Source organism: Sminthopsis crassicaudata, chromosome 1 (genome assembly GCF_048593235.1).
Source record: "Sminthopsis crassicaudata isolate SCR6 chromosome 1, ASM4859323v1, whole genome shotgun sequence".
NCBI lineage: Eukaryota > Metazoa > Chordata > Mammalia > Dasyuromorphia > Dasyuridae > Sminthopsis > Sminthopsis crassicaudata.
The window spans coordinates 418,769,673-418,840,720 of record NC_133617.1 but is presented as its reverse complement, the minus strand read 5'-3'; the positions used below and the strand labels follow the sequence as shown (position 1 = coordinate 418,840,720).

Sequence of the window (71,048 nt, the reverse complement as noted above, 5' to 3'; positions counted from 1 at the left end):
TTTCCTAGCTGTGTGATTCTGGGCAAGTAACTTAACCCCAGCCTCAGGGGAAAAAAAAAATTCTAAATCTAAATTTAAATCTAAATCTAAATAAAGCAAATCTAAATATGATGTTCCAAGGGAATAGTTAGCTCTTGTTTATATAGTGCTCTAAGGTTTGCAAAATTCATTATGTACATTATCTGATTTAATCCTCACAACAATCTTGTGAGTCAGGTATTTTTATCTTTGCTCATTTTACAGGATGAAGAAAAATTAGATAGATTTAGTGATTCTCTTAAAATCACACAGCTAGCAGAATTTGAACTTCTGTTTTCTTGATTCACCATTCAATCCTGTATTCACTACACCCTGTTGGCAGGGAACCATCAGGATTTTGAGGTAGAGTTCCATTTAATGTTTGGTTACCCACATTCAGTGTCTGGTTGCCCACATAGGGCGTGTTGAAACCACAGCTGTAGTTTCAGTGTTAGACAGGGAAAGAAATCCATGCTTCAGTACATAAATGAGTTTCGACAGCTAAGAGGCATTTGGGGGCAAAGAGAAGGCAGTTTTTATGGAGATGGTAAAGAAAGGTTTGAGAAGTTCTAATGAGGGAAAGGAAAGGGGGAACCCCATTTCTCGGCCAATAGATAGTAAAATAATTTCATGAGGCGCAGTGTCCCCTGTAAATGAATTTACAGGCCCGAAAACCTAGATTGATAAATAAAAGGTTTATTGTAGGAATTTGGAAGTATGAAAGATGCCAGGGCCAGAGGTGGCTGCTGGGCGGGCAGGAACCCTTACATGGTTGGTAGGATACTATGTGTTGGCTGGGAGGGCTCCTGCAAAGAGAGAGCTCCGGCTTGTTTCTTTTATACCTAGAAGATGATGGGCGGTACCCCTCAAGTTCTTGGCGGGCTTTTCAGTTAGCTTGGATCAGGTGAGGGCTGGGGGAAGCTGAGCTGATAGTGAGGCTGGGCCCAGATATTCAAAGGGTGCCTTTGACCAGGATTTGTGAATCAAGGTCAGCCATGGGTTGGGCAATTAGAAAGGAATCTTAAAGGGATCTCAACCCCCATCAGTTCCAATAGACTTGTGATGGAGAGAGCCATCCGCATCCAGGGAGATGACTATGGAGACTGAATATGGATCACAACACAGTATTTTCACCTTTGTTATTGTTGCTGTATGTTTGTTTGCTTGTTTTTTTCCTCTCATTTTTCCCCTTTTAATCTGAATTTTCTTGTGCAGCATGATAAATGTGCAAATATTTTAGAAGAATTGCACATATTTAACTTATATTGGATAACTTACTGTCTAGGAGAAAGAGGAAGGAGGAAGGGAGGGAGGGAAAAAATTTTGGAACACAAGGTTTTGCAAGGGTAGATGTTGAAAACTATCTTTACATGTATTTTGAAAAAATAAAAAGCTATTATTAAAAATAGAAAGAAAGAAAGAAAAGAGCTGGGAATTTCAAGATCATTTGACAGGGGACTTTGTTACTAGCCAGCCAGTCAGACTAATGGATTTGCTCAGCCAATTCAATGAAAGATCAGAATGCCAGGTCAGGAAATGAATATGGGATAAAAAGGACTGAGGTGTTGATGAATATAAACCAAGCCATAAGCCCATAGCTGGAAGCTGGTTGGTAAGAGTTCCTTAGCTTTGGTGATCTGAGACACACCACTCCTTAGATTGTGAGCCCAGAGCCATTTATCCTTTTAAAGGAAGCTTATGGGTAGTTCAGAAGGAAAAAGCATGGGAAGCAATAGACACTAGAGGACTCAATATAGCCACTAATGAAGAACAGAGACCTAGTTCTCCAGGAATAAACCATGTTGGGACCACCAAAGTCCATGTTTCCATTGTAGAGGTTTTAGTCAAAAGCCCAGTGATGAACCACTACTACCTCCTGCTCAATGAGAGAGCTGAGCAATGTCCCATCCCTCCCCTGGGATTTGTTTGTGATTCTTCTGAGTCAGACACTCCATACTGTTGAGGTTCAAAAGGAGACACCAAGAGACTGGGGTCACAGATTGGTGTCATGAGGTGTATCAAAAGAATTTGCAAGCTTGAACCCATTTCCAAGTTAAGGGGCAAAGTTTATTATAATTGTAATATCAATTGAAGCAGGCTAAGTTCCAAAAGGATTTAGCAAAGAAGCAGCAGCAAGAAGACAAATTTATCGAGAAAGGACCAAGAGATTGGATTCTTCACTGATTTGCTAATTTTATGACCCAGAAGCAGAACTGAGGAGTGATCTATTCACAATTATTTCCAGAACTTAGTTATGACTTACCAACAGTTTATCTATCTCTTTTAGGATTATTCTAAGGCCTGAAGACTTTAGAATCTTTGACAGACCGATTGTTAGAACAATAGCACTCTAAGGTCAGGGGATCTCAGGATCACTTCTATATTTCCTAAAGTCTAGGGAAAGAAATATGTTACTATCATTGTCAGACATTGTTAGAACAATAGCACTCTAAGATCAGGAGAGGATCACTGCTATATTTCCCTTAGAAGCTGCATACCCCTTTCAATACCACCAAATGAGAGGAAGATCTGAAAATTATTAAAATGTGGCCTTGAAGTTGGAAAAAAATGCCCAGCATTCTTTCTAAACTGAGCTTAATCTGTGCCTAAACTGAGTCTTTAACTTTTTAAAAATTACTATTTACTACAAGATTGGATAAAAGTTTAATCCATCAACCAATCAATCAATCTACAAGTACTTTGTTAAGCACCTACTGTTGAGGTGTGGGAATAAGGGGGACAGATCCCCTCTGCTTGGTGACCCAAGTCCAAATGCAAAAGAATTCATGAATCCTGAAATCTGTAACAAAAAGGAAGTTTTATTTTTCACTAAGAATAATGAATGGCCTTAGATTATCTTGCCTCAAGCGGAAGTGTTTGTGCTCTGATCAGCACCTCTTGCTGTATGTATATTAACAAAGCGAAGTTGAGCTTTGCACTGAGAGAATCTTAGAAAAGGCTGGCTGGCAAGACATTCATGAGAAACTCTTTACACTCTCTCCCCCAGTCTTCCTCTAGGCGGGGTTTCCGGCTATGGTCTCTACTAACCCCTCTACTAACTCCTCTCCTAATTATTATTTTTTTACTCATATTTGGCCCCTGCTCATGAGATTTGTTTCCTCTAGGCTTCAAGCTGTGAATTTTCAACTGCTCCTTCAGCCTGGAGATCATGGGACGACTAATGGGGACACACAACACCCTTTAGATGCTGCTGCTGCTGTCTTCAGATCTCATATTTCCCCTCCTGGCACAAACCCCCAGTGAACTTAAGGACATCTGTACGACCCTTGCCAGCTTGAAGTAGTTACAGAAGAAACCCTCACCCCCTTTACCCCAAATGCATTTGAGGGAACTGCTTGAGTGGGGGAAATGATGTAAACTGTGTCCCCCTTGGCTTTTGGGGAGCAATGGAAAAAAAAAAAACAAACTCTGAGAAACTCTCCTGGGAGAGACCCACCTCAGGGAATCAAGATAAGTGGTTTCTTTCCATTATCTGGGTGGGACCAGCTACACCCTCTATTCAGCTGATAATTAGTCCAGGACCACTCCTAGTAACTTGTTCAATTAGAGATCTGGGTCTGATAATCACCTCAAACTGCCCCCAGCCCCCAGGCCAAGATTTGGCCATAAAACAGAGGCCTATTATCAAACTCTTTACAAATCTCCTCATTAAGGATTTGTTCACTAAGAGAATTCTTTCTTAGTGAAAAATAAAACTTTTTTGCCACAGATATTGGGCATTTGGACTTGCATTTCCCAGCAGAGGGGATTGCTCCCCCTTATTCCCATACCTCAACACTACTATAATATTAGACATTTTCAGAGATGCTAAAGATACAAGAACAAAGAGTGAATCACTCTCTACATTCAAAGATCTTACAGGCTAATGGGGAGACAAGAACATGTACAAATATATATAGAATACTATATATAAGAGAAACACATAATATGAAGTTAAATATATCTATGTGAAAAACAGTTAATTATAAGATATTTACAAGTTTGAGGAGGATAATCATAGTTGGGGGGATCCAGACAGTTTGTGCAGAACACGATGATTGAGATGTGTCTCAAAGAAAGAAAGGACATTTTGAAGATTAAGTAAGGAGTCAGTTCCTTCCAGGCATGTGAGCCAAAACAGTGCAAAGGCATAGAGATGGGAAATTAATTCTAATGTGTGAAGAACAGAGAGAAGGCCAGTAGGTTGGATTGAAGCATATGGGAGGAAAAGTAATGTCCAATAAAATTAGAAAGATAAGTTGAGGCTAGGTTGTGAAGGGCTTTAAAAGCTAAACAGAGGAGTTTTTATTTTATCCTAAAGGCATTAAGAAACCACTGGAGTTAAGGAGTAGATTAGTGATACACTTATCAGGTACGGAAAATTGCTTTGGCAGCAGCATGTAGGAAGGCCTAAAATGAGAAGGGATTTGAGACAGGAAGAATAATTAGGCAGCTGTTGTAAGAATGTAAGGGAGAGGTGATGAGCTAAGGAGGTGGCTGTATGAGTAGAAGAGTCGTTGCAGAGGCAGAAATAAGATTTGGCTACTGCAACTGAGGACTTGAGGATAATGCTGATTGTATAAGCCTGGGAACAAGGAATGCTAGTTGCACCTCCAATAGAAATAGTGAGTTTTGGAAGAGGGATAGGCTTCAATAAGGCTATAGAAAGTTTGATTAGTGATAGTTCAAATTGTATAGAGCTTAAGTGGAGGTACTTAACATGAATTCAGTTCTATTGAAAGTTAAGTAGGGGTACTTAGCTTTAGTTCAGCTCTATGGAAAACTTGGGTAGTGTCCGCTGAACTCTATAGAAAGGTAAATTAGTGGTACTTAACAGAGGTGGGGTTGGGCTGACTTCTGGATCAGGATAACTTGGAAAGTTAATTTTTTTTAGGGTCTCCAGCCTCAGTTTCCCTCATCAGATTCCCTGTCACATATATACATATACATATATACACACATACAGGCATGCATACATAGCTATGTATGTGTTTATATAGAGTTGCTAGTTAAATCCATAGGAACTGATAAGGTTACCCAAAGACAGAGTAGATAACAGGTGGACAGAGGACTGAGGGAGCATTTCTGATGATACTATGCTCTCCCCTCTTCCCCCCCACTGAGTCTCAGGAGTTTGTACGGAGACAGACAGAAAGATGAACAGTCAGAAAAGGGGCAAGATCTTTAGATGTGAGTACTGAATTAGATGCTTCTTTTTTTTCTGTTTTGCCCTGGAAACATCTTCCTCTTCATCATGTAGTTTAGTAGCTGACTTTAGAGTTTGAGGACAGTTCTATAAGGGTGGCCACAAGCTAAGACTTCATCTGCCAGTAAATGAGACACCTTGAAGCCAGTTCTGCAGAGATCCTGATCAGGCCCCAAGAACAAAGACTTAAATGGCTGAGAGGACCACCAGCTAGCTACTTTGACCCCTGTCTGACTGCTGAGCTGGATAGAGTCTGAGACCCCTGACTCCCACTTCAGTTACCCCCCACACACACACACACTCCCACACCTTCCTTCTTTAAGCATCCTAAACACCTAGAGGGTGAACAGGAATGTGGGATGATTGGAGACGATGGGGATTTTAGGGGTGCTCTACAGTTTTTCCTAAATTTTGATCATGACAAATAAACCATGTGGCTATCATACATTGATTGCCTATACTCCGTGACAATGGAGATCATTAAAAGCAGAGATTCTAGATGTGAGGTGAATATAATTATTGATTTTCTATTCTTTGAAAAATGTTTTTAATCAGTATTTTACTTCATCCCTTAGCCCAAATTCTCAATTCAGTCAAGGGTAGATTTTAACTTGCCTAGCTGCTTAGGGCCCCCTGCTGTGGGAAGTTCTTTTTTGCACCTGGGAGAGCCCTTCAGGAGGGCCTGACTGGGGGCTTGCACATAGCATCACCTGGTGGGCAACTCAGAAATTGCACTCCCTTGATGGATAACCTAGGATCAAGGCAGCATAAAAGCTGATCGGGGATATTTTTACATTGCTGTTGGCTTCCATGGGTTGCCTGAGGCATCCACAAAGTGTCCCATGGACCTAAGAAAGGGAATCTGGGAGGTTTTGCCTATGGAAGTTCAGAGGGATGAGTATTTTTAGATACAAAGCCCCTGTCTGTTTCTGGGAAGAAAAGAGAACAGAAGCACTATTTACAAATGTTCACTTTGATCAGTTAGTTCCATGGCATGGATTACTTAAGATACCACATAATGCCTGCTTGGGACAGCTGTGAGATCAGATCCAGGTCAGGACTTCTCTCTTATCTGAATCAAAACCACTGAGAGGAGTTTGCAGGCTGAATAACCCTATGTGTGCAGTACTGGCCATTTGTAACTTGGAGAACCTCCCAGCATAAAACAAGTTCTCACCCACTGACCTTTCTAGTGCCTTTCTAAACTTGTTCTCAGTTTTTAAACTTTGGTTCTCTAACTCAGTTCTGACTTCTTGCCTAGCCTTCTAGATGAATTCCATGTCTGAATTGCTCTCTTTGGTCGCCCACTAGCTTTCTGTGTAATCCCCTGGATCTCAGTCTAGAGAATACTCTTTCTCAAGGGGCCTAGAAATTGCTGCTTATATCTGGCATTTTTGGATTTTTGCCACAAACCACATATCTGTTGCACCTTTAGATGAAGATGCTTAATTTCTCTGGGCCCTATTTTCCTCATCTGTAAAATGGGAAGGGGGTGATGACTAGATGACTTCTTTTTTTTTTTTTTTTTTTTTTTTTTTCCTGTTTCTTCATTTTATTTATTTATCTTTTTTATTATTTATAAATTTAGTTTTTTTTTATTTTTTTTTTATTTTATATATATATATATTTTATAATATTATCCCTTGTATTCATTTTTCCAATTTACCCCCCCTCCCTCTATTCCCTCCCCCCGACGACAGGCAATACCATACATTTTACATGTGTTACAATATAGTCTAGGTACAATACATGTGTGCGAATATCATTTTCTTGTTGCACAATAAACATTAGAATCCGAAGGTACATGCAACCTGGGCAGACAGATATTAGTGCTAACAATTTTCATTCCCCTCCCAGTGTTTCTTCTCTGGGTGCAGCTACCTCTGTCCATCATTGATCAACTGGAAGTGAGTTGGATCTTCTTTATGTTGAAGATTTCCACTTCCATCAGAATACATCCTCATACAGTATTGTTGTTGAAGTGTACAGTGATCTTCTGGTTCTGCTCATTTCACTCAGCATCAGTTGATTTAAGTCTCTCCAGGCCTCTCTATATTCCTCCTGCTGGTCATTTCTTACCGAGCAATAATATTCCATAACCTTCATATACCACAATTTACCCAACCATTCTCCAACTGATGGACATCCATTCATCCTCCAGTTTCTAGCTACAACAAAAAGATCTGCCACAAACATTTTGGCACATATATGTCTCTTTCCGCTCTTTAGTATTTCTTTGGGATATAATCCCAGTAGTAGCGCTGCTGGGTCAAAGGGTATGCACAGTTTGATAACTTTTTGGGCATAATTCCAGATTGCTCTCCAGAATGGCTGAATTCTTTCACAACTCCACCAGCAATGTATTAGTGTCCCAGTTTCCCCACATCCCCTCCAACATTTGTCATTATTTGTTCCTGTCATCTTAGCCAATCTGACAGGTGTGTAGTGGTATCTCAGAGTGGTCTTAATTTGCATTTCTCTGATCAGTAGTGATTTGGAACACTCTTTCATGTGAGTGGATATAGTTTCAATTTCTTCCTCTGAGAATTGTCTGTTCATATCCTTTGATAGATGACTTCTAAGGTTCCTTCTGGCTCTATCTAACTCTATGATCTCTAAATTACCTTTCCTCCTTCTTCTGACACATTGGATTCCTGACTGAAAAATTAGTAAAGTATAATTCCACTCCTTGAGATCAAGAGCTAGCTCTATTTTGTATATATATCCCTAATGCCTAGTACAGCACAGTCCTTTGTTGGATACATTTGGAAGAGGTGATGCTAAACCTACAAAGGAAAGACTATACTAATTCAGAAATATGATACCTAAGTAAAGAAATTAGAAATACACAAAAATCTCAGGTTTTGTTTTTAATGGCACCTAAACTTTGGACATTTTGTTGAACTTTATCTAGTCTCTGGATCTAATTTTAGTTATTAGTCTGTCTAGTCTCAAAATGTCTATTTCTCATATGGACTCCAAAGAAAATGGCCCCAAATTATTCTCCACCAATTTAGGATTCACCTCCCAAATGAATGGAAACCAGGTCATTGTTCTGCTTGACAAGGCCAAGTTCTCTCTTCATTATCAAGGGTAGTAGTTTGATGCTTCAACCATTCAGGTATAGCCAACTAGTATCTTACCTACTTCCAAAAGAAGAGAGGGTACATAGAGTTTTATGAAAGAACATCTAATTCAAATTTTCCCCATTATCTCAGAAAACAGAATTGCTTCTTCATATGTTTCAAGAGAACACAAGAACAAACCAGTCCCTCACAAATTATGAGAACTGTAAGTAGGGTGGACCAACAGAATACCCAAATTCAGAGGAGCATGCTCCTCTTCTTTCTTCCTCTAGAGCTCTCCAGGGACTTTTATCCCCAACATTGTTCTTACTGTATCCCAGGATCAAGAGAAATAACTGCTAATTTGCCTCTCGCTCATTTCTGTCCCCTGTAGAATTCTCTACTTCCCATTTCATCTCCTCCTGAGAATCATTGCCTTCACTACTAAAGTATAGACTGCTTGTCTTCAAAGCACAAATGAATTATAGACTCTCAAATTTTGAAAAGACCTTAAAATGATCTGCTATCAATACCCACAGTGTAACTGAAAGGATAGTAATATCTTCACCATAAATAGGGAAGATTGAAGGTTTAAGGGGGAAAGATTATGAATTTCATTTTGGAAATGTTCAGTTTGAGTTGCCTACTGAATAACCAGAGAAGATATTTAATAAGCATCTGATAATGAATGACTGAAATTCAGGAAAGAGATTAGGTCTAAATTAATAGATTTGGAAGTCATCTGCAAAGAGATGATTCTAGCAAAAGCTTACTATATGAAAACTCCAAGAAAAAAAAGAATAGAGAAAAAAAGAGAAGAGGATCCAGAGCAGAGTCCCAGAGAATACTCCATGCTAAAACAGCAAAACATGAATGGATGTTGAGCCAAGAAGATGAGGACTGGTCAAAGAGGTAGGAGGAGAACATGGAGAGAACAATCATAGAAGCCAAAAGGAGGACAGAGTGTCCAGAAAGGGGGGATGAAGGATGGGAGGATGAGGGTAGATCAGTAGTATAGAGAAGACCCTGAGAGTGAGAACTGAGAAAAAACCATTGGATTTAGCAGTTAAAGAATTATTAGTTACCTCAGAGAATGATTGGTTTACCTGAGTCTCAATAGGCTGATGAAGTTGGAAAACAGATTAAGAGATTAGAAAGTGGAGACCAGAACAAAGAATTCTTTCTAGGAATTCTGTAGTGAGAGGAAAGAGACACAGAATTCTTTCTAGTAATTCTGCAGTTAGAGGAAGGAAAGATATAGGATGGAAAGCTTTAAGAAAGATGGCAAAAACAAATGAGTTGTATTTTTTTTTTTAAGGATGGATTAAATCTGAGAATGATCGTAGGCAGTAGAGAAGGAACTAGTACAGAGGAAGAAATTGGAAAGAGAGAGAAATTCCTTTGAGAGGGGATGATGGCCAACGAATAATTGAAGCCTAGAGAAGATGGGGAAATATTACACCGAGGGCACAGAGATCAGAGATCAAAGGAGGCTGGCCTGAGCAAGAAGGAGGGCTTCCTTTTCTTTGGAAACAGGCAAAAAGCAGATGAGGATTTAGTGGGGTTTCCAGGTATGGGATAAAAGAAAAGAGGAAGATCATTACAGATAGCTTCTATTTTCTCAGTAAAGCAGGAGGTGAGACTATCTGTCGAGAGAGCAAAGAACAAATTTGGGGGGACTAAGGGAAAAAAAGAGAAAAGTAACTTGGATTCCAAATGATTGTAATTCCATGTTATTCAGATTTAAGTTGGATATTTGGGATAATCAGTTATGCAAATATCTCCTAAATTTCCATTCAGGGCTAAATCTGGAACCAACAGAATTCCAGGATCAAACAGGGACCAGATGGTAATGAAAATAGCAAGAAAAAAATGTCCCTTATGGTAATATGTTTAAAAGGATGGCATATTTTTAACCTATATCAGATTGGGTGCTGTCTTGAGAGAGGGAAGGTGAAGAAGTGAGGGAGAAAATTTTGAACACAAAGTTTTACAAAAACGAATGCTGAAAACTATTTTTATGTGTATTTAGAGAAACAAAATACTACGGGTGCGGGGGAGGGGGAGAACTTGTGAGACTGCTTTATAAATGAATCCAGGGCTAACAAAGCTTTAGCTATTAAATAAGTACTGCTGTAACCTTAAAAACTTGTTTGTTTTTTAAGCCTAGTCTTTCTTTGTCCAAAAAGTTGTCTATTCCTTAGTAATGGCCCATCTATCTGCCTGGCATCTTCTCCCTGAGCCGTCTTTGAAAATTTTCCTTCCTAGATGCTCCAAGTCATTATTAATCAGAGAAATTAAGACAACTCTGAGATACCACTACACATCTGTCAGATTGGCTACAATGACAGGGAAAGATAATGCAGAATGTTGGAGGGGATGTGGGAAAACAGGGACACTGATGCATTGTTGGTGGAATTGTGAATATATCCAGCCATTCTGGAGAGCGATTTGGAAATATGCTCAAAAAATTATCAAACAGTGCATACCCTTTGACCCAGCAGTGCTACTACTGGACTTGTGTCCCAAAGAGATCTTAAAGAAAGGAAAGGGACCCGTATGTGCAAGAATGTTTGTGGCAGCCCTCTTTGTGGTGGCCAGAAACTGGAAACTACAGGGATGCCCATGAATTGGAGAATGGCTAAATAAATTGTGGTATATGAATGTTATGGAATATTATTGTCATGTAAGAAATGACCAACAGGATGATTTCAGAAAGGCCTGGAGAGACTTACATGAACTGATGCAGAGTGAAATGAGCAGGACCAGTAGGTCGTTGTATACTTCAACAACAATACTATATGATGATCGATTCTTTTTTTTTTCTGAGGCTGGGCTTAAGTGACTTGCCCAGGGTCACACAGCTAGGAAGTGTTAAGTGTCTGAGATCAGATTTGAACTCGGGTCCCCCTGAATTCAAGGCTGGTGCTCTATCCGCTGCGCCACCTAGCTGTCCCTGATGATCAATTCTGACAGAAGTGGCCCTCTCCAACAATGACAAGAACCAAATCAGTTCCAGTAGAGCAGTAATGAACTGAACTAGTTACACCCAGAGAAAGAACTCATTTTCTGGGAGATGACTATGAACCATTACATAGAATTCCCAATCCCTCTATTTTTGTCCGCCTGCATTTTTTATTTCCTAATTGTACACTGTTTCAAAGTCCGATTCTTTTTGTGCAGCAAAATAACCATATGGACATGTATACATATATTGTATGTAATTTATACTTTAACATATGTAACAAGTATTGGTCAATCTGCCATCTGGGGGAGGGAGTGGGGAAGGAGGGGGAAAGTTTGAACAAAAGGTTTTGTAATTGTCAATGATGAAAAATTACCCATGCACATATCTTGTAAATAAAAAGCTATTTTTAAAAAAGAGAGAAAAATTTCCTTCCTTTTGCTCCTTATTCCATAAACATCTATGCTTGGAACAATCTAGGCTTAGACCTCCAAATTTTCCTGTCCAAGTTCTCCACAATTTTCCGTGTATCTCTGACAGAATCCTTCATGACATCCAGCGTATCTGGGAACTGCTCTGACTCCAGAATTTCCTTGGATGCCCCAAAACATTGTGAATTTCTTTTTCTCACGGCCTGATAGCACCTTTCTGGTTACTTTCCTTCCCTGAGCTTTATGAAAAACTGCATGCAGTGTGAGGGAAAAGGTGCAAACTCTGCGGAAAAGGTCAATGAGCTACCTTAATATCCTTCCCTTATTGACTGCCTCCTGCTCCCTGGATACTTAGTTTCTCTTCTCCGAACAGCTCACATTATTGCCATAAAAACCACACTGAAACTTTCATAGACCTCAGGAGAGTCACTGGCAGCGCGGGGAGGGTGCAGTGTGGCTGATCCCCTTTGCCGTGTCCCCTGCTGGGAACGGAGGAAACAGCCCCTCTCGGGAGCGGGATAAAGAATGGCTCAAAGAATGAGTTTTGCTGCGCACAAATGAGAGCAGATAATAGGGATCAGTGACGTGGCGGGACTTCCTCCGAACTTCAGTGGACAAGGCCAAAGTGGGGGAGCTTCCAGACTGCAGACTGTGAATGGACGTAGGACCAAGGAGCGGAAGACTGCAATAAAGCAGAACAGACGGGGGTTCAAGTATAGATCAGACAGGACAAACGGACGCCCACAGTTTCTGTTATGTCTCCGCCTCCGAGCGTCGTACACGCCCCTCGCTCTAGGTTCCCAGCCATTTAGCTCCCGTCCCTCCCCCGTCTCGAATGGGCCAATCCGAGGAGGCGGGGCCTTGAGGATCCGCCCTCGACCAATTGGTGAAAAGCGGACGTACCTTAGCGTGAGACAACGGCCGTAGTGTGAGCGGGCTGACGTTGGCTGGGCTCCCGGGCAGGTGGAGGCGGTGCGCGCTGCGGTGACCCGGCGTGGTTGCCTTTCCCACCCTGCCCCCACCCCTTATCCCGAGGTCCCGCGGCTTCCCGCGTGCGCGCGCGCGTGCGCGGTGCTTAGCCTATCCTAGCCCGGCCCCCGACTCGCGCTGCCCTAAGCGGTTTCCTCCCCCAAGCTCCCCGCCTTCTCCCGGAGCTCTCACATTCCCCCGTCCCGGAACCGCCGGGATGCAGTGGACGAGGAGTTCGCGTGCCCTGCGAGTGGCCGCGGTGCTGGCCGTCGCGGCGGTGCTGGTGCAGGGCATCCGCATCTGGCTGGACTCCAAGCGCTTCGTCTTCCAGCGCGAGGAGATCGCGCAGCTGGCGCGCCAGTACGCCGGTAAGTGCGGGCGGGGACGCGAGGCGGGGTGCCCGGAGAGGGCGCCCTGCACCCGGACTGGGGCGGGTGGGAAAGAGCCCGGAGGGTGCTTGCGGAGTGAGGGCACCACGCGGCCCCCGCCAAGACGTCCCCTCCCAGGGGCACGGGTGCTAACGTGAGGATCGCAAAGGAGCAGCCCCCACTGCACCTGGGGCTTGTGCACCGCTCAGGGAGGCGTGGGCTGGAAAAGGGAGCCGTGCCTGTCCTGCGAGGTCAGGTCCCTTCCCATCCCCCGCCTCACCCCACGGTGCCCCGTTTGGGGGAGGAGTTTGTGCCCCTTTGGCTTCTTGGTGTTGTGGGGGAGGTCGGGAGTCAGCATTCTAGCAGGTCAGGATTCAGAGGGTGGAGAAGACCCGAGGGACCATTAGGCCATGCCAGCCTTACAGATCCAGTAAACTGAGGCCTTGAGACGCAGTGATTCGCCCAAGGTCACCCAGGGATGCTAGAACTGCAGAAGCCAGGTCTTTTGACAACTAGATAGCACAGGATTGAGAGAAGGAAGAGCTGAGTTCGAATCCCAGGGCACTTCATTTAACTAATTTGTAAAATGAGAAAGTTGGGACCTATAGTCCAGTATTTTCTGACGCTATTGCCAGAGGAGTGACATTTGTGAGGCACAAATGAGGAACCCGAGGCAGGCAGATGTGGAATAACTTGGCCAGGATCATGTTGCTATTGAGTATCTGAGGCAAGATTTGGAATTTTCCTGATCCTCTTATCTACTTTACCACCTAGCTTTTAGGGTTATATAAAGGGGCCAGTAATAAGAGCTTCTTTACACTGGGACCTTGAACTTGTTGGTTTCTGTTTTTTTTACAGTTTAATAATTAGCTTTAAATATAATTGGCTTTCTTTGTAATCCTTCTTGTTTTATTCTTTACATTTAAAAATACTTGGAGTCTATAGGGTGTGTGTGTGTGGTGTGTCTATGTGTCTGTATGTGTGTGTTGTGTGTTTGTTGTGTCTGGGTGTGTGTGGATGTGGATGTCTGGATATGTGTGTCTGTGTGGGGGGGGGGTGGGGGGGTGTCTGGGTGTGTGTCTGGGTGTGTGGATGTGTGTCTGTGTGTGTGTGTCTGTGGATGTCTGGCTGTGTGTGTCTGGGTGTGTGTGTGTGTGGGGTGTCTGTGTGTGTGGATGTGGATGTCTGGATGTGTGTGTGTGTGTCTGTGTGGATGTGGATGTCTGGATGTGTGTGTGTGTGTCTGTGGATGTGTGTGTGGATGTGGATGTCTGGCTGTGTGTGTCTCTGTGTGGGGGGGGGGTGTGTGGGTGTGTCTGGGTGTGTGTGCAGGCACACCAGAAGATAAAGGGTATTTGGAGTTGGATATAAGGAGTGACTGGGTCCCTTCCTGGCCTCCCCACTGAGGCCCCCCACCCCCCCCCCCCATCAGGACAAGTTAGATTCTGGGCTGGGAGCTCTGACATTTGGGAGAGGGGCTAATGAGACCCTTAACCCTCTTGCTTATTCCCCTCCCACCGTAGGCCTCGACCACGAGCTGGCTTTCTCTCGCCTCATCGTGGAGCTCCGGCGGCTGCACCCCGGCCACATCCTGGCAGATGAGGACCTCCAGTGGGTGTTTGTGAATGCCGGCGGGTGGATGGGCTCCATGTGCCTCTTGCACGCCTCACTCTCCGAGTACGTGCTGCTCTTCGGCACAGCCATCGACACTGGGGGCCACTCTGGTCAGTTTGGACCTTGGTTAGGGGAGGAGGGGCTGGACACAGAGGGCTAGGGGAGGGAGGCCACAAGCCATCAGGAGTTGCTGCCATAGTTAAGCTGGGAGGGCAGGAGGAATGGTGGATCCTGCCTCTGTCTGCCCAGATCCGTTGTTTCCAGGGGGTGGGGGGCTGTTACCTCCCTACCTCCCTTCATCTCCTCCCTTCCCTGTGCCAGGCAAATGCACATCCAGCTGATCTTCCACCTCTCACTTCAGGTCGGTATTGGGCTGAAATCTCAGACACAGTCATCTCTGGAACATTCCGCCAGTGGAGGGAAGGGACAACCAAGAGTGAAGTTTACTACCCAGGTGTGTGAGGGCCAGCGGGATCAGCAGGGATTGCTGGAGAAGGCAGTCTGCTTTGGGTTGGAGATAATTAGGAGGAAAAGGCTCGGGCAGCTAGGATGGGACTGGTACCATCAGGGGAGGAGCAGTGGTTATGACTTCCCCTCCCACCTTTCTGTCTTCCCTCTCCCCTTCACTTTCCTGTGCTCTTCACCTCCAGGAGACACCATTGTTCACGGGCCCGGGGAGGCCACAGCGGTGCATTGGGGGGCTGGCACGTGGATGGTGGAGTACGGCCGGGGCTTCATCCCTTCCACCTTGGGCTTTGCACTGGCCGATACATTCTTCAGCACCCAGGACTTCCTCACACTGTTCTACACTCTCCGGGTCTATGCCCGGGCACTGTGTCTGGAGCTCACCACCTACCTCTCCAGCCAGGGACATTGACCTCCCCTGGCCCATTGACACCCCTTTCCCTGTCCACACTGAGGGTAGCCTGAGTCTGTGAGATTGAGAAGGTCAGACTCTCAGGAACACAGACAGGCCATACTCTCAGTGGGGCTGTGCTCGGGCACACACTTAAACACAGGGATACAGACGCAGCATAGGAAGTTCGGTCTGAGATGACCTTAAATCTATTCCTTGGGCAGCAGTTTGGGAGGATAGTGGAGGTGTCTTTCCCCAATGTGCCCTAGCCCCCAGTTTGGAACTGTGATACCTCCCATACTCTCCCTCACCAGACGCCTTATATGTCTAGTTCCCTGTCCTGGCTATGCAAAGGGGACCAGTGGCCTGTTCTCTACCCCACCCTACTAATCTTTCCCCTTCCCTAGTATCACTTCTCCTACCCTCTAGGTAGGTGCTGCCAATCATGTGTCTTTCCTCCTCCTCCTCCTCCGACTCCCCCCAACCCCTTCCTTTTTCTTTTTAGAGCCCTTAAGAGGATGGGATCCCAAAGTGCTAACCATTCAGAAGTTGATCTGTCTCCCAGGCTATTTGACTGCCTAGGGGTTGGGGAAGGCAAGAGATGGGGCTGAGCCTTTTCATCAAAGACCCCATTCCTATTGGATGCTTCATAGGGCAATCCTCACCTCCAGGGCTCTGTATTGGAGGTATATCTATCAGCAAGTCTCTTCTGGGTGCACCCTAATCTTTATGCCCAGCCCAGCATGGAGAAAGGAGCTCATACGAAGGTTAAGAAACTACAACTTACCAGGACAGTGAAGAACTGATTGATAGATTTCAAAATCCTAACTACAGGATGAATAACAGTTCAGAGAACCTTAGAATTCTAAGGAACCTTAAATTCAATTCCTGTCACCTTTTTGTCCACAGGGAAACCAAAGTTTGAGAAATAGTTACTTGCCCATCTAAGTATATATACCAAATTATAATTACACATGTAGTCATGTGGTTCAGGCTTAAAAAAGCATTAAAAAGGGTAATTCATTATGGACTTGGGAAATCCGAGGTGGGGCTCCAGGAGCATGTGGCACTAATAGAGAACAGCAGAGGTATTTTGGCCACCTTCCCAATCCCCTTCCTCTGCCTTTTTTCAGATGGAAAAAGGAATGGTGAAATTCAGTCCAGATAGTATTAATGCCAAACCTTTATCTAGTGCTTCAAAGACTTGCAAAATGCTTTCCTCAGTAGTCCAGTCAGGTACAAGTACAAAGTGTCCCAAAAGTCTTACTGTGGTTTTAAGCTATTGTACTTTAGAAGCAAATGAAGATTTTTGGGACACCTTGCATTATCTCCATTTTTCAGATGAAATGGGTTCAGATATGAAATGACTATCTTTGGGCACCTAACTAATAAGTTTCCACCTCTTTACTGAGATCCTAATCCAGGTCTTCTGACTCAGAGTTTGGTGCTGTGTTTGAATCCTTCCATTTAGCAACGAGGCTTCTCTTTGGCTCTACCCATCCAAGTCCTTAGGACAATTTGACTTCCCCCACCCATCATTGGGAAGTAAGGAATACTAGTTTCTCTCCCTTTGGACCTGGTCTCCCTGGGCCACCACCTAAGGATGGTAGAGTGCAGTCTTTTCCTATAAGACTCCTGGGGATTCAAAGGTCCTTGGCTTCAGCTGTACTTGAAGGAAGGTGGTCTCAGAGGCCCCCTCAGACCCTTTATGAAGCAGCTTCTTCCCAAAATCCCTCTCTGTTGCTGTCTGTCTCTGTCTCAGTCAATAAATATTTCTTGAATATCTCTTTTGTCTCTTTATCTTGGGGAAAGCAGTATGGTGAGCTGGAGTAAGCAATAAGTTGACCTCGAAGTCCTGCCTTCAGGCTCTTGGCCCAACTTTAGCAGTCCTTTCAACCCTAAGAGTTTGGATTGTTATTGAATCTTTGTTTTTGAAAAAGATGAATACATCATGAGGATGATGTCTAGACTTGCATATGAATTAAACTTCAGTGAGGCAGAGTTAAAAGTTGTCAGACTCATTCTTCCAGTTATTGAAGCAACCAAAGTTATATTCCTACAGACAGCAACCAAATATAGGATACAGTGTCCCAGGTGGAGAGGACCACGAGTCAGAAGGCTGTACTGTATGGTGAACAAACATTTCTCACCCCTACTTTTCCCCAGCCTTCTCCAAGAAACTGATACCTGCTAGGAAATTTTTTTCAGAACTAGTTCCAAGGATCTGCGAGCCCTTAGTTTGTTCAAGGAGAGGTGTGGTCACTTCCCCCTGAGATGTCCTCCAATACGAAAGTGCTTTGGTTTCTCTCATCCCTCCCTCTTTTTTTGTCCCACCCCCTACTCTGGGCAAAGCCTGGATGGGATTTCTAACCCGTGGTCTGGCCATGAGGTGGCAGTGTACACCTCTAAGAGGGTAGGTCTTTTGTCCCACTACCCATGCTGGTAAACTCTCACCTCTTCCACATTTCCCATTGACCATCTCTACTGTGGTTCTGACAAATGTGCATGAATACTTCCACTTGACTGAGAAAATAACATTCCATTTTCAGATAGGGGGTAGCCTTAATGAGCAGAAGTCTGGATTCCTGCAACTTTTTTTTTTATTAGATTGTAAACTATTTGTGCTTTTACTAAATAACTTAAAATCCTTAACAGATGTAATGCCTCATTCATACCCTTCTGATTCAACATCACCCTTTACAAAAATCTCCTTTGGTCATAATCATAATTCATCATTATCTGGGTTAAATTTAATGCAATGGGAAGAATAGTTAATATGTATTCCCTAGCAGAGGGCTTTGAGTGCCCAGTTGAGTTATGTAATATTTACCTCAATCAGTAGGGAGACAAGTTCTTGAGAAGAAAAGAAACACAAAATAGGATATATTTGAACTATTAGTGACAAACCATTTAGTCCACATACCTCATGTGAGATCCAGAGAATTAACTAGTTTGCTTCCAACCAGCTAGTTAAGATTAGACAATGCCATTATTAGAACCCTGATCTCCTGACACTAGAACAGTTAAGTGGCACGAAGAACAGTGCTGGGCCTGAAATCAAGAAGACTCATCTTGGGTTCAAATCTGACCTCAAATACTAGCAGTGTGACCTGGGCAAGTCACTTTACCCTCTACTTCAGTTTACTCATCTGTAAAATGAACTAGAGAAGGAAATGTTAAATCACTCCAATATCTTCACCAAGAAAACCCAGAGTAAGTCACAGAATCAGATATTAGTAAATTGATTAGAATCAGTTGTTTCTACTCTGTTTTGGGACTAAAGTATGGTTTTAGAAAAATCAGTCTGATAAGGATGTATAGGATGGGCAGAAGTGAAGACCTTTTCAGAGCCTATATTGCAATAGCCCAGAACAGACATAATATTGGCTTAAGCCTAGTGCTAATCCTGGAAGAACAGATTTTCTGAGGGTAGACTACAGAATTTGGTCGGCAAAAAAAAAGAGTACTTTAACACAGTGGCTGACATACTGAGTGAGTAATCAATACTTGTTGACTATGGCACCTCATAGGTCCAGAGCCTGGGTGACTGGGAGAATGATGGTACCAAGAACAAAAATTTTTATGTCAGAAGGAAAAACTGGCCTTCAAGGTGGAAGTTTGGATCCATTCCATTGAGATTGGGCTGCTGGGTGAATATCCAGTTTGGGAATCACTCCCATGAAAGTGAGAACCGAAGCTATGGGAGTGAGTTGACTTTAAGCTTCTCAGTAGATGAGTCACAGTGTCATAAGATGTCTGGGCACTGAATCAATTGCACTGGTTAATCCTGGGATTTTAAACTAGATTATGTGTTCAAAGGTCCCTCCTACCTCTGAGTTCTATCATCCTGTCACTTGAGAGACACAGTAGATGGGGGAACTGGACTTTGAGTTCAAAAAGACCTGTATTCAAATACTGATTCATACACTTCCTGCCTGTGCAATCCTGAGCAAGATACTTAACTTCTATGTGTCTCATTTTCTTCACCTCTAAAGTGAGGAGGTTGGATCCTCAGGTCACTTTCAGCTCTAGATCTACAGGATGATCTTCAGAGTTCTGCTCCTCTAAAGAATATGGAAGAAGATGGAAGAATGTGTAGCACTCTCAGGCCTGAGGTGACCCATGGCTTTAGACAGAGTAAGACCCTGCTGGAAAAGCCTGGGGAAACGGCTTTGCAGCCTTCTGGTTGTGTCCCTGTGTGCTCTCCTTTCACCTATAGCTTATCTCAAGAAGGCCATATAGTTCCCTGAATCTAAGTACAGTGCAGACACAATGCAGACTGATTGCATGAGACACCCACTCTCCTAAAACCTGCTCCAAACCTGAGACTGGCCAGTATGGAGAGGGGCCAGATCTTTCAGGACAGACTGGAGCCCTGGGCTCATTGAAGCTTGCAGGGCCTGATTTGAGCTCATCAACCAGTTTCATGGCTGGCCCATTAGATTTTTGAATATCAAAGAAACTAATTTATTCCAGATTCATTTTTCACTGGTTTCTGCTCTTCTCCAAGGTGACTAAACACAAACATACACACACACACACACACACACACACATGAACTAAAAAGACTTTAGGATTTGTTTTATAACTGAGGGAAAGAAACAGTCTTAAATACTTGTAGTGACTTGTCCTAGATCCTATAAGGGCATTAGTCTCACAAATGAGACTAAAAGTACAGATGAGGTCTCCTGACTCTGTTTAGTTTCCACTGACTGCATCCTGTAGTTCTAGCACCATCTTTCACTCACTTAGACCTGTATGACTGATTCTTGAACAGACCTGAGCCTAATTTTCCTCAAATGGGCCCAGAATGAGAGCCCCTTAGGCTGTTAAATGACTCAGTGGATAGAAGGCTGGGCCTGGAGTCAGACTCACCTTCCTGAGTCCAAATCTGACCTCAGACACTAGCTATGTGATCCTGGGTGAGTCACTTAATCTTGTTTGCCTCAGTTACTTCATCTATGAAATGACCTGTAGAAAGAAATGGCAAACCACTCCAATATCTTTGCCAACACAACCCTAAATGGGATCATGAAGAGTTGGACATGACTGAAAAACAACTGTCCAACAACTGAGACCCCCTCACTTTACCTAATACAGATTGTCCGAGAGTGACTCTAAACCAACATGAATGCCATACCTGTTACCAATGTGGGGGGTGAAATGTGTATATGAAGTCTTCCACACCCAACAACGGAATGTGACCTGGTTTGGTTTAAAGGTATTGGTTCAGTTGTCCAAAATAGGGGCATATAGTAGGTGCTTAATAAATGTTTTAATTGCTTGCTTTATTGAATGAGGTATGCTTCTTCAAGTAGTGGATGTCATAAAGACACAAGGCAGAATAGAAAATCAGAGAAGAAAAAAATGGATAAAGACCTAAGGAGATTTTTATTTCTTTTTAAAAATTTTTATTAAAGCTTTTTATTTACAAAACATATGCAGGGGTAATTTTTCAACATCGACCCTTGCAAAACCTTGTGTTCAAAATTTTCTCTTCCTTCCCCACCTCTTGATGGCAGGTAATCCAATACATGTTAAATATGTTAAATCCATTATATGTATACATATTTATATTTATTTTGATGTACAAGAAAAATCAGATCAAGAAGGGAAAAAACTGAGGAAAAAAAAAACAAATTGCACTTGCATTTGCTTCGTTTTTGCAGCAAACAAAAGAAAAAGAGTGAAAATGCTATGTGGTGGTCCACACTCAGTTCCCACAGTCTTCTCTTTGGGTGTAGAAGGCTCTCTTCATCACTAAACAATTGGAACTATTTTGAATCATCTCATTGCTGAAGAGGGCCACATCCATCAGAATTGATCGTCATATAATCTTGTTGCTGTGCATAATCTGGTTCTGCTCATTTCACTCAGCATCAGTTCATGTAAGTCTCTCCAGGCCTCTCTGAAATCATCCTGCTGATCGTTTCTTATAGAAAAATAATATTCCAATTGTTCTGTAAGAAATGACCAGCAGGATGAATACAGAGAGGCTTGGAGAGACTTATATGAACTGATGCTGAGTGAAATGAGCAGAACCAGGAAATCATAATACACTTCAACAACAATACTGTATGAGGATGTATTCTGATGGAAGTGGATATCTTCAGCAAAGAGAAATTTAACTCAGATCCAATTGATCAATGATGGACAGAATCAGCTACACCCAGAAAAGGAATGCTGGGAAATGAGTGTAAACTGTTTGCATTTTTGTTTTTCTTCCCAGGTTATTTTTACCTTCTGAATACAATTCTTCCTTTGCAACAACAACAACAACAAAATTCGGTTCTGCACACATATATTATATCTAGGATATACTATAACATATTTAATATGTATGGGAATGCCTGCCATCTAGGGGAGAGGGTGGAGGGAAGGAGGGGAAAATTCAAGAACAGAAGGGAGTGCAAGGGATAATGTTGTAAAAACATTTTTTAAAAATAAAAAAAGAATATAAAAAAAAGAAAAAGAATATTCCATAACATTCATATACCATGTATTTTCAGCCATTCTCCAATTGGTGGGCATCCATTCAGTTTCCAGTTTCTTGTTTCTACAAAAAAGGCTGCCACAAACATTTTTGCACATGTGGGTCCCTTTCCCCCAACGAGATTTTTTGAGAAAAATTCATGGGTTTTCAGTGTTATAGTAAGCAAGGCAAGGAACCCTGAGACCACAGAGTATGATGCAGTCAGTACCATTCTACTAATGAGACTCCATGGAGAAGAGAGCAAGAGGAGTAACTGAGCAGAAAGAAAGGCATTCTAGGTGGATAAATTAGTAAAGAAGGAAGGCAGGGAAAAATGAGTAGGTAGACAAAAGACTTCATAATGTTGGGCCTAACTTATTAACATGCCAAATCCTTCCCTTTAATAAATGGAAAATTAAAGTGTAAGATTCCATATGCTTTTCATAGTAATCACTTAGATTGTTTTACTGAACTATTTTTTTTTTTTTTTAAAGAATTGTACAGTAAAGGGGAGGGATCTAATTAGGGAGTTTGCTAATATCTTATGATATGCTAAAATCAAACTATCCATTTTTTTTTTAAGAAAATGAACATACTATATTCTGGGTAGAGGGAGAATATTTTCGGTGAAATAGAAAGTTTGAGTTGGGGAGCAAGTAAGGTAAGAATGAAAAAGAAACTTGGGCTAGACCTTAGATTCACAAGGCTTCTTAACAGAGGTCCACAGACACCCCTCCAAGAGGATTATGGAAAGATTTCAGGGAGATCTATAAACTTGAATAGAGAAAAAAAACAAACAAACAAATTTAGCATTTCTCCGATTGTTTAAAAACTTTATTCTGAGATTGGGTTCATAAATTTTATCAAAATTCCAAAGGAGATCCATGATACACACTCCTGTTTTAGACTAATGGGTTTGGGGTTGGAATAGAAAGTAGTGAGAAAAACATTGAAGCTTTCATTACAATCTAATCTTTAATCTGGTACTTTGCACAGATTTATTGGAGCTAGATGCTGGGGGAGATAACAAAGTTCAGATGAGAAATGGTCCCAACTTTTAAAGAATATACAATCTTATAACAGAATAAGTAAAATATAAAAAAAATTATGTAAATTAGGATTGTAAAATACCTTAGAAATCATCTAGATCAGGAATTTTTAACCTTTTTTGGGTCATGGACCCCTTTGGTAGTCTGCTAAAGTCTCATAGATTCCTTTCTCAAAAGAAGACTTTTAAAAAAATTTATAAGGACGTGCTAAGTTTCAGATAAGGATTAGTAAAAATTAGGATGGAACCTTTTTTCTAAGGCAAATTCATAGATCCCTTGAAAGATCCATGGATCCTAAAGCCCAGGTTAAGAATAGACTATAGGAACAGATAATGGTGAAGTGAATAGAGCTCTGGCCCTTGAGTCAGGAGGACCTGAGCTTTAAGTATGGCCTCAGACACTTAACACTTACTAGTTGTATGATTCTGGGCTAATCACTTAATCCCAATTACCTCTCAAAACAACAACAAAAAAGAACAGACAGCAAATCCCCACACACTTTCGAGATGTAAAAGGTATATCCAGGAGAAAACTGTTGAGAGTCTCTAAATTTTTATTTTTATTGTTTTAATTTATCAAAAAAATTTCAAGCATTTATTATCTCTCCTGCAGCTACAGCATCACACCCCCATTATGGAACATCTTTTCAAATGCTCACATTAAGTATTGGCAATTCGAAAAAATAAATTCCCACATTAACTTTCTCCAAAGGACACACTTTTCATTTTTGAATTTTAAGTCCACTTCTCTGGCAGAAGGTGAAGGGTGAGGGGTGTGATTTGACTTCTGTCCACTGGAATCATGTTAATTCCTTATTAATAAGATTAATATGGATGGTAATCCTTTGTTATCTCTCTCTCTCTCTCCCCCTCCCTCCCTCCTCCCTCTCTCTCTCTCTCTCTCTCTCTCTCTCTCTCCCTCTCTCTCCCTCTCTCTCTTCTCTCTCTCTCTCTCTCTCTCTCTCTCTCTCTCTCTCTCTCTCTCTCTCTCTCTTCTCTCTCTCTCTCTCTCTCTCTCTCTCTCTCTCTCTCTCTCTCTCTCTCTCTCTCTCTCTCTCTCTCTCTCTCTCTCTCTCTCTCTCTCTCTCTCTCTCTCTCTCGTCACTGCTGACAAGATTCTTGCCAGATTGTTTTGTTTTGTTTTCTTTCTCTTCCCAGATTATTTTTACCTTGCGAATACAATCCTTCCTTTGCAACAACAATAACAAAATTCGGTTCTGCACATATATATTGTACCTAGGATATACTATAAAATATTTAATATGTATGGGAATGCCTGCCATCCAGGGGACGGGGTGGAGGGAAGGAGGGGAAAAACTCGGAACAGAAGGGAGTACAAGGGATAATGTTGTAAAAAAAAGAAAATTACCTATGCATATGTACTGTCAAAGAAAATGTTATAATTATAAAAATTAATAAAAAACAAAATTTAAAAAAAAAAAGATTCTTGCCAGAATTCTTCTTAGTAGGCTGACCCTTCACCTGGAAGATGGTTATCTAAGAGTTAGTGTGGCTTCAGAAAGGGCTGAGGAGTGATTGATATGATGTTTGCTGCCTGATAACTCTAGGAGAAATGCCAGGAGCAGATTTTTCGAGATCTGTACACAATGTTTGTAGATCTGACCAAGGCTTTTGATACTATCAGTCTCAAGGGCTTATGGAAAATTATGTCAAAATTTGGTTGCCTGGAAAAGCTCATCAGTATTGCATATCAATTTCACGAAAGCATATTTGCCAGGGTTCTGGACAATGGGTCATACTCTCATGCTTTGCCAGTGACCAATGGAGTGAAATAAGACTGTGTGCTTACTCCCATACTTTTTAGCATGTTTGATCCATATTGTCAAATGTCTTCAAAGAGAACAAACACAGCATCAAGGTCAGTTACCACATGAATGGCAAATTCTTCCACTTGAAAAGGCTACAAGCCAAGACTAAAGTGGAGGGCATGTTGATGCATGATTTTTTGCTTGCAGATAAGTGCACTCAATGTAGTCTCTGAGCTGAAATGCAACAAAGTATGGACCAATTCTCTGCTGTTCATGCTAATTTTGGCCTAACAATTAACAAGTGCTCCATCTGCCAGTACCACATAGTCCATATGTGGAACTGTTAGTTAGAATAACTGAAGAAATTTTGAATACTGTAGATAAGTTCACTTACCAAGGTAACGTATGTATATATTGATAATGAGGTAGACACAAGCATTGCCAGAGCTAACTTATTAGTGTTTGAAAGGTTCTGTGGCAAAGGTAGGAGAGAAGAAATATTTGATTGACTACCTAACTCAAGTTCTATAAAGTTATTGTGCTGATCTCATTGTTGCTTGTCTATGAAACCTGGGCAGTAGACCAACACCTTTCCAGGAACCTGAATCACTTTTATTTGAATTGTCTAAGGAAGATCTTCAGATAACCTGGCAGGATAAGATACAATGCCTTTCTCAAACTAAACTGCCAAGTATTCAAACTCTCCTGCACTAACAGCTGGCTCCGTTGTTTGAATGCCAAACATGCACTTGCCAGAAAGACTATTTTAAGGAGAACTCACACAGGGTGAGCCCTCACATAGTAGTCAGAAAAAGTGATACAAGGACACTCTCAAGGAATCTTAAATTTTGGAATTGATTGTGCAACATGGGAGACACTGGCACAGAACCACCCAACATGGTATGCCCTCATGAGAGAAGGTGCCGTGGTCTATGAGCAAAGCAGCTAAAAAAAGACATGAGATGTGCAGATTTAAAGAATCCACCTCAGATGTTTATATGGACTATTTGTGACCAACCTATAGTAGAGCATTCTGAGCTTCTATTGGTCTGATCAGCCACAGTTGGACACAGTAACTTGACTCAATCATAGTGATATCACTTTGGTCCTTTTAGAGAACAAAGGACAAGGGGAGAAATGGTCTAGTCTTGGGTATCAATAAATTATACTTACCATGATTACTTACTACTATAGAAGTTAAAATGTGAGCTTTTCTAGGTATGTCACTAAAAATCTTGATGGCATATAGTTCCTTGGTAGGACTTACTGGAAAGACTGGCTGCTTGATTTCCCATTGGTGAGGGCAGCCTCCAGTACTATAAGTCCAGAGAGAGATAATATAAGATCCTTAAGGGAGGAAGGACTCAACATGAATGAGAATAAGAACTATTTTTACTCTCTATTTGGTTATTTGTGAGTGTTAGGTAGGACAAAACTTGTCATATTCAATATCCTTTTACCTGCATATTTGTATAGGATCTGAATTTTTTTTTTCTGTAGATGAGAACCAAATTCCTAGGTAGGAACATGAAGCAAAAGAAAAAAAAAAGGAAGCATCCCATAGAAGAATAAAGGGAGACTTCTTAGAGAAGGCAACTTTTGAACTGGGCCACATTTAAAGCATTAAAAAATGAAAAGAGGGAAGGAAAACAATCTATGCACAGTGATGTCATGAACAAGCATGGAGAGGAGAGCAGAAAGAGAATAGTGTAGTTTTGGTGGAGTTATTATATGAGATAAGAGAGTAATGTTAGTTTATGGAAGTCTTTGAATACTAGGCAAAGGACTTGGAAATTTTAATTGGTTGGCAGGAAGAGACCTGAGTTCAAATTTGATCTCAGACACTTAATACTTCTTAGCTGTGTGACCCTGAGCAAATCACTTAACCCCAATTGCCTCAGCAAAAAAAAAAAAAAAAGAAAAGAAAAGAAAAGAAAAGGATGTAATTTTGGATCTCTAGATGGAAAGCTAAAAGAAGGTGACTATGAAGGTAGATGTTTAGTCTGAAGAAGATTTAAAGGGAACATAATAGTCTTCTTCAGATATTTGAAGGCCTGTCACATGGAAAAGAGATTAAGCTTGTTCTGGTTGGTCTTAGCGCAAGGAAGAGATAGAAGGTTGAAAGAGGTAAATTTAGATTTTTATATAAGGGAAATCATTCTAACAAATGGAATGGACTGCCTCCAGCGATAGTGTGTTCTCTTTCACCAGAAGTCTTCAAGCAAATGATGACTATATATTGGAATCCTTAGGTTGGACTGAATGCTCTCTGAGTCTGTGGTTTTATATAATGCAGGGATGGAATGGGGGAAAGACAGGGCATGGCATTGTCCTCCAGAGGTCAGAGATGTTTCCCAGGGTGAGCACTTGAGAGGAATGAGGGAACAGTGGTGCCATTGACAAAAATAAGGGGAAAAATAGCCTGTTGGGGAGGAATATGATGAGGTCATCTGTGGACCTATTGAACTTGAATTGCCATTTCAATATGCAGGTAGAAATAAGTAACAGACAATTGGAAATGCCTATCTGGATCTTTAAGGAGAGATTGGAGTTGAAAATTCAGATTCTGGAGTCACATAGTCAGTGGATAAGTTTTCCACATGTTTCATAATTGTGGGAGATGGAGATTTTTACTTTTGTCTCAATGCATTATGCTGTTTTAATCTATGCAGATAAAGGAAAATGGAGAGCTAATATCTGAGTAATTCACATACAGACCAGCTGAGAGAAAACTGTTTTGGTTTTGTGGGAATCAGGATTTATAAATATCTGCATTTACATTGGGTTCCCTGGGTATCTCTGCCTCTGTCCTAGGTCTCTGTCCATCTTCATCCCAGCGTGAGGAGGAATGATTCCCAGCTTTGCGGCAGGACAGCTGCAGTGATCATGACCAAGGAGGGGATATATGAATGTGTGTTTGTCTCTGTGTACCCTGGCGGGTACCTGTGAATTGTGTGCTTGTGTTGAATTTGTGTCTGGATCTGTGTTGTGGTATAGAAATGTGTGAGTGTGTTCCTTTGAGAGAAGGTGGGGAAATGTTTCTGGATTTAGGGGAAATATGCACATAGTTATTTTACTCAGTGGTACCTACGCATTATGTTACAATGTCACACACCATTTTACTGGAACTCTCAAGGGGAACATATTTTCATTCTTATAATGTTACCTACAGCTGTAGTGTCACCTATCTCAAAGAGAATGTCTCCGTACCACTACCACCCCAACACACACACACACACACACACACACACACACACACACACACACACACACATCTGAAGACATCCCACCAATACTACACACACACTTCTCTCCCGGTCTCTGCAGAGCGAATGGCCGCCCTAGGGACCCGCTGCCTGCGGACACTTGTTGCCAGAAAAGAGAGGAGGAAAAGCTGAGGGCAGAAAGCAGCCAGATATCGAAAGAGAGAGGGAAAAAGGGAGAGAGAAGGCGAGGGAGCGAGAGCGCGACAGCCCGCGCAGCATCTGCTCCGCCCCACCCGCCCCAGGGGAGACCCGGACGCCTGGGTCCCGGGACAGCGCCACCCGCCCGCCCCTCCCTGCCGCTGTTGTTCCTCTGACCCGGCTCCGGTGGCCAAAGAGACAGAGAGAAAGGAGACGAAGAAGGGGTAGGGACTGAGGCTAGACAGAGAGAGGGAGGGAGCCGGACAGAGGGACCGGGGCAGAGAGGATCGGGACGGAGAACGGGAAGCAGCGCCTGCAGCCGGGAGCAGCAGGAGCCGGAGTGGGGAGCGGGGTGGCGAAAGCATGGTGGAGAACCTGGAGACAGCCGCCCGCAGCGCGCTGGTGAGTCCGGGGTTTGGGAAGATCGGCGTCCTGGGGCAGGAGGACTAGTGGGAGGTGCTCCAAGTCCGAGGTGGAGGGTAGAAGGACTGCAGGAACCAGTGTCCGAAGTATGCAACGTGACCTGTTTCAGAGGTGGTCATCAGTGGGAAAAGATCAGTGTCCAGAGTGACCAGAGTTTGGGATGCCTGAGGTGTCCAATTTCCTGGATGACCAGTTACTACCGACCAGGAAATTTCCATATCTGTCACCTTCCAGTTTCCCCCAAAGCCTCCTGCGCTCAGCCCCTTTTCACTTAATCTTTATGAGATTTTTCCAGCGGTCTCTGGACCTACCATTTTCCCAGTTTCTTTCTCTTGACTGTCTCTCTCATCCATCTCCCTTTTCTGTCTCTGACCCTATCTCTGTTTCTATCTCCATTTCTAAATCTCTGTCTCTGTCTCTGTCCCTCTGATCTCTGTCCTTTTCTGTGTCTCAGTTTCATAGCCTCTGAAGTGGTTCTTTCAAGTTTCTTTCCCTCTCAATGTATCTATCTATTTCTCGCTATTTTCTTTTTTTCTTGTTATTCTTTCCTTCTCCCATTGTCCCCTTAGGACCCTGGGGACTGGAGTACTAGGAGAAAGGGTTGGGATGAGTATATGTGGGTATGGAGTTTAATCTGAGAGTGATTCTTTGACAGCTCTGTGAAAGAGGGACTGGGGTTGACAGGGATAACTTGATGGGGAGAGGGGAGGTTATGAGGTGCTACAAAAGAGTTGAGGGTCAGGAAAATTGTCAGAGTTAGAGAAGAGGCTGAATTGGAAGTCTTTGGAAAATTGGGAAGGGGGAAAGTCTGGCCTAGGGTAGGGTGTCATTGAGAGTACCTATTGGTTTTCCCAATCCCACAACACTCCTTCTGTTGTGCCCTTGCAGGCAGCCCTTTCCCCGATGCCCCGCCCTATGCCTGGAGCCCCCCCTGGGGGTGGGTTGCGCCTGGAAGCTGTGATGGAGACCCTACAGAGGCAGCAGGCAGCTAGATTAGCTCAAGGTGGGGTTCGGCCCCCACTTCCTCTTTCAATCCCTCCATCCTTACCTTCCCAACGATCCCATCCAATGGGTGTCAGGGCCCAGCAGTCTCCTGAAGAGGGGACTCTGGGGGGTACTGAAGAGGGTGAAAATGAAGAGGAAGATGAGGAAGAAGAAGAGGAGGAAGAGGAGGCTAGGCCTCAAGGGCAACCTCCCCAACCCAGCCCAGGACCAGGTCTATCTGTGTCCCCCCCCATCCAGCCTCCTGGCCCTCAGCATCATGAGTGGACTTATGAGGAACAATTTAAACAGGTAGGAGGTCTGAGCCCAGAAGTCTAGGTTTACATTTTCCCACTCCACCCCCATCTTCAATCTGTTCTACGCTTTCTAGTATAGGGACAGGTAGGTAGAATATGAGTTAAGAGGACTTGACCTTCAATTCCCATCTAACTTCACCTGACCCCTTTCTAGGCCTTATTACCCAATCCTCTCTTCCCTCTGAAAGCTGATGCCACTGGAAGAAGTAGCCCCTGGGGCCCCAATCCCCCTAATCCCCCATACCCTACTACCTGGGGCTCTGCAGAGGAGAAATAAAGACAGAGACAGAAAGAAAAGCAGATAGAGTAAAACAGATAGTCAGAGACAAGAGAAATGCAGAAAAGGGGTCCAAGGATCTTGAGAGAAATCTCTTGTGGACATGGGGGGGAGGGTCCAGTATGCTGTAGAAGATGCCAGATGAGATAGTGGGGGAGGGCTCTCATTGTCCACTCTCCATCCTTTTCTCCTCCCAGTTTAGACTGACACTTCCCTCTCCCCCCCCATATGTCACGTCCCATTACCCCCTTACCTGACAGTGAGGAATGGGGGTTGGAGGATTGGGAATGGGGATAGGGTGGCTCTAAGGATTCCTCTGGTTTATACAAGTGGAGGAAGAAACAGAAGGTAGATAGTTTATGCTTCCATGACTCAGTTATCACACTTTCTACTCCCCCAATTTTTTTTTAACTCTCCCTTCCCCAAAGCCTTGACATCTTATTTATATATATATGTGAAGATTATTCTAGATATGCATCTGTGCAACTGTGTGTATTAGTGTGAAGGAAAGTGTTTGGGAGAGGGCTACTTTGGGGATTAGAGTTTTTATTTTTATTGATATTTATTCCAATTATTATTCAGAAGTCATTATTTTCTGAATATGAAACAAGGACTAAATCTTGAGTGTTACTCAGGGATTATTAAGTCTGGGGGCTTTTAAAAAAAATGTTCCCCTTTTAATGATCACTATTGTTCCCCTTTATTGCTCCTCTTCAGCAGTATAGCAGAACTATAGACTCGAACCCTTGATAGCTAATGACATGACCCAATCGGAGACTCACATGGTGGGGTAGGGTGGGAGACAGTTTTAAACCCTGGCTGGCCAACTGGTATCTGACTGGCTGGAGCTGACAAGAGGATTGGCTCCTTAACCAATCACCAAGAAGAGATCAGGGTGAGGTTAAAGATAACGTATCTTTAGGATTGGGACTCAGGCTCTGACCTTATTCTCAACTGTCCTCTGCCGGGGAAGTACTCTTTCCTTCAGTACAGCTTCCCATTGACTGACTACAACTCTGTCCACTCCTTGTCTGTGTGGGAGCTCCCCGTGGCAGAAAAGATTCCATGGCCCTAACCAAGCTCAAATTAGGACCTCCTTGGATGTGACATGTTTCACGAATCCATTTTGAATGCACTTCACATCGCAGAGACCCTTATTCTCAGCCCCGTACTAAAAACATCGTGCCTGTGGGCTGAAGTTTCTGCAGATGGGGCCTGGGGAAATCGTTCTGCCTTAGGGAAAGGGAGGGGGAGGGAGGGAAGGTGTTGATGGGGTTTAGGGTGGTAAATGCACCTTCTTCCCCGCCCCCAGCTGTATGAGCTCGACGCAGACCCCAAGAGGAAAGAATTCCTGGATGACCTGTTCAGCTTCATGCAGAAGAGGGGTGAGGGGCGGTATGGGAAAGCTGTAAAGGGGGGCGGGGTCTGGGGGCCCAAAACACTCTCCCGCAAGTGTACCAGATCCAAACCCTCATTAGTTAGTCCCCATCCTCAAGAGAGTGGCTTAGACCTGGAGGAGTTGTGAGGTGCGGACCCTCCGAACAAATAGAGACTGGGGGAGGGATGGGGACACCTCAATAACATCTTTAACCTCTGACCTACCACGATTAATTAGCCCCTCCCTTTCTCCCAAGGGAATTAATTAGCAACGGAGATGCTGGCAGGTTAATGAGTCTTCAATCGATGACGCTCACCCCGGGGGAGGGGTCACTGGGGTGGGAGGAAACTTACTGGACCACAGTCTGGAGCTGGGGTTTTAGGACTCCGGGATCCTTTGCTCGAGGTTTCTTCGAATTCAATCTCCTCATTGCCAAGATAAGAGGTTCCTCCTTCCTCCCACCCCCGGGCAAACTTTGGATATGGGTTGACACTGCAGACCTTTCCTGAAGTTAGATAACTGAAAGGACTTTCCTAGGGGTGAGGATGTGGCAGGGAGATTAGGAAAATGAAGAAAGCTAGGATATCCTTTCCCTGGGGCTCTCAAAACTCGAGAGCAAAGAGCTAGACTTGGCGAGGGGAACCCAGCTTGCTGAGCACGTTGGGTGGCCTGTCCATCATTTCCCCCCTTCGCTCCCCAGATTCATGGGCCCAGAGTCTGAGTCATTATCTCTTTCTCCAAAGCTAATTAACTCCCTCCCCATCGCAACCTGATAAGGCCACTAATTAACTCGCCTCTGCCCCCCTCCTTTTGTGCCGCTCTAGTGCTCCCAGAAAGACCTACAGAGTTCCCGCTCCATCTCTTGGCCCCTGCCTCTCCCCAAAACTTCTGACCCCCAAAAGCAGTTCCCATTCGTCTCTAGCTGTTCCCCTTCCCTCCCCCACGGCCTTGATTCCTGGATTTAAGCTCCCTTCTCCGGTTCCCCCACCCCAGACCCTCTCCCCCCTAGTTAGCTTGATATAGGAGGAGGATAGAGAATGGGAGGGTGCTTCTGCCCACCCCCTACTCCACCCCCAATCCAGAGATGCTAAGGAAAATGGGGAGCTGGGAGGAGGGGGAGAATCCCAAGGGGCCGATAATTTCCCCCCATTAATCAGGCCTGCGGCTAATTGTTCGGGCACAAAGGGTCTGGCGGTGGGAATGGGATCGGTAAAAATCAGCGCAAATTAACTGGGGCCCATCGCTCAGCTTCGACAGAACCCTTTGTCACGGGCCAGGCGGGGGCGGGAGCAGGAGCGGGGGCGGCAGGATAGGATTCGAAAACCCCCAACCTCTGCAAGCTAGAGAAGAGAATGGCTAGAAGCCTCTGCCTCTAGGCAGTTCCCCTCCTTTGCCCCAGCCCCTTATAGAGATCCCCAGAGAGAGAGATGCCAGTGTTCTTTTATGTTTTATGTTTCTTTTATATTCCCTCACCTCCCCGCCATTACTGGATAAGGGTAGACCTTCCTGTTGTCTCTCCTGGGTCTGACCTGCTGCAGAAATTCCTGTCCCTGTTGATGGCCCTTGTGAGGATCCTGGTGTCTGCCACCAATCCCTTCCCCGTACCAGTTATGACCGGCCCTATGCCATCCTGCCTCCAGTGTACCCTTCCTCCCCTGCCGACCCTCTGTTCTCCTGGAGGCCGTCGTCTCCCCTAGTTCCCAAAGAGACCATGTTTTTTCCTGCCACCCCAGAAACTCGGTGTCCTACACGTCCCAAGTGATCAGACCCCCGTGCCCTCTGCCCCGCCTTGCTGACCCTCGTTCTCCGCTCTCTATTATCCCGGTGTTCTCCTTCCTAGGCACCCCAGTAAATCGCATCCCGATCATGGCTAAGCAGGTTCTGGATCTCTACGTGCTGTACCGGCTGGTGACGGAGAAGGGGGGGCTGGTGGAGGTCATCAACAGAAAGGTGTGGCGGGAGGTGACTCGGGGCCTGAGCCTGCCCACGTCGATCACCTCCGCCGCCTTCACGCTGCGCACCCAGTGAGCTAGGGGAGGGGCGGTGAAGGGCTATGCCCAAGGGAATGGGACAGGGCTTGGGGAGCATGGGGGACAGATTTCGGGGCATTCGGATTTGAGGGGGAGAACTCATTCCAGGGGATGCAATCCACCCCTGCCCTACAGGTATATGAAGTATCTCTACCCCTACGAGTGTGAGACTCGGGCGCTCAGCTCTCCAGGGGAGCTCCAGGCTGCCATCGACAGTAACCGACGAGAGGGCCGGCGCCAGACTTACGGGACTACCCCGATCTTCAGCTTCCCTGCAGCGGGGCCGCCTCCTCCTCCTCCTCGGGGGACCCCAGCTACCACGTCAGCAGCTCCAGGTCTGCCGGCTCTCGCCTGCGCCCAACTTGGTCACGGCCACGGGCACGGCCACGCCCCCATTAAGAAAGGTGTGGGCAGAGGTGACTGGGGCTGTGGGCGGGATGGGTGAAGGCAGATGAGAGGGGACTGGTGGACCGGGCACAGAGAGACACGGCAAAGTTTGAAGCGATGGAGGGGGGGGGGCGGGGAAATGAGTGTTGAGATAAGTGTTTGGCTGGAGCTAATGTTCTAGGGAAGCCGCCCCTTATTGGAAAGGTGCAGAATCCTGATCTGTGACTCCTTTGCTTGCTCATTTGTTGATATTAAAATAAGCTTAAATTCTGCAGTTCTCCATACTGGATCACTGGCCCATGCTGGATTCCAGCTTGCTCAAAGCAGACTTTGGCTCAGGAAAGCAAAGAACTACACTGAGAATGAGCACAGATGCCTGGCGCCCCCCCCCTTTTTTTTTTCCTTTTTTAAACGAGAGGGCTGGACAAGATGATTCTTCCATCTTCCAGCTCTGGAATTGAATTCCCTTGACCCCAGATATCTTTGTTGACATCTCTATTCATTTTCCCACCTAACCGCATCCTTCAGATTAGACAAGCTTTAGAAGAGGCAAAGTAAAGAGAACTATGGAGGAGGGAAAGGAAGAAATGGGATTTAGGAGTTTAGATACAGAGGACCACAGATTAAGGTCATTTAATCTACACCTCTCCTTTTTAAATTTTTAAATTTGTATTGATTGTCTTTTTATGTCCTCCCTTTCTTCTTTCCCTCCCCCACCCAATGAGCCATAACAAGGAGGAAAAAGCATCTCAGCAAAACTAACCAATATATTGACAATTTGGCAGTATTTACAGTGTTCTACCCATTGTCCATCTCCACTCACTTCAAAGAAAGGGGAGATAATGAACATTCACAAGAATAAAACTTTTTCGAGGCTAGGATTGGTCATAATTTCATAACATTCAGTTTAATTTGTGGTTGTTGCTCTTTCCATTCACATCAGTCAAAATTATGTTTTCTTTCATCCTATTACTTTATACTTTACATCAGGTCATGTTACTTTTTATGCTTCTTTCTAGTCTAGTCTACATAATAATTTCTTATAAATAGTAATATCCCAATTCATGTACCATAATTTATGCAGTCATTTTCTAGTTGATGGGCATCTACTTTGTTTCCAACTCTTTATTACCAAAAAAAAAAAAAAAAAAAGGTTGCTCTAATAGAGTGTATGGAGACTATCTTTGACTTCCTTAGGGTAAATGCCTAACAGTGGAATCAAAGAGTATGGCTAACTCTCTCTTGTTAAAAAAAGATTCAATTCAATTCAGTTAGCAATTATTGAGTATCTAGATACTGTAAAGTACTGTATTTGGTATAGAGATGGTTTTTGCCCTCTGGATATTTATGTTCTAGAGATAGAATAGATGACATTAATACAATACTTTAACATATATGAATTTATATATTGCATATATGTTATTTACATGTATATATATATATATATATATATATAAGCTTTGATAAATTAAAACTGCACTAAAGCTTTTGGAACACATATTTTACACACAAATTATCTCATTTAATTCTTTTCAACTACCCTGTAATTTTGGTACTACAGGTATTATGATTCCCATTTTACAAAATAGGAAATGGAGACTCTGAGAGATTAAATCATTTGTCCATGGATACACTGAGACCCAGAGAGGCAAATTTAATTTCATTAAAATGAAGCAAGTAGTAAATCTGGTTGGTGTCATTTCCATAATGCTACTTTTCCCAGAAGGGACACTGGGTCCAATTTAAGAAGTCTGAGCCTCAATGTCAATACACCTTCTTGCCTATTCAGAGGAGGGCTCAGGGCCTGCCCCAGCAGTGGCTATACCACGAATTTCACTACCAATGGCCCTGGGTACTATGAGAGAAAAAATTAGTCCAGAGGAACCACCTGAGAAAAAGGCTGTGTTGATGGGACCTGTGGATCCTCCCCGTCCAACCTTGCCTCCCAACATCCTTCCCAGAAGCAAGTCTTCTGTCAGAGGTAAGGGAGGTATAGTGTACCATGGTGAGATCTGAGAGGGATATGTGATCAATAGTGACAGCAGTGGGGGCCATTTGAGGATAAAGTGGTATATTAGGCTTGATTTGGAACGTAAAGAGCTAATTAAAGGGATAGTGAGGTAACGTGGTATAAGAAGAGGTATTGGATAAGAGAATGGAATAAAGGGATGTGGGACCAGTTTAGAAGTTTAAGAATATCTCCTCTGTATGGCGTTTACCTATGGCTCACTTTTGGATCCAGTATCTTATACCCTCCCATCCTCCCATTAAATGTATTTCCCTCTCTTCTTTTCTGGACAGAAGAGCCACTGGAGGTGCCCCTTAACATGGCAGGCAATGGCATCAGCAGCATCAACATGGCCCTAGAGATCAATGGCATTGTCTACACTGGTATGGAGGCCAAGATTTAGCTATACTGGAATGGGGGTTCAGAAATATCTAGTATAGAAGTCTGGAAACCTCACTTTTATGAAAGTTGGAGTGTCTACAAATGAAATGGAGATCAGATAGCATTTACATTGGTAAATAGGTCATGGATTTGTGTTATATCAGACATCAACACTGGCAGACATTTGACAAAATCTCTCATGATGTCCTTTTGGATGAGATAGGGAGATATAGACTGGGAGATAGTAGAATTAGCTAGTTTAAAGATCAGATCCAAAGAGTATTGATTAATGGATCCATGTAAACCTAGAGGGAGGTCTCTTTCTTTAGTCCTATTCTGTTCCATATTTTTATCCATCACTTGGATGAAGACATAGAATGCCATGCTTGTGAAATCTGAACATCACATGCAAATACAGTAGGTATACTAATTGTCAGAATTTGGATAAAAAAAAAATCTGAACAAGTCAAGTCTAAGAAGATTACATTTAAAAGGGATACATGTAAATTGTGTAATTTTTAAAAAGATCAAATGTACAAGTACAGGATAGTACACATTCATGACAACTGTCTGGACAACAGCCCATATGGGAAAAAAAAACCCAGTAAAGGTTAGTTGAATACAAATTTTTACTGAGAATCATCAGTGCATAAGTTAGTCTTAAAAGTTAACATAATCTTGGTCTGAATGCTGTATATAGTGCCCAGAGTCACAGTGACTTGAAAAATTTAACAATTCTATGTCTTAGGCTACTCTTGAAGAAGTATGTTCAGTTCTGGGAGTCATATTTTATAAGACATTGTCGACCTGTAGGGACATCCAGAGGAAAGCAGCCAGGATGATGAGATCCTATGAGTGATAGTTGAGGAAGCTAAGATTCTGTGAGTCTATGGTATAACCAAAGACTACTCTGGAAAGAATTTTAAGGGATCTACATTTGGACAGGTTATCTACACTAGTAGAAGGGATACTCCCATTGCTATGGATGACCAGGGAGCATCTATACTATTTGGAGAGAAAGAGGGAAATTTTGGTGACAGCATGGCTCAGGTTATCAAAAGAATTCATCTGCTGCTGGAAGACAGAGCATGTTTGTATTAGTACTAGATGCCAGGGGAGACATGAACTTCTAGCTATATTGGTATAGACAGTCATGGAATATCTATACTTGAATGGAGGTAAAGTTGCTAACACTGGCACCAGGAGCTAAAGCTATCCCTAAAGGGATAGCCTACATTGTTTTATGTTTCTTAGGGTTCTATCAAAAATGGGGTACTAGGGAATGGAAGAAATCTAAAATTCCAGAAAAGTAGTGGTGGAAACATTTGGAGAAAAGTCATTCTAACTCATTGCACTTCCTTTCTTCTCTCTGTGTCAACAAATTTAGGAGTCCTCTTTGCCCGTCGACCACCTACACTGGGCTCAGCCACCAACAACAACAGGAATTCTCAGGGTCCAACAAGTCCTGGACATAATACCCCTCCTGGTCCCCTCTCCAGCACCTCACCTTGAGACCTCATATTCAAGAACTTGGATCCCCCAGCTATATCCTGGTTATTGGAGGGGAGGGCAAGCCCCTTTTATTGTCTACCAATCCCCTCCCCAATGTGGGCACCCCCCTGCATAGGGGAAAAGAAAAAAAAGCTCATTCTCCCATTCCTAGCTGAGATCCCTTCTCTCTTCCCTCAACAAATCACATCCCAACCCCCATAATGGACTTTGAAGCCAAATGTTTTGCTTCGATTATAATGTCTACCTCATTATAATGGGGGTAATGCTCCTGACCCCTATTCCATGTGCACCTAACTAGCCAAAGAATCGATCTTCCCCACTCCCTGGTGTATCATGTGTACCAAAGAGCCCAGATGTGTCTTGATCTTAGATCTTGCCTCAGTTTCAGTCCTCCTATTGTCACCCTCTCCCATCCTTAGTCAGCAACCCCCTACCAACTCCAATCACACATTTAGGTTTTCCTGTCCCATCTGAGCTCCTTGTCAGACCCAGGCTTGTTTTAGAGGGTCAGAACCTAGGGAGACTCAGGGGAGGATTCCATTTTAGGGTCATCATGATCGGACAATAAATTTGCTGCCCTTGCTGCTCTAAGCATGAGTTGTACTCTCCTCATTTCTGGTCCTTGGAATGAGCTTTTCATCAGAAATCCAACCAACATACAGAGACAGACATAGAGATGTGGAGATCGTTGCATAGGAACTGATTCAAAGTCTCAGACTGCATTTAAGAGCAGGTTAAGGTGGATGAGACTGCTCTAGTAGGAATTGGGGGAGGAGTCTGCTCTGATCTAATCTTGGTCCAAGCCACGAGAATATGCTCTGTATGGAAGCAGGAGAGAAAATAGGATAAGAGTGCAGGGTAGTCCCAGGCTTGGATAGAAAGAAAAGAAAATGGGAAGGAATGTGTTCAGAGAGCAGTGGGAAAGAAAGGAAGAGTAGTAAAGATTAGGGGCCAGAGGAGAGGGGGAGGAAGGGAGAACAGAAATTGAAGAGATCTGGATTAAGGCCAGACAGAGTGGAGGAGCTGATACATGGATGCCTTGATGATAGATCAATGGATCAGTGGATCAATGGATCCATGGATTACCAATAGGGAAAAGACAGATGGGATGGACTTAGAGACCTAACACCTTTGATGGGGGCATCTTTCACTGCTCCTGTGCCTACCTAGGCTCGCTAGTCTTAAAACTCTTCCTGTTCCTAGGGCTCCAGATTTCTGGTCTCAGAACTGACAGGGAAGGCCATTGGGGTTCCCCACTTCCACCACATGGATGTCCAGCCTGGCTTTTTCAGGGGACCTCAAGTATATGTGTCTCTCTACCCTCCAGCTTCTGTGTATTCCTCCCTCCTCCTAGCTCTCTAGATCTCTCTCCTCCTGTCGTCCCCAAAGGAGTTCCAGTGCTTCCCTTCTTTCTCCCTCTAACCCATTTAGAATCAGAAAAGTTGGGCAACCCCTCCTCACTCCCACCCTGCAGTCCACAAAACTCTAGACATGCTCACTTTATGGGGGGCTGGCAATTAAGACTTCTCTCACTCCCTTTAGGAAACCACTTTCCCTACTTTCTCAATGTCTGCATCTCTCCCTAACTGTCCACATCTTTGAAAATCCATCCTGTAGTCTTATCACCATTCTGTACCATAAGGGTTAGGGAATGGAGGGTTCCACTTAAAACTCATTCCTAATCTTCTCCTGTGTCTAGGTGTATACTACAGCGCAGATTGGCTGCTCCATCTAGTTTATAATGAATCAGCTAACTTGCTCTCCACCTTGGCCCCCACCAGCCTCAGCTTTGAATTCTCTCCAAAAACAGAGGAACAAAGCACTAGACTATATACTTTGCATGCAAAAGCCCTCCCTCCACATATCCCACTCCTCAAGCCACTAGAGCCTACATCCAGATTCTCGCCTTTCTCTCCGTAACTGCTAACCCAATAATCCAAAACACCTGACAACCCCAAACAACAAAAAATAAGAAAATCAGAATAGGTAACTTGAATGTAGGAAAAGTCAGGAAATGCTTTCATCTCCACTGAGAAGGGGAGGCTTTGGCACAAGCAGAAAGAACTAATTCTAGATGTAAGAAAAAATAATCAGCAATGAGTGAATTGTTTTATTTTCTAGATCTTTTCAAAGTACTTGGAGCTCCAGGTAGGAAAACTTCCTTATCATGCAAATCAGCGGTTCTTTTGTCACTTAGTTCTCCTGGGGGCACCGAGAGACTTCGAGGACTTGGTCAGGGACCAGTATGATTATGGAGATAAAATATGAACCCAGAACTTCCTGACCTTCAGCCCGGATATCTCAGTGCCCTGCTGCATTTCAGAAATTTTAGATTCACACACTGTTAGCGCGCATTGTTGGCTTCTAGAGCGCCAAATCCTTAATTTTACAAATTAGGAATCGGAGACACTGAGAAGTAGTGACCACTACACCACGTTTAGCCAATGAGATATCTCGATCGATCAGCCTCTGCTCAGTCTTCCCCCTCTTCTCCTGGTCAAGGGCCCCGGGCCCCTGTGCCGATTTGGACAGGAGGCTCTCTGGTCCCACGCCTTGCATGGGAATGCAAGAGCATCTGGGCCACGGGGACTTCCCAGTGCAGCAGCATCTACAGTGCAAAACAGCATCGATCTCTTTAACCTCCTTCCCTCCACTCCCCACAGCTGCGCCAGCCGCAAAACCGCAGCTCTGGCCAAAAGCCAATTCTCATTAAGTCAGGCCGGGTGGCGTGAGCACGGCAGCCCATCTCTGTCCCGGCCCGCTAATCCCAGCTCAGAGCCTTCTCAATTCTTTCCCTCCATCCTCCCTCCTCCACTTTTCCGCTCTCCGCCTTTCCACTTTTGCCTCTTGCTGCTCTCTGATTCACCCAGAGCTTACCGTAAACTCATCTCTCACAAAGCATTCCCCTACCTGTCAGCATCCCTGCCCTTCCCAGAGCTCAGTTCTATAATTCTGTCCATTTCTTATTCCTGTGTCCGACTTCTCCATCAGAAGAAAGCCCCCTGAAACCAGTTACTTTGAGTCCCTCAGCAAATTTGCATTTTCTCTAGGTTGGGAGGTGTTTCCCCTCTTATCTCTCCATCATATGGAGGAAGCTTAAAGTGGGGGAAATAATGCAGAAGATACCTCCCTTCATAAAGCCATCTCTCAATTACAATAGGGCAGACAGATGTGAACTTTTCTTCTGTTTGCAAGTGATATTATTTCCTTTTCTTAAAGCTTTCGTTTATAAATTTCTCAAGGAATTTTGAAGTGACTCTCAGGAGACAAGGATGTGATTGAAGAAACGATGTCTGGGAGATTATGATAAGGGGTTATTTGACATCAGTAAATAATAACCAGGAAGTCTGATCTTTGTTACTTTCTGAGAATTTTCTTAAGACTAAAACTTCCTTGGGCTGCAGTCTCCATCTGTAGGCTACATTTCCTACACATTGGCAGTCCCAGGGGAAGGGAAGAGAAAGGAGAAAAAGGAAACTGGGTCGTGGAGGAAAGGAAAAAAAAGGGCTGTGTTTTTGAGGAAAGGCAGTTGTACTTTCTCCTCCTGTCTTCGTGTAAATCCAGGCTTGGGGGTTAAGAAAATGGAGAGAAAAGTAACCTAGAGAAAGGTTACCTATAAACAGTAAGTCATTGCCCTTGGGGAGTTGATAACTGGCACCAGCACCAGAAGGATAGATTAGATTAGGAAACCTAAGAGATCTTTCATTATATCTTTACCCTAAACTCTATTCCTTCTGCAATGTTCTTGAGAAGCCTCTCCTTAAACATCTTGAATGATAGGATGAGTTCATTATGAAAGCAGCTCATTCCATTATTGAAGAAGTTTTAATTGTAAGGAATTTCATTATATTGAATTCGGACCTACCTCTTTGTATTTTCCACATATTATCTCTCTATCTCATTATTTTTATTTCTTATTACTACTATCATTACTACTACTAATACCACCATCACCACAACACTACTATTACTATTACCACATTACTACTACTACTACTACTACTACTACTACTACTACTACTACTACTACTACTACTACTACTATTTCATTATTCTACCCTTGGGGCACAAGCAGAATAAGTAATTTTTCTTTCATCCTTTCACACCTTTACAGATTAAATTACTTGTCCATTAAATCTTCTCAAGATTAAAGTCTTCTTTCAATTATTCTTGGTATAACTTGGTTTTAAGTCTCCTTACCATCTTCCATATGGATAGCTTGTCTATACCTCTCTTAAAATGCATCACTCAAAACTGAATACTATGATAATAATAACCAATATTTCTATAGTGCCTATTATCTGCTGTAAATATATCTCAATAGATCCTCACAATAACCTTGGCAGGTAAGTGATATTGTTATCCTCATTTTACAGATGAGGAAACTAAGATAAATAGAGGATAAGTGATTTGCCTTGTCACACAACTAGTAAGTGTCTGGAGCTGGATCTGAACTAGATTTTAGAGGTCATCCAATCTAGCCCATGCTACATAGGAAAGCACTGTATATCTTTGACAAGTAGTTATATAGGTTCTACTTTGAAGCCATCTAATAAAAGGAAAGCAATTGTCTTCCAAGGAAGCCTATCCTAGCTAGAGACAGCCCTAATTTGTTAGCAAAATTTTCCTTCTACTGAGAGTCAAAATGGCCTTCCTAAAAGGGGGGTGCCAATAAATTAATACATTCCTGTAGCTGTATTCTGCACAGTGAAAGAGTATAATTGGATTCAGAGCCAAGGTATGCTGGTTAATACAGTTGAAGACTGTTAGATTTTGGGGGGACTGCCATTTGGACCACTTTCTGACACAAAAAAAATCCTGATTTGATGATTTAATCCTTTATCATGTTTAGTTAATTACATAATCTCTCTGAGTTTCTGTATCCTCTTTTGTAAAATGAGAGAGAGAAAGAACTAGAATCAGAAGCTGGAAAACCTTGCCCAAATCCAGCTCACTGCCTGTATGGTCCATGTACAAAAGTAAATTAAAAATTAAAAATAATTTTTAAAATGTAAAAACATCTCTTAGCTTAACATTGTACCCAGACAGATAGTGAGATGAATTTGGTCCTCAGGTTATAGTATTCAGTCCTCTTCATTCGATGGCCTTTGGGATTTTATTCTACTTCTAGCTATATAATCCCATGATACACTATTGACTCATACTCTGTTTGTAGGCTTTTAGCCCTAGAGCTTGATCACATGACCTCCTAAACCATACCTTCTCCTCTTTTATGTGTGCAGTTAATTTTTGTAGTTTTGTCTATTTATTCCTATTACATTTCTTCTATTAGGTCATTGTTTTAGACAGTCAAGACAATTATGGATACTGATATTATCATTCAATGTATTTAGTACAGGCTATCTCAGTTTCTTGTCATGCACAAATTTGACAATGATACCATCTGTGATTTCATCTCACACCATCTATTATTTCACTTAGTATTGCTTAAAAGGGCAGCTAGATGGTGCAGTGAATAGAGTGCTGGGCTTAAAGCCAGTAAGACTCATCTTCCTAAATTCAAATCTAGCCTCAGATACTAGCTGTGTGATCTTAGGCAAGTCACTCAATCCTGTTTGCTTCAGTTTTCTCACTTATAAAATGAGCTGGAGAAGTAAATAGCAAACCACTTCAGTATCTTTGCCAAAAAAAACCAAATGGGATCAGGAAGAATTGGACTTGACTGAAAAATAGCTAATTATCACCATCATTGATTAAAAGTATTGAACTGCACAAACCCCTTATAGTTTTTTGAGGTACTCTACTAGAGAACAGCTATTCTTTGGGTCTGGTCATTCAACCAGTCCAGATTCTTCCAAATTGTACTACCACCTAGTGATATTGTAAAAAACAAAAACAAAACAAACAAAATACACAAATAGAACATGAATGCATGCATGCCCCACAAGTTCTTGAGGAAGTCTTGCTGGCTCTTAGTGATTACTGCTTCTTTTTCTAATTTCTCACAAATCATCCCTTTATGATGTAAGATTTTTTTCCAGGAATTGCAATCAAGTTCAACTGTTTAAGGACTTCATCAATCCCCCCCCCTTTTTTTTAATTGGAACATTTGCTCATATAATACTTCATTTTCCACCTGCCCATTGGCTTGGTTTCAACTCTATAAACATCCCATCTCTCCCAGAGTAAGCTCATTACCTGAAATCTCTTCGTCTTGCAGAGTGACTCAGTTCTGATACCTCTTTTTGGTACCCTCAGTCGCCTTTCCTCTTTGATTGGAGGACTGAAGGGCAGATGCATAAACTCTTCCCCAAGCCTTCCTTTACCTAGGGCTCAGGACTTTTCAGGTAATTCTTCATTTTCCTTTATCTCTCTGCTTGGTTTTCATTCCAGGAATGGTCATGCTCTCTGTCTCAGGCTATCCTCTAAAACTTTTCTTTCCTTTCAGCTTCCCTTAGTGTTAAATCTTCCCTCATTAGATTGTAAATTCCTTAAGAGCCAGATTGTTTCTTTTTAATCTCCAGTGCTTAATATAGTGCCTGACACTTAATAGGATCTTAATAAATCTTTACTCATTACATCCAGGTTTTCAGCCCCTTCCCCATACTCCAATTTCAGACATTACAGACAATGGCTCCAATTCATTCTCAACTCCCAATAAATTCATTATTAAGAATGAATGAAAAAAGGTGCTACTCTGGGATGTAGTTTCTCTGGGCCGTCACTCTGATCCACGTCTAAACGGGTGAGGTCCCTAGGACGGGTCTGTAGTGGCTCATTTACAAACCCAGGAGCTGTCCGATTCACATACAATTAGAGCTTTCCCCATCGAGTAGAAGGGGGGCGGGGTACAGAAGGGAGGGGCCTAGCAATCCCGGTGGAGCTGGTTGACCCAGACTAGGTGAGGGCGACCGCTCAGTAGTGGGATTGTTTTATTATCAATCAAAAGCATTTGCTAACTGCGCCGGACACTGACATACAAGGGATGAAACAATCCCTATTCTAAAGGCCTTTGCAGGCAGCTCCCGGGGCGGACATGACAATGCAGTGATAGGAGGGATGGTGGTCACAGGAGATGGCTCCCCGAGTTTTTAGGATTGATTCAGGCTGGAGTTTATCGGGAAAAGGTGTAGCGGAACCAAGGGGCGGGGCAGACACACCGGGCACGCACAGTTGGAGAGCCCTTTGGGCGCGGTCCCGATTTGCTCTCCAGAATGGTTGGATCCGTTCACAACGTTACAACAGTGCATTAGTGTCTGTTTTCCCACATCCCCTCTTGCATTTATTTTTATCTTTTCCTGTCACCTTAGCCGAGATGAGAGACGTGTAGCGGTAAGGGATACTCATTTTCAAGAAAAACAGCAAGCAAAAAGCGGGCAGTTGTAGCTACACCTAGAGGAGGGCCCAAGTTGGTTGCCTAGGTAACTAGGCCGCTGGCGTATTCACCAAGCCTCTCCCCGGCCGCTTCTGGTACGAGAGGGGCGGGACTAACGGCGCCGCTGGGGAATTTCGGCTCGTCACTTCCTTAGCAGGTAGGCCCCTCGCACTTGGATTGCGTACTCCCTTCCAGTCAGCCGGATGTCCCGCCTCCTGGGCGTAACCTGGCTGTGGCGGAAGCGATGGCGGCCCTGACCGAAGTGCAGCGGCTTCAGGCCCGGGTGGAGGAGCTGGAACGCTGGGTGTACGGGGCGGGCGGGGCGCGCAGTTCGCGGAAGGTGAGCAGGCCGGGAGTCGGCGCCCCGGCCACCAGTGCGGAATTCTCCTTTGCGTGGCGCCTTCCCGAGCCCATCCTCCCAGGGCTGGGACTGACCCCGTCCCTTTTCCACTCCGTGACTCTCCCTCCCCCAGTGACCACCTGGTGATCGCCCTGCCCCCGTGTGTCCTCCCCCAAGTGACCGCCTTCCATGCTGTGACACCCTCTCCACCGGGTGACCGCTAGCCGGCCGCCCCTTTCCCCTCCCCCTTCACTTGGTGGCATCCTGTTTCTTCTCACTGACCCCCTTGTGACCCCTAGTGACCCCCCATGAAGCTTTCCTATCACACTGACCCCCTCGCTGTGTGACCCTGTGTGACTTCTCACTGCTTCCCCCCAAATGACAGCCCTGGTCGCCCCTCCCCCTTCTCTGCCTTGGGGATTCTTAGAGAGGCTGTTTCCGCTACCTCAGACTTCTTACTGATGACCCCTGTAACTCTCCCCGGTGTGGCGCTTCACTAGTGCGATTCTCAGAGATTTTCCCCAGTGAGGTCTCTTCGCTGATACCCCCAGTGACTTCCGGTCACTTCCCTGTCTGGGCTGCCCCTCCGTCGCAGGGACTTTTCTCCTTCCCCTCCCCACAAGATGAGAAATTGGGAATAGGGAGACTCTGCTAGATAAACACGCTAAGTTTTTGGTTAAACACTTGTCACAGGTAGCACAGAGATGTGGGGCACTACCAGTCTCTGAATGGCCGGCGAGTTCGATTTTAGGCCCGCCCATGGTCTTTCATTCAGCTGTCACATGGGTAGATCCTACTTTTCTATTCTGCGGTTGTTCCAGATGTTTTTGTAAATCCCTGAAAGATCTATCTACCCATTGTGCTGCATTCCCTCCTTTGGCTCCTCTAATTTCTTTCTTTCTTTTTTTTTTTTTTTTTTTTTTTTAATTTTTATTTTATTTTATAATTATAACATTTTTTGACAGTACATATGCATGGGTAATTTTTTACAACATTATCCCTTGCACTTACTTCTATTCAGATTTTTTCCCTTCCTCCCCCAACCCCCTCCCCCAGATGGCAAGCAGTCTTATATATGTTAAATATATTACAGTATAATTTAGATATAATATATGTGTGTAGAACCGAATTTTTTGTTGAACAGGAAGAATTGGATTCAGAAGGTAAAAATAACAGTTTACATTCATTTCCCAGTGTTCCTTTTCTGGATGTAGCTGGTTCTGTCCATCATTAATCAATTGGAATTGGATTAGCTCTTCTCTATGTTGAAGAAATCCACTTCCATCAGCATACATCCTCGTACAGTATCATTGTTGAAGTGTATAATGATCTTCTGGTTCTGCTCGTTTCACTCAGCATCAGTTGATGTAAGTCTCTCCAAGCCTCTCTGTATTTCTCCTGTTGGTCATTTCTTACAGAACAATAATATTCCATAACATTCATATACCATAGTTTACCCAACCATTCTCCAATTGATGGACATCCATTCATCTTCCAGCTTCTAGCCACTATGAAAAGGGCTGCCACAAACATTTTGGCACATACAGGACCCTTTCCCTTTTCTAGTAGTTCCTTGGCATATAAGCCCAGTAGTAGTATGGCTGGGTCAAAGGGTATGCACATTTTGATAACTTTTTGGGCATAATTCCAGATTGCTCTCCAGAATGGTTGGATTCTTTCACAACTCCACCAACAATGCATCAGTGTCCCAGTTTTCCCACAGCCCCTCCAACATTCATCGTTATTTGTTCCTGTCATCTTAGCCAATCTGACAGGTGTGTAATGATACCTCAGAGTTGTCTTAATTTGCATTTCTCTGATCAATAGTGATTTGGAACACTCTTTCATATGAGTAGAAATAGTTTTAATTTCATCATCTGAAAATTGTCTGTTCATATCCTTTGACCATTTATCAATTGGAGAATGCCTTGATTTCTTATAAATTAGAGTCAATTCTCTGTATATTTTGGAGATGAGGCCTTTATCAGAACCTTTAACTGTAAAAATTTTTTCCCAATTTGTTACTTCCCTTCTAATCTTGTTTGCATTAGTTTTGTTTGTGCAGAAACTTTTTAATTTGGTGTAATCAAAATGTTCTATTTTGTGATCAATAATGGTCTCTAGTTCTCCCTTGGACACAAACTCCTTCCTCCTCCACAAGTCTGAGAGGTAAACCATCCCATGTTCCTCCAATTTATTTATGATTTCGTTCTTTATGCCTAAATCTGGACCCATTTTGATCTAATCTTAGTATGTGGTGTTAAATGTGGGTCCATGCCTAGTTTCTGCCATACTAATTTCCAGTTTTCCCAGCAGTTTTTGTCAAATAATGAATTCTTATCCCAAGATTTGGGATCTTTGGGTTTGTCAAAGATTAGATTGCTATTTTTATTCACTATCTTGCCCTGTGAACCTAACCCATGCCACTGATCAACTAGTCTATTTCTTAGCCAATACCAAATGGTTTTGGTGACTGTTGCTTTATAATATAGCTTTAAATCAGGTACACTTAGACCACCTTCCTCTGACTTTTTTTTCATTAGTTCCCTTGCAATTCTCGACCTTTTATTCTTCCATATGAATTTTGTTGTTATTTTTTCTAGGTCATTAAAATAGTTTCTTGGGAGTCTGATTGGTATAGCACTAAATAAATAGATTAGTTTGGGGAGTATTGTCATCTTTATTATATTCGCTCGGCCTATCCAAGAACACTGAATGTCTTTCCAATTATTTAAATCTGACTTTATTTTTGTGGCAAGTGTTTTGTAATTTTGCTCATATAATTCCTGACTCTCCTTTGGTAGATATATTCCCAAATATTTTATACTATCGACTGTTATTTTGAATGGAATTTCTCTTTGTATCTCTTGCTGTTGGATTGTGTTGGTAATGTATAAAAATGCTGAGGATTTATGTGGATTTATTTTGTATCCTGCGACTTTGCTAAAATTCTGAATTATTTCTAATAGCTTTTTAGCAGAGTCTTTGGGGTTCTCTAAGTATACCATCATGTCATCTGCGAAAAGTGACAATTTGATTTCTTCATTTCCTACTCTAATTCCTTGGATCTCTTTCTCGGCTCTTATTGCCAAGGCTAGAGTTTCTAGTACTATATTGAATAGTAATGGTGATAGTGGGCAATCTTGTTTCACTCCTGATCTTACAGGGAAAGGTTCTAGTTTATCAGCATTACATATGATGTTTACTGACGGTTTTAAATATATGCTCCTTATTATTTTAAGGAATAGTCCATTTATTCCTATACTCTCAAGCGTTTTTAGTAGGAATGGATGTTGGATTTTATCAAATGCCTTTTCTGCATCTATTGAGATGATCATATGGTTTTTATTAATTTGATTATTAATATGGTCAATTATACTAATAGTTTTCCTAATATTAAACCAGCCCTGCATTCCTGGTATAAATCCCACTTGGTCATAGTGTATTATCCTGGGGATGATTTTCTGAAGTCTATTTGCTAATATCTTATTTAAGATTTTAGCATCAATATTCATTAAGGAAATTGGTCTATAGTTTTCTTTCTCAGTTTTCGATCTACCTGGTTTAGGTATCAGTACCATGTCTGTGTCATAAAAGGAATTTGGTAGTACTCCTTCAATCCCTATTTTTTCAAATAGTTTACATAGCATTGGAGTTAGTTGTTCTTTAAATGTTTGGTAGAATTCACCTGTAAATTCATCTGGTCCTGGGGACTTTTTCTTAGGAAGTTGGTTAATAGCTTGGTCTATTTCTTTTTCTGAGATGGGACTATTTAGACTACTTACTTCTTCCTCTATTAATCTGGGCAAGCTATATTTTTGAAGGTATTCTTCCATTTCATTTAAGTTACCGAATTTATCAGCATAAAGTTGAGCAAAGTAGCTCCTAACTATTGTTCTAATTTCCTCTTCATTAGTGGTGAGTTCACCCTTTTCATTTTCAAGACTATCAATTTGCTTTTTCTCTTTCCTTTTCTTAATCAGGTTTACTAAGGGTTTGTCTATTTTGTTGGTTTTTTCATAAAACCAACTCTTAGTTTTATTAATTAATTCAATAGTTTTTTTACTTTCAATTTTATTAATCTCACCTTTTATTTTTTGAATTTCAAGTTTTGTGTTTGTCTGGGGGTTTTTAATTTGTTCCTTTTCTAGCAATTTTAGTTGTAAGCCCAATTCATTGGCCCTCTCTTTCTCTATTTTATGCAAGTAGGCCTGTAGAGATATAAAACTTCCCCTTATTACTGCTTTGGCTGTATCCCACACATTTTGGTATGATGTCTCATTATTGTCATTTTCTTGGGTGAAGTTATTAATTATGTCTATGATTTGCTGTTTTACCCAATCATTCTTTAGTATAAGATTATTTAGTTTCCAATTATTTTTTGGTCTATTTTCCCCTGGCTTTTTATTAAATGTTATTTTGATTGCATTATGGTCTGAAAAGGATGCATTTACTATTTCTGCCTTACTGCATTTGATTTTGAGGTTTTTATGCCCTAGTATATGATCAATTTTTGTATAGGTTCCATGAACTGCTGAGAAGAAAGTATATTCCTTTCTGTCTCCATTTAGCTTTCGCCAAAGATCTATCATATCAAACTTTTCTAGTATTCTATTTACCTCTTTGACTTCTTTCTTATTTATTTTGTGGTTTGATTTATCTAATTCTGAGAGTGCAAGGTTGACATCTCCCGCTATTATAGTTTTGCTATCTATTTCCTCTTGCAGCTCTCTTAATTTCTCTTTTAAGAATTTAGATGCTGCACCACTTGGTGCATACATGTTTAATATTGATACTGCTTCACTATTGATGCTTCCCTTTAGCAGGATATAATGCCCTTCCTTATCTCTTTTAATTAGATCAATTTTTGTTTTTGCTTGATCTGAGATGAGGATGGCTTCCCCTGCTTTTTTGGTTTTGCCTGAAGCATAATAGATTCTGCTCCACCCTTTTACTTTTAGTTTGAATGTCTCATCCTGTTTCAGGTGTGTTTCCTGTAAACAACATATAGTAGGATTCTGACTTTTAATCCAGTCTGCTAACTGCTTCCTCTTTATGAGGCAGTTTGCCCCATTCACATTTATGGTTAGAAGGACTAATTCTATATTGCTTGCCATCCTATTAACCCCTGCTTATGCTTTTCCCCTTTCCTTCCCTTTTACCCTCCTATCCAGTATTAAACTGGTAAACACCACTTGCTTTTCACAGCCCTCCCTTTTTAGGATCCCTCCCCCACCTTAAAGATCCTCCCCTTATTTTACCCCTTTTCCTCGAAATTACTGTATTCCCTTCCCCTTAGCTTACTCCTTCCCTTTCACTTTTCAATGAAGTGGAAGAAGTTTCACCATAAATCGAATATGTCTATTGATACACGCTATGTTCATCTTCCTCCTTTCTTTCTCTCAGATATAATAGGTTACCTTTGCCTCTTCATGAGATGTAGTACCACCACTTTATACTTTTTTATGATATAATCTCCTTTCCACCTCTAGTTTCTAAGACAAATTGTACATATGTTCTTTACATATTTTTTTTGACAGAAGTATAGTTCTCAAAATTTCTTTTTACCTTTTTAGAAATCTCTTGAGTTCTGTATTTGAAGATCAAACCTTTTATGTAGGTCTGGTTTTTTCATCAAAAATAGATGGAATTCATTTATTTCGTTAAATGTCCATCTTCTTCCCTGGAAAACGATGCTCATTCTTGCTGGGTAAGTTATTCTTGGCTGCATACCAAGTTCCTTAGCCTTTCGGAATATCATGTTCCAGGCCCTGCGTTCTTTTAATGTGGACGCTGCTAGATCCTGGGTTATCCTTATTGTGGATCCTCCATATCTGAATTGTTTTTTTTCTAGCAGCTTCCAATATATTTTCTTTTGTCTGATTGTTCTTGAACTTGGCCACTATATTTCTTGGCGTTTTGATTTTAGGGTCCCTTTCAGTAGGTGATTCGATGAATTTTTTCAATGTCTATTTTACCCTCTGTTTCCAAAACGTCTGGGCAGTTCTCTTTGATAATTTCCTCGAAAATGGTGTCCAAGCTCTTTTTTTCCTCCCATTTTTCAGGGAGTCCGATTATTCTCAAATTGTCTCTCCTGGATCTGTTTTCCAGGTCTGTTGTCTTTCTGGTAAGGTACTTGACAGTCTTTTCAATTGTTTCATTTCTCTGGTTTTGCTTGACTCCCTCTTGGTTTCTCCTTGAGTCATTCATTTCTACTTGTTCCAGTCTAATTTTCAATGATGTATTTTCTTCACTCACTTTTTTTATATCTCTTTGTAATTGTCCAATTGAGTTTTTATCTTCTATGGAATTTTTTTCCATTTTATCCATTTTATTTTTTAGAGAGCTGATTTCTTTTTCCAGCTCACTAATCCTGTTTTCCTTGGAGTTGTTTACCTTTTCCAGCTCACTAATCTTGTTTTCCTTGGAGTTGTTTACCTTTTCCAGCTCACTAATCTTGTTTCTCAATGATTTGATTTCTTTATCCACTCTGTCTTTGAATGCATGAGATGATTTCTCCAGGCTCTCTTGCCAAGCTTCCCTTTCCTTTTCCCATTTCTCTTCCAGCTCTCTTGTGAGAGCCTTTTTGATTTCCTCTATGAGGTTCTTTTGTATTGAGGAGCAGCTTATATCCCTCCCAGGAGATACATCTGGGGACAGTCTGTTCCTCGTCTCCTCAGCATTTGAAGTTTGCTCCCTCTCCACACAGAAGCTGTCAATGGTTAGAGCCCTTTTGAATTTTTTGTTCATTTTGTCAGAGTAGGAATCAAAGAAAACAAACTGACAAGAGAAACAATTGGTCTGTTTTGCGGGGGATGGGGCTGGATGGTATTAATGGGCTTCCTCTACAGACTGGGGGTAGGGCAGCAGAGAGGCACTAACAGAACAGCAATGACTGTACTGAGTCTGCGCTCTGAGGCTCTGAGAACTCACCGAGCCACTCTAGGTGGGGGTTGGGGGTGGCCGGGCTCTGAGAGACGCTGGCTTTCTGGGGTTTTAATCTTCACCTCCGGTGTTTACACCCTCTCCACCGCTCCTGGCTTGCTGCCAAGACGGAGCATCCACACTGGGGCAAAAGCCCTTTCACAGAAACGGCAGAGATCACACCCCTTCCCTCCGGTCTGAGCTGTGTGAGCTGCCTGTCTTGCTCTGGCTGCCTGCCCTCAGTCTGCGCCCAGTCTGATTGACCCTCCCCCGAGCAAACACAGACCTTTTCTGGCGACTTTCAAGGATGTCTTCTCTTGGTGATCATCTGTGGATTTCTTTCTGGGTCAAGCATTAAGTCAGAGGTTTGTCATGAAGTAAGTTCTGAGAGAAAACGAGGAGCTCAAGCAGCTGTCTGCCTCCACGCCGCCATCTTGGCCGGAAGTCCCCGGCTCCTCTAATTTCTTTAGGATTTTATCACAATATCTGAGGTATCTGGTACTTGTTATTTCACTGTATGAATGTCGCTTCCTTTTCCCATCATACACGGGACTTACATAAAACTTAGGGCATTATGTTGTAAAGATAAGAAAATGGAGGGCCAAAGAACTGAGCCGACTTGTATGAACTCACACAGATTGTAAGCAGCAGAGATCAGACCCGTATGCAAGATGCTCTTTCCATTGTATCATAACTGGGAACATTAAGGAGATGCGTTTTTAGGGTGACCCAGGAAGAATTCAGTGACTGTGAGAAGATGCTAAGTAATTGTCCCGTGAATTGTTTTGATAATGAACGTTCTCTCCAGAGGAGGAGAATATCAACTTAGCTGGGAAGTTTTGAGCTGAGCCTTGAAAAAATGAGTAAAATGTAAATCTTTAGACTGGAAGAAGATGGGGCGGGAAGAAATCATTTCCGTCAGATGTAACTGTATCTTCTCTAGTTGTAGAGGTTACTGTGGTAGAGGGTTTCGGGCTCGCCTTCCTTCCAAGATGAATCCTCCTGATTTGGGTGTCATCTCTTTAGCAAGATTCTCCCTGCATTTGATGTGGAAACTGTGGGAGACAGACTAGAATGCGCGCTGCCCAAGTTTGTATATGATTCTGCACACTTCTCATGGAATCAGATTTCATCCACAGGCTTTCCTGTCTGTTCTGAACTAGTGGATAGCGAACAGAATTGTCTGACTGGTTTATGTTCTAACTTTCTACTTCCGCTTCTGTCTCTTCATCCACTTCTCATTCATTCCAGTGGTCCTCAAACTTTTTAACTAGGGGCCAGTTCACTGTCCCTCAGACTGTGGGAGGGCCAGATTACAGTAAAAACAAAAGCTCACACTCTGTCTCCGCCCCTCAGCCCATTTGCCATAACCGGCGGGAGCATAAACGTCCTCAGCGTCCGGAGAACCCCTGCGATTAGACTAAGATCTCCCAATTAAACTTCTAGGCACATGAGTATGAACTAACATACAATTTTTACAAACTCATTATGGTTTTAATTTGATTTCAGTAAAAGTTTCCAAAGCAATCAATTCCCATTCCCACATTATATTTCTCACCACTACCTACAAACTTTTTTCCCAGACAATTTGTTTACACCAAGCACCAACTCTAGGCCCAGCACCAGGCTCAGTTACTCTGTGAGGGAGAAAAAGTTGCTCACGTTCTACTTTGAGAGACAAGCCCAAAATTAGAGAAGCAATCAGAGAATAGTTTCAAGACAGCATAAAATACAGGAAACTATACAAGATTTAAAATTAGTATATAAAATTAGAAATGGGGTGATTTTTTGATATAGCGGGAAGCATCTGCTGATGGATGAAGAATAAGGAGACCAAGTGATGTGTGAAGGATTTGAGGGTGTCATAGGGGAGGGACAGATTGGTATTATAGACAAGTTAAGTTCAGAGACTTGGTAAAAATATCTTTTATATTTGTCAAGTCCTGGCTCTACCGATCAACTGCTTCTGTTAACATATTTTTATTGTTCTCTCTCTCTCTTACTCTTCTTCCCTTCCCTAGGTAGCTGATGGCTTGATTAAAGTGCAGGTGGCTTTGGGGAACATTTCCAGCAAAAGAGAGAGGGTTAAAGTCCTGTTTAAAAAGAGTAAGTTCTTCTATCCTTGATGTTTCTGAACTGCTAGAGTTTCTGGAGGTGTGAAAGAGTGACTCCTGCTTCCTTACAAGACCAGGGTGGGTAGACACATTATTTTGGGGTAAGCTTTGGCCTGTTCGGATGCTGTCCAGATATGATGATGTTTAACTATGAACATGCAATGGTTTGTTATTCCAAGTGTAATTCATTAATTGGTTAGTATATTGATAAGAGGTAACCTACCGAATTGTCAGTGATCAGAACTGTGGAGGGAAGAGGCCAAAAAATAATTCAAGGACACATGGAGGCCAGGGAGGTCTGGCCATAACATGACAGGGAAGGGGAAAAAGGGGTAAACATGGACTCAGACAGGAAAGGATGAATAATACGAGGCCACCAAAAAAAAAAAAAAAGCATGGACAGACAGAAGGCAGACATGTGAGGGTCTAGCAGGGGGGCAGAGTGGGGAAAAGGTCTCCTTTCTTTATTCCTGAGGTCTCTAACCAAGACTCCAGCCTGAAAGCAGTGTCTTCTGCTTTCACTTGGAGGTTTTTGGTTTTTTTGGTGAGGTGGTGAAGGAGGTAGGAGATGGAAGAGTGGTGAATCAAGGGGCAGGAGCCAAAAGACACTGTACAGCAAAGTTAACATATATATATATATATATATATATACACATATATTAGAGTTTATAATATATATTAACATATAATATTTTTATATATAATATAAATTATATATTTAGATTTCTTTTAGAATTCTTTACATAAAGTTGAATTTGCAACCCCACTCAGATCACTACTTGATTGATTTTTCTTTTTGACTAGGTAAAAGAGGCCATTCTCTGCCTCATTTCATAGTTAGCTTTAACCACTGATTGGGCATTGCTTCGGTCAAATTGAGACCTCTTAAAGACCTTAACTTAAAAAGGTCAAGGTCTCCCATTTCATCCAGGGCCATCACCAGTCGTTCTGATCTTGCCACTGGATGCAGATGGCTGTAGAAGAGAGGCTGGTGACACAGCTCTCTGTCACTTAAATCACCTTCACTTACATATCTTGGTATTACTTTCTTGTAGTCCTGGTCCTCTTCTAGAAGGAAGGCCAAAGACAAACTACAATATAAGTTTGCATATGTAACTCTAATACTGTTCTTACTTGCTTATTAACTTTCCCTCTCTCAATATTATAACGTAGACTTTCTATTTCCATGAAGTAGTAGGCTGGGAGGTGTCCCTCATATCTCCTTTATTTTGTTTATAATTTTGTTACATTCAGTTTTGATTTGTGTGTGTGTGTGTGTGTGTGTGTGTGTGTGTGTGTGTGTGTGTGTTTTTCCATTTACATTATTATAGTTATTATGTAAATTGTTTTCTTGGCTCCACTTCACTCTGGATCAAATTCATGTAAATCTTCATCAAATAGATAAATTTTTTTTTTAACAGAACAATAGTATTCCATTATATTCATGTTTAGTCATTTCCTAAAAGATGTACATTTGGTTTTTTTTCCCTTCCCAAAAGTGCTGCTGTAAATATTTTGGTGTATATAGGGATTTTCTTCTTATTGATGGCTTGATTGGAATATAGATTCCAATAATGGAGTCTCTGATTCAAAGGACATGTACATTTTAATCACTTTATTTGCATAATTTCAAATTGTTTTCTGAAATGATTATATCATTTTATAATTCCACTAGCAAATATTTGTGTTCCCATCATTCTGTAGCCCCTCCAAAATTGACTGTTTTTTGCAGGGGGGGGGGTCATCTTTGCCAACTTGCAGAGTGTGAAATGAAACCTCAGTGAATGTTTTGATTCCCATTTATCTTATTTGTAATTTGGAGCATTCTTTCATGTGGTTTTGAATTCTTTGCAATTTTTTCTTTTAAGTAGTTGTTCATATCCTTTGACCACTCTTCTATTGGGGAATAGTTGTTAGTCATATACATGTAAATATATGTACATATTTATTAATATTTATGTATCTTGGATACTAAACCTGTCTCAGAAATTTTATGCGAAAATTTTTTTCCCATTTGACCATTTCCTTTTTTATCCTGGGTGCACTAATTTTATCTAGATAGAAGCGTTTCAATTTTATATAATCAAAGTTATCTTTTATCTTTTGTAATTGTCTCTATCTCTTGTTTGATAAATAGTACTTCTAATTTTCAAAATAATATATTTAATATTATAGTCATGTATCCATTTAGAATGCATTTTTGAATATGGTATGAGGTATCTAAGCCAAATTTCTGCCACAATGTTTTCCAGTTTTCCCATCAATTTTTATTTTAAAAGGAGTTTTTTCCTCAGTAGTTTGATTTCCACTTTATCAAACACTTGGTTATTGAATTCCCTTGCTCTGATTCCCCTTTGTCTATTCCATTTATCTTTTGTTGTTGTTTTTTTAAACCAATATCAGATAGATTTGATGATTGTAGTTATCTTAGTAAGTTCCTTTTGAAAAACTCTTAATTTTGTCTAGGTTCAACTAGGGAAAAGTGAGTTTTTCTATAGCCCAGAATTTAAAGAAGACAACTTTGTGCTTATAAAATCCTCATGTGATAAAAAGCAATGAGCAACCAGACCAATTCCAGACATGCGGTAGAATTTACACAATTGGGATAAAATAAAGTGGGACTCTATGTGAAGTAGGACTAAGATTAGCTATGGACACTACAGCATCTTCCTGCCTTGACATGTCATCACAAAGAGTCAGTAATCTGCTTGTGGAATGAAAGAATTCAAGTCTCTGCTTCATGATGAGAATCAGGCAGTTTTCTTTGGGACAGAAAGTGGCTAGGCATAGATAGCTTTAGGTCTCTAAACTCCGGATGGCTCTTACAAGGAGGAACTGCATTAGACTTCATAATGAATTTTTTTGTTTTGTTTTCTGCACCCCCATTTCATTACGGTATAGGTTAGAACTAAAGCAGACCAATTATGGATGTACATTAGAAATTTGTGGAGAAACTTAGGATGTTTAGGTTATGATGTTTTAGCATTAGGAATTGTTTCTGGAAAGGCAGAACTGACCTCTATTCCGAATGTTTCAACATATATATATTTCAATAACATCCATTTCCAGGTTTCTCATCATTCTCATTGGCTTGTGAAAATTGCGTTCTCTCCACTAACAGTTACTGTAAGGAACCTATATTCAGAGTACAGAAAACTTCATCACTATAAATCAAACACATGCTTCCTTAAAAATATAGTGTTTACCAAAAATCCAATGCTATTGGAAAGATCATTTCAGTTCAACAATATTTATTGAGTTGTTCAAAATATAATTTCTAAAATGAAATCTCTTTGAAAGTAGAAAAACATATAAGTACATAGTGTTTAAGTGTTCCAGTCCTTCATGTGGTAGCTACTCGACTGTATGTTATCCTATGACTCCTCTTTACTTGAATTTTTTTGGCTCCTTGAAATTATTTTCCTTTGACCTTGGAATTCTGGATTTTGGCTATAATATATTTGGGATTCTTTCTTTTGGATTTTCAGGAAATGACCAGTGGATTCCTTCTATTTTGACTTTGCCTTTTGGTTCTAAGGCAATTTTTCCTTTTATACTTTCTTGAAATATGATATCCAGCAATTTTTTTTAGAATCATGGCTTTCAAGAAATATAGTGATCCTTGAGCTCTCCTTGCCTTTTTTTTTCCTCATCGATTTTGCATTTTCTTCTGTATTTTACAACCTTTTTATTTCTTATTGTTTTGTGGAGTTCTTAATGTCTAGTCTAGTTGTTCATTTGGTAAGCTTGTCCAAGCTTCTGGAACATAAATTTTCATATCTTTCTTCACTTGATATCATTTAGCTTGCCTTCTCAGTGGGCAGGTAAGAGATGGGAGAGAGAATTTAGAACTTAAAATTTAAAAAGAAAAGAATGCTATAAACAAAAAATAAAATTTATTTAAACAAAGAAATTAGGGATTGGCTTGGGTTTTAGAAGGAAGATTATTTCAGTTTTAGCTTTGTTGAGTTTCATCTGTATTTGGTAGGTAGTTGGAAATACAAATCTGGAGCATGGGAAGATTTTAGGCTGGAAATATAGGTTAGGGATTCATTTGCATAAGGGTGATAATTGATGTAATTCAAATGGATATGATTATCTAGGAAGGTAATACAGATAGTAGGGTCCCAGATAGGTATTTGGGAATACCAGGCTTTATGAAATAGGAGAAAGATGAATCTACAAAGGAGACCAAAAAGAAACAGCAATCAGAGAGATAGAAGAATTGGGAATCCAGTGTTATGAAAGCTGAGAAGAGAGAATATAACAAATAAGAGAGTGACCAACAATGTTAAGTGCTATGGAGAGGTCAAAGAAGATAAGGATGGGGGGGTGGGGCGGAAATTGAATTTGATAAGAAAAAACTGACAATGCTCAACTATTTTCTTTGATGTCTAATGTTAGAATTATTTTAATCCTCAACTAATTTTTTTAGGGTTCTAGCAGATGACTGAACTACTGAACTGCTTTCTTCAGGATGGTCCTTTGACTGGGGATTTCTTTTTCCTTCAATGGGAAATCTCCATTTTTCCTTTTTTCTTAACTTTTAAAATTCTGAACTAACAAGTAAGAAAAAAAGATTCTTTTTAAAAATAAGCATTTCCATATGCAAAGTGAAATACATAGAGAAGATTATATATGAAGCTACAAGATTCTACTTGACAGTAGTTTAAACAAAAATGTTTATAATAAATTTAGCCCATTAGTTTTATGTATCTTGTTTATCCTTTGAATTTTGTTTTATATTCCTTTGTGCATTGTTAAAAATGTTTCAATGGCTCTCCTCCCCCCCCCCCTTTTTTTTTTTGGCATCAATACTGTTATATCCCATTTCCCCTACCTCCTCAATTAAGAAGAGGAAAAAAAAGATGATCCTTGCATCAAGTAAAGAATAATAATAATTTTCAAAAATCCACACAGTGGCCAAATCCAAAAACATATTGTTTCTTTTATTATCTTGAATGCAGCACTTCTCTGCAGCATATTTTATCATGGATCTTCTGAAGATGTGGTTGGTCAGCTCTTTGGGCAAATTTCTAAAAATTTTTTTCTCCTTTTTAAAAAAAAATAAATTTTATTGATATCTTTTGTTTATACATTGTCTTAATTCCCCTACCTGTATCCCACATAATTTTTCCAAAAAACCCCAGCACTTTGCACCAGGCCAATAATGATTAAGGAACCCAATTAAAAAATACAATAAACAATTTACTTTCACCCCAGAACTACACAAAATGTCAGCCTGCAACCAATAGACAGTAGGAAAAAGGGAGAAATGTTTATAGAATACTTACCATGTGCTAGGTACTGTGCTAAGCAGTTTATTTGCCAGATATTACAAAATAATGTTCTTACAATAACCCTATGTAGTGGGTATTATTATCCTTGTTTTGCAATTGAGAAAACTGACAAACAGGGTAAGTGACTTGAGGCTGGATTTGAACTCAGGACTTTCTGAATTTTTACCCAGTGGACCAAGGTCCACTGTACCACTAGCTGCCTCAAAGAGGAGTCAGAAAAGGGAAGCCCTTCTTGCAAGTCTCCATGTCCAGGGATAGCATCCGTAGAGAGTTCCTTTGAGTATTCCTCAAGAGTAGTTAGCCCCAAAATAGACCAATGGGGATCAAAAACCAACGGCTCACAGTTTTCAGACCAGGTAAAAGAATCTGAAAACTCTTTGTATCTTGTCCTGAGATGCCAGAGAGGTTCCTGAAAATCCAGTCCTCTAAATCTCGAATGTCAGAGGAGATCTAACTCCTCTGGAGTGAAGTGGAGATCTCAGAGAAAGATCAAACAGGGCCAACCATCTCATCCAAAAGTACAGCAAGAGGAGCCTGGCCCTGGCACAGTCCCAATTCAGGAACTAAAGTTGGGAAAAATACACTGACCAATATCACAATTTATTAAAAATCTAGTGATTATCTAAAAGGAGAGAATAACTCCATAACAACTATTATAGTTGTCCTTAACAAGTACAAGGAGAAACTCAAAAGAAAAAGAAAAAAAGATTTTGCAAAATCAAGTAAGTAGAATCAGGATAGTGTTGTATACAGCAACCACAATGTTATAAGGAGGATCCACTCTGAAAGACTTAACTACTCTGATCAGGATAGTGATTCAACACAATTCTAGAGGACCCATTATAAAAAATATTTTCTACCTCCAATAAGAGAACTGATGAACTCTAAGTGCAGATTGAAACAAATTTATTTTACTTGGTTTATTTTTCTTGTGTATATTTTCTTTTGCAACATGGCTAATATGAAAATATGTTTTGCATGACTTCATGTGTAATTATCACACTGCTTATGCTTACCTTAAGGTTTTGGGGAAGGGTGGGAGTAAGGAAGAAAGAGAATTTGAAACAAAAATATTTAAATGGTAAATTTTTTTACGTTAAAAATTTTTTTAATGGTACAATTTTTTATATTTAATGAAATAAATTTTTCTTTCAAAAATACTAGAAAGCCTTGGAATAAGCGAACTTAACTTTAAAAAAGACAAAAATGAGTTTTTCACAAGTACTATATTAGTACTTAGAAGATATAAAAAGCCCTGGAGGAAGAGTTGGATGATTAAGTAGCTTAGAAATGAAAGTGTTAAATGCTACCTAAGAAATGGATTTCTTGAAAACCAGAATAAACTAAACAGGAATCAGCTATTCCATGAAACAGAATCATTAGAACAAAATCAAAAGACTGAAAAAATAGAAGACAGTGTAAGATAGCTACTATCAAGGTACATGTAAAGGTATCTGGTTCACAATATGTCATAGCCAGAATCCAGAGTTCCCATGTTCTCCCACTCACAAAATGATGCCAGCATTCAGGTAGAAAGAGTTCAAATATCTAGGAACCACAGTCAGAATCAGCAGGAGATTTTAGATCACAGTATTCAAAAAGCACAGTCTTAAAACCAAAATTAATTTACCTTGTAAAGCCAAGGAAAATTTTACAAGGGTAACACACACACACACTATAAATATATATATATATATATATATATATATATATATATATATATATATATATGTAAATGGAATAAATTACTTTTAGGTATATTTGATTAAAAGATTTGAATTAAGTAGTAATTTTTGAAATACAAACACAAGAATCCAGAGAATCCTGGAAAGGTAAATATATTTCATCAAGTTCAAGCAACTAAAGGGTTCCCTCAGAACCTTAATGTCTTCATAGGGATATTTAAGGAGTTAACTGAAAAATTGTGGATTGTTTATTTTCTGAGGATTAAAAGAGAAGGAAAAAAAATATGCTAGTATTAAAAAAAAAAAAGATGGTGAAACTTGCTCTTTTTCATAATTGAGGTGTATGAAGAGTACTTTAGAGAAAAGAGTCATGGGAGAGGGCATTTGATGAACCTTACTTTTATCCCAACTGGACAGAATTTGATATAGAAATACATCAAATTCAACAAGATACAATAAGGATAGATGGGGGTTAGAAAGGATGATACCAGAGGGAACAACCTTGATTCAGAAAGGGAAAGGGGGATAGAAAAGAAAAACAAGGAAATAGACTCTAAAGGAGTCCTCTTAAGACAGTTGGACAATAACTAAATAGAGTGGCATTGAATTATTAATTATTTAAGAAGTAAGCAGAACCAGGAAAACAATTTACATAAGGATAGCAACACTAAAGAAAAAAACTTAGAAAAACTTGAGAATTGTTATTTAAAAATTATAGACCATATCTTCAGACAATCTATAATGAAGCATGTTAAATCACCTGACCGACCTAGAGTTTGGTGAACATCCTGTGCAGAAACTAGCATTTTTTGATATGACTATTGTATAGATTCCTTTTGTTTGGTTACTCTTGTTTTAACCGTTTTTTTTTTCTTTTAGTTTTAAATTGGATTAAGAAAGAGAAAGTAATAGTGACGCTTTGAAAAGATGACTGGTTTTTTATGCAAAGAAGGAAACAAATTTAAAAAAAGTATAAACAAGTAGGTCCATTTTTAAAGTGTCATATATAATTTATTACATATTTTTTCTTTAAAAACAAGTGTGAAATGGAGACTAATAGTTTCATGTGACATCTTTTTTGTGTTCTGTGTATATGGAAATGCTTTTTGCTGTTTTGAGTCCAGCATAATTTTTTTGAATCAAGTGAATTTATGGCTAGATTTTAGTTAAGCTTGAGTTAAAAGGCTATGGTCTAACCCGAGTTCAAAGCTGGTCTCAGACACTTAACACTTCCTAGCTGTGTGACCCTGGGCAAGTCAACCCCAGCCTCAAAAAAAAAAAAAAAAAAAAAGGCTATGGTCTTTTAAATTTTCCATATATGCTTTTTGGATGGATTTTGTTTTCAAATATATTTTATTAATAATTTAAAAAAAATTAAACACTTCAGCTTTATTTTAGTTGAAACGGGATTTTTTTTTCCCCATTCATTTTGGTCAGTATAACCAGGGGAAGTAGTGTCTCAATGGTCTTGTTATGGTAGTAGTGATAGTGTATATATAACATTTAACTAATTTGGGACTGAGGACAGGACATTGGAAGCCAGAAAAAGTAGACATCTATCTTACACTAAGATTATGACCAACTCAAATGTCCCTTCTCCCCACAAGTTAAATTGTTGCTCCCTCTTCTTAAATGACAACTTCTCAACATTTCTTGAGTTGTTAATTTTTTCTCTGTTCCCTTTCTTTCTTTTGATTACTTAGTTGAAGACCTGATAAAATACCTGGATCCTGAGTACATCGATCGGATTACTGTTCCTAATGCTGCCAAATTGCAATTCATCTTAGCAGGTAAACATGTATTGAGCTTTCTTTAGCACCACTAGTGAATCCTATATCTGCCTAATTGCTGGAGTTGGAGAAACTGACTCAGTTCATGGTTTAATTTCCTCTCAGCTAGCATTGAAAGGCCAGTCCAATCTAGACCATCAGCCATTACCAAAATGATTTGGAATTCCTCTTGGATTCCTCAACTCAAGTTGAGAAGGGGCCACAAATTCTCAGGGGCAAAGAAGATAGGCCTAATCCATGAATTCTTGTCCTCATAGCAGTCATTGTAACTAGCAGGGTCAAATTTAGAGCCAATCAGAAGACAGATCTGTTAAAGTTCTTCTATGGGCTAATGAATGTCTTGAATTGGATTTGGAGGTGGAGCGATTTAAGAGAATTATTGGAATTGTAAAGGGTCTCATTTTTAAGTTCTTTTATCTTACAGTAAAAAGTAGAGGACCATGAACTTGATGATCAAAGTGAATCAATAAGAATTTATTTGAATATATACTGTGTGTGCCTAGCTTTGTGTTTATTATATGAGATAGTAGAGATGTGGTCTTTAACTTTCAAGAAGTTTAGTGCAGAACATAATACATAAAATGAGTATGGCACTGTTCCTGATCCCCCAAAGGATACTGAATATGAGAAGTCGGGAAAAGGGGAGAAGTCAGTGTGGCCAGTAGCCTAAACAATTTCAAAGTTCTGTTGATGCTTCCACTGTAATATGTTTAATATGCTTTCCTTCCTTCCCATTTACATTGCTAAAATCCTAGTCCAAGCTTAATCATCTCATGCTTTTGAATTACTGCTTCTTCAGTCCCCTTCTAGTATCTCATATCTATTCCATACAGTCTCCAGAATGAGTTTCCTAAAAATACTTCCGTCATACTACTGCATTGCTCAAAAACCTTTTGTCTACCGATAAAGTAGAGGGCTACTGGGCCCTCTTATCACAGAGTCTTACCCTGCTGATTTAGAAGTTATTTATCCTTTTTACCTATTTAAATCCTATATATGCTCTTTAGGGCACAACTCAAGGCTTTCTTTCCTCTTGAAACCTTTCCTGATTACTCTATCTTCTTCCTCAGAAGTTGTATAACACTGACATATCTGTACCACACATTACTCCCTTGTATGTTCATCAGATTTGCATGTGTCTTTGTCTCCCAAACTAGATTTGGTATAGTAGACAGAGTGCTGGGCCTGGAGTCAGGAAAACCTGATGTCAGAATCACCTTCAGAAACTTACTAGCTAGCTGTATGCTTGTGGGCAAGTTATTTAACCACTGCTTGCCTCAGTTTCCTCATTGGTAAAATGGAGAAATAACATCTCCCCTCCTGGGGTTGTTGTGAGAGTCAAATGAGATAATAATTATAAAGCACTTTATAAGCTTTAAAGGATTATATAAATGCTAGTATTATTAGACATCTTTATATTACTCCAGTGCCTTGCATATAATAGGTATTAAATAAACATCTGTTGCTTGATTGAATGCTTGAAGGAAGAGATGGGACTGAACTGTATCTTGCAGAGTAGATAAGATTTGGATTGGTAGGGGGAGATAGGGCATTTTCATTTAGGAGATTAGGGAAAAACAATGTGAACCACTGCTTTAGGTGGTAAGTTATGCATCATGAAAATGTGTATAACATTAGGGGCTAGGTAGAATCTTGAGCAGGAGTTGTTAACCTTTTGTGTGTGTGTCAAAGACCATTTTGGCAGCCTAGGGAAGCCTGTACACCCTCTCTCTGAATAATATTTTTAAATAGTTGAAGGAAATATTCTTTTTAGTGAAAGATTAGTAAAAATAAAGATTTCTCTATCTATATTTCCCCATCCAAGTCCATGGACCCCCAAAATCTATCCCAGAATCCCTGGTGTTGGAGCAATAGAGATCCCCCAAATCCAGGGCAGGAGGAAGTTTTATCAGAGTTAGCTCAGGTGAACCTTGTTATCTTTGAATGTCTTATTTTCTCACTCTACACACACACATATGTTTGAAGATGGATTATAGGAGCAGGAGCTATCATCTGAGGCCCTGATTTCTACTCATTGTCTGCTTCCTTTCCTCTCAGAGGAGCAGTTTATTCTCTCCCAAGTGGCACTCCTGGAGCAGGTAGAGGCCCTGGCTCCCCTTCTGGACAGCTCTCACATCAAAGGTAACTCCAAGACCCCATCCCCTGGGAGAATCCATCGCAGCTCTTGCTTTCCTCCTCGGGAAGCTACAGAAATGGCTATACTGGCTAGATTGTGGCATTCTGCTTTGTAATTCTCTGTGACTTTTGTTTGGGAGTGGTAGACTAATATAGACATGGGAAGGACCTTGAATCTGATTCAGTCAGCATATGTGACTCAACATTTAGTACCTCCAGCCTCTACATTTGAATTCCTATATAGAAATTGCTACTGCCTAGATCAATATCTAGATACACATGAAATATTCTCTCCTGGTTTGGGACTGTGATTGAAAAGCTATATGTGCTTATGACCCCTTTTTGGGGTCCATCTCCAGAGGTTCTAGGTGAGGGCTTCCTATAAAATCGCAATTCTCTGCTCTGTCCCTTTTTTTCATTGAGCCACTTAGATTAATCCATATCTCTTTATTTGGATGTCATTTTCCCCATATACAGAAAACAAAATCAGAAATCCTAAAAGTTAGCATTGTTCAATTTCATGTTGTCCTTTACCCAATTTTTAATGAGGAAAATAGATTCCATAATCTCTTTTATTGTAGGCCTTATTGTCATTCGTTGTCAAAAATTTTTTTCACATGTAATTTGAGTTCCCCTATGTGGTGGGGGGAGGAGGGGAAAGGCAGAATCTACCTGTAAGAGGACGGAGTAGTTTATATGTATGTAAAGTTATTTTTTTATTATCCTTAGCACTAGATGTTGGCTGACTCTGCACTGGTATTGCATGTCACTAAAAGATACTGAAAGCTTGAGTTTATATCTCAGAGGAGCTGAATCTTCCTGCTTTCCATTCTAGTCCTTACCGCTTGGCTTTGGTAGGGCCAGTGCCCCAGGGATGGGGCAGCAATCAGAAGGTTCATCCTTGCCTCTATTAGGCCTTAGACCCTCCTGTGAGGGAGGGAGAATTCATTCTGCATACTGACAGAGAGCAGCCTTTGCCTCTGCAGAGTTGGGTGGAGGGAGCAGGGCGAATAACAGACCTAGACTTTAATTGAATCCAGATATCCATCTTGTCCTTCTTTAGGAGTTTTCTCTATACCTCTTCAGTGATGGCTACTGGAAGTCCTTGTTTCTCTGCCATAAGCTGCTGCTGCTGCTCAGAATGATGAATTTCTGGGAGCTTGCTTAGGGACTTACCGCATATTAGTGGCCTGGTCCTAGGCTCAGGAAGTGGGCTGTTTGTCCGTAGGCAAACTGGACTCTGCCTGGGAAGGAAAGAGAGGAATAGATCATAGTAACATGGCAACATTTCTATAAAAGCCTTTGTCCTTGCTCTGTATTCAGGCTGTAGGGGTAACCAGCCTCTGGAAAGGATATAAAAGCTGGCCTGGGACACTTCTGAAGCTTTGCTTGACTCCTTTGCTCGTTCCTTCTATTCTCTAGTACGCCATGATTCCATGATTAGAATCAGACCTAATCTCCTTTTTCCATGCTGCCCCTCCAGAGGTAAAGAGAGACAGAAAGTGGCCGGGCAGCTTTCTTGCCCTGGGAACCTTCAGCATCAGCCCCCCTGCCCCACACTCCCACAGAGCCCTTCCTCCATCCATAGTTGCCAGGCAATCAATAGAAACTATCGTTTGTTTAGTTTAGAGACTCAATACTTTAATCCCAGCCGAAGACCTAATAGACTATTGAGTATTCCCCAGAGGATTAAAAAAAAAAAAAAAAAAAAAAAAGGCAACACATCAAATAACGGCTTGTGCTTGTGTGAATTTCAGCTGTTCCCAAGCATGCTGCCCGGCTGCAGGCCCTGTCACAGATTCACATCCAGCAGCAGGTAGGGGTATGGTGTGTGGATTTGGGGAGTGGGAGGCAGGGGGGAGGAGAGAGTAGTGGTGGAAGGAAAAGTCCCCTTTTCTGCATTTATGTAAACCAAAGAAAAGTCAGGAATATGCATCTGTCCTTCAATTCATCTTATCCTGGCATTTCTCTCTCCCCTTTCCCCAGAAATCCAAGGAGAAATCAACTTACAGAATTTTTCATTTGAGGAAACATGCTTAGAGTGGTATGTGGCTTCCTAAAGTCACAATAAGTCAGTAAGAGAAATAAAACTAGAACTCTAGTCTTTTGACTCAATCAACCCTTCTTCATGGTAACTGTTGGGGAGAGGGTAAAATAATCCCAAGTAAGAAAACTATTGCTCCTGCTCTGATCTCCTTGCCCTGAACTCTTCCTACCAGTGATCCAGTACTATATCTGTTCTGATTTCTCCTAGTTCAGGCATTCCTTTGGGAAAGTGAGAGTGGGGCATAAGTGGGTCCTAGGTGTTACTGCCAAACTAACCGAGGGCTCCAAGACATGCACTCAACCTCTCTCTCTCATCTCATAGTTTCCAGTAGTAAATCATTAGTCTCCTGACTTAAGCATTTGCACAACCTTTTTAGCCCCTTTTAAAATTGTTGCCTCCATCTGCCCTACTGAGAGAACTTATGGAGTTGAGAGCAATACAGCACAATAGCAAAAGAGAAGAAAGCTTTTTTTAATCTGGAGATACCAAAGTTGCTGTTATAATTTTGAGCAGTGCTAGCTTGGGAAACTCCACCCCTGTCACAGATAGCTTCTGCTTCGTTCTCTTATTTCAGGATCAGTGTGAGGATGTCACTGAAGCAACCAAGGCCCTCCTAGAAGAGTACAACAAGATGGTATCCTTTCACCTCAATGGGATTCCCCTGCTTCTCAGTATGGCCAAGCCTACTCCCTTGTCTCCTTGCTTCTCCTTCATTGGGCCCACTCCCTCCCTTTCTCACCCTTCCATTCCTAAATCCTTGATCTCCCTGGAAGAGGTTGAGGTCAGTGTCCCTCCTTGGCTTTGTGTTGCATATGTTTATAGATTGGGATGGCCAGAGATATTGGGAACATTTGAATTTGCTGATTAATAAATTTCAACAGTCAGAATTGAAAAGGATTTTCTAGTTTTAGAGAATGATGTAAATAAAGGTGGCAAAAGCTGAGGACATGTTCAGAGAGTGGTAAATGGAATGGAATGAAAGGCCCTCATAGAGATAGGAGTAATGAGGTTGGAAAGTTTAATTGGGGTTAGAGCATAAGGAACTTAACTAATAAGCTGAATAGATTGGACTCAGCCCAAGGTACAGTGAAGAATCCCTGAAGTGGAGAATCACCTGATGAAGGTAGAATATTCAGAAGGCTAACCCGAATAATCCTGGGCTCCTTCCCATGCTTATACCTTCCTCTTGTCTGCCCGTCTGTTCATTTAAAGTTCCCCTGCAAATAGATATGTGAAATGCCCATTGACCATAGTCCCATGGGCACCATGGTTATTCTCATCCTTAACTACACTTTCAAGACCATTCTCCTCTCCAAGCAATTTGTCCAGTGGGATGAACTATTGTCCCAGCTAGAGGCAGCAAAACAAGTAAAACCAGCAACAGAGTGAGGGAAGGCATTTGTTGGTTGACTCCTAGACTTCCTAGAACATGTTCCCCACTCAGGGTCCTCTGTTTCCCTGTATTTAATGTTTCAGTCATTCATCCATGTGGGTGTGACCCACCTATCCTCTTCCCCCCCACTCCCAGCTTTGTATCTTCTCCTTCCACTTGGGATGTGGATTGGCCATGTTTTTATTAGAATTTGGGGGAAGGGACTTAAGGGGTTACTATTCTTTAGTCAGCCCCAGTTTGAAAGTAGGAGAAGAATGTCTGGCAATCCTTGTCTTTCACTCACTATAACTGAAGTTCTGGGAGGGGGTGGGGAATCAGAAGTCAAGGTGACTTGAAGAGACACAGGCCTTGTCTTTGGTTTCCTTTTTTCTTCTGTATTGCTATTTTCCCCTCACCCCATAACCTACACCACACAATAAAAATCCAAACTCTGTTGTCCTTATTACTGTAATAATAAAGAACTAACAGAAAACAAGTTGTAAATGATTGATATATCCTAATGGGGAGTGGGGGAGATAGTGGATGAGGGATGGATTGAGTTTCTGCTCCTTCCTATGATTCAGAGTTTTCTCTTGAAGTGCCTTGACATTCAACAAATATTTGTTAGGCACCTATTGTGTGCTGGATCCAATAAACAACCAGTATTATGCTGCATAAGGGCATTAGAAAAGTGCAAAACAAAGGGCTTCAGGAAATCCAAGGGAGTTTATTACTGACCAGGGAGATAAAGAAAGCCTCCTTAGATGAAGTAGCGTTATTTGTCCTTCATTCTCCCTTTTTAAAAGAAATTAAAAAAAAAATTTTTAGTAACAGCTTTTTATTTTCAAAATACATGCAAAGATAGTTTTCAACATTCACCCTTGCAAAATCTTATGTTCCAAATTTTTCTTCCTCCCACTCTTCTCCCCTAGACAGAAAGTAATCCAATATTGATTAAAGATGTGTAATTCTTATATACATATTTCCACATTTATCATGCTACACAATCAGATTAAAAAGAAAAAAAATGAGAAAGAAGAAAAAAAGCAAATAACAAAAAAAGTGAAAATCCTATGTTGTGATACATGCTCAGTCCCATAATCCTCTCTCTGGGTGCAGATGGCTCTCTCCATCACAAGTCTGTTGGATTTGACCCGAATCATCTCATTGTTGAAAAGAGCCATGTCCATCACAGGTGATCATCACATAATCTTCTTGTTGCCATGTACAACAATCTCCTGGTCCTGCTCATTTCATTCAGCATCAGTTCATTTAGGTTTCTCCAGGCCTCTCAGAAATCATCCTATTGGTTGTTTCTCACAGAGCAATAATAATTCTATTACATTCATATACTATAACTAATTCAGCCATTCCCCAAGTCTAGGCATCCTCTCAATTTCCAGTTCTTTGCCTCTACAAAAAAGCCACTACAAACATTTTTGCAGATATGGGTCTTTTTCCCCTTTTATGATCTCTTTGGGATATAGAACCAGTAGAGATAATGCTGCGGTTTGATGGCCCTTTTGTCCTTCATTCTCTTTAAAAGGACCATGACATTAGGGAGGTGATGTCTTTTTATTGTCTTTTTTTTTTTATTAATTTTTATAATTATAACTTTTTTTTTGACAGTACATATGCATAGGTAATTTTTTTTTTTTTTTACATTATCCCTTGTACTCTCTTCTGTTCCAAATTTTTCCCCTCCTTCCCTCCACCCCCTCCCCTAGATGGCAGGCATTCATCCATACATATTAAATATCTTATAGTATATCCTAGGTACAATATATATGTGCAGAACCGAATTTTGTTGTTGTTATTGTTGCAAAAGAAGGATTGTATTCGGAAGGTAAAAATAATCTGGGAAGAAAAAAACAAAATGCTCACAGTTTACACTCATTTCCCAGTGTTCTTTTTCTGGCTGTAGCTGATTCTGTTCATCATTGATCAATTGGAATTGGATTAGTTCTTCCCTATGTTGAAGATATACACTTCCCCCAGAATACATCCTCATACAGTATCATTGTTGAAGTGTATAATGATCTCCTAGTTCTGCTCGTTTCATTCAGCATCAGTTGATGTAAGTGTCTCCAAACCTCTCTGTATTCCTCCTGTTGGTCATTTCTTA

The 71,048-nt window shown here is 41.3% G+C and overlaps 3 protein-coding genes and 1 long non-coding RNA gene across 5 annotated transcripts in view; 3 read left to right on the top strand and 1 right to left on the bottom strand.

Moving 5' to 3' along the window:
- The window catches only part of LOC141550049 (uncharacterized), an 18,385-nt gene extending 5,683 nt beyond the window's left edge, over positions 1-12,702 (bottom strand). The window contains exons 1-2 of one of the 2 annotated variants that reach the window (XR_012484504.1): positions 12,589-12,702; positions 11,993-12,367 (exon numbers count right to left, since the gene is read on the bottom strand). This is a non-coding gene — a long non-coding RNA (uncharacterized LOC141550049). The remainder of the gene's footprint in view (positions 1-11,992; positions 12,368-12,588) is intronic. The other variant, XR_012484505.1, reaches the window with a different exon arrangement.
- On the top strand, positions 12,599-17,493 carry SIGMAR1 (sigma non-opioid intracellular receptor 1). The gene is made up of 4 exons (XM_074280248.1): positions 12,599-13,022; positions 14,546-14,746; positions 14,998-15,090; positions 15,287-17,493. The coding sequence occupies exons 1-4, from the start codon at positions 12,872-12,874 to the stop codon at positions 15,511-15,513; spliced, it is 672 nt and encodes a 223-aa protein (XP_074136349.1). The 5' UTR covers positions 12,599-12,871; the 3' UTR covers positions 15,514-17,493.
- Positions 17,494-28,121: 10,628 nt separating this feature from the next.
- On the top strand, positions 28,122-38,452 carry ARID3C (AT-rich interaction domain 3C). The gene is made up of 8 exons (XM_074280245.1): positions 28,122-28,587; positions 29,497-29,901; positions 31,496-31,568; positions 33,402-33,585; positions 33,727-33,995; positions 35,768-35,959; positions 36,280-36,369; positions 37,755-38,452. Exons 1-8 carry the CDS (start codon positions 28,549-28,551, stop codon positions 37,877-37,879), a joined length of 1,377 nt encoding a protein of 458 aa, XP_074136346.1. The 5' UTR covers positions 28,122-28,548; the 3' UTR covers positions 37,880-38,452.
- Positions 38,453-45,351: 6,899 nt separating this feature from the next.
- On the top strand, positions 45,352-69,416 carry DCTN3 (dynactin subunit 3). The gene is made up of 7 exons (XM_074280246.1): positions 45,352-45,555; positions 54,501-54,585; positions 63,282-63,368; positions 65,427-65,510; positions 67,262-67,320; positions 68,126-68,185; positions 68,851-69,416. Exons 1-7 carry the CDS (start codon positions 45,460-45,462, stop codon positions 68,938-68,940), a joined length of 561 nt encoding a protein of 186 aa, XP_074136347.1. The 5' UTR covers positions 45,352-45,459; the 3' UTR covers positions 68,941-69,416.
- The last annotated feature ends 1,632 nt before the right edge of the window (positions 69,417-71,048 follow it).

What these genes read in the sequence shown, in the direction of transcription:
- ARID3C (XM_074280245.1), top strand. Translation starts at nt 28,549, where the DNA reads ATGGTGGAGAACCTGGAGACAGCCGCCCGCAGCGCGCTG. An exon ending in ATGAGGAACAATTTAAACAG is followed by an intron (nt 29,902 to 31,495) that starts GTAGGAGGTCTG and finishes CCCCGCCCCCAG; the next exon opens with CTGTATGAGCTCGACGCAGA. An exon ending in CCACGCCCCCATTAAGAAAG is followed by an intron (nt 33,996 to 35,767) that starts GTGTGGGCAGAG and finishes TTGCCTATTCAG; the next exon opens with AGGAGGGCTCAGGGCCTGCC.
- SIGMAR1 (XM_074280248.1), top strand. Translation starts at nt 12,872, where the DNA reads ATGCAGTGGACGAGGAGTTCGCGTGCCCTGCGAGTGGCCGCGGTGCTG. An exon ending in CGACACTGGGGGCCACTCTG is followed by an intron (nt 14,747 to 14,997) that starts GTCAGTTTGGAC and finishes CTCTCACTTCAG; the next exon opens with GTCGGTATTGGGCTGAAATC. An exon ending in GAGTGAAGTTTACTACCCAG is followed by an intron (nt 15,091 to 15,286) that starts GTGTGTGAGGGC and finishes CTTCACCTCCAG; the next exon opens with GAGACACCATTGTTCACGGG.
- DCTN3 (XM_074280246.1), top strand. Translation starts at nt 45,460, where the DNA reads ATGGCGGCCCTGACCGAAGTGCAGCGGCTTCAGGCCCGGGTGGAGGAG. An exon ending in TAAAGTCCTGTTTAAAAAGA is followed by an intron (nt 54,586 to 63,281) that starts GTAAGTTCTTCT and finishes TTGATTACTTAG; the next exon opens with TTGAAGACCTGATAAAATAC. An exon ending in AGATTCACATCCAGCAGCAG is followed by an intron (nt 67,321 to 68,125) that starts GTAGGGGTATGG and finishes CTCTTATTTCAG; the next exon opens with GATCAGTGTGAGGATGTCAC.